This window comes from Anolis sagrei, chromosome 4, assembly GCF_037176765.1.
Source record: "Anolis sagrei isolate rAnoSag1 chromosome 4, rAnoSag1.mat, whole genome shotgun sequence".
NCBI lineage: Eukaryota > Metazoa > Chordata > Lepidosauria > Squamata > Dactyloidae > Anolis > Anolis sagrei.
The window spans coordinates 155,175,473-155,247,561 of NC_090024.1; the positions used below are offsets into that span (position 1 = coordinate 155,175,473).

General features: G+C 38.9%; 4 protein-coding genes across 4 annotated transcripts; 2 read left to right on the forward strand and 2 right to left on the reverse strand.

Annotated features, from left to right (window-relative positions):
* The first annotated feature begins 837 nt into the window (after nt 1–837).
* LOC132774085 (di-N-acetylchitobiase-like) lies at nt 838–12,856 on the forward strand. The gene is made up of 7 exons (XM_060773838.2): nt 838–1,151; nt 4,451–4,589; nt 6,422–6,630; nt 7,199–7,373; nt 8,174–8,271; nt 9,931–10,092; nt 12,406–12,856. Exons 1-7 carry the CDS (start codon nt 1,005–1,007, stop codon nt 12,607–12,609), a joined length of 1,134 nt encoding a protein of 377 aa, XP_060629821.2. The 5' UTR covers nt 838–1,004; the 3' UTR covers nt 12,610–12,856.
* A 2,626-nt stretch (nt 12,857–15,482) lies between these two features.
* SPATA1 (spermatogenesis associated 1) lies at nt 15,483–40,810 on the reverse strand. The gene is made up of 13 exons (XM_060773837.2): nt 40,457–40,810; nt 37,394–37,500; nt 33,614–33,731; nt 33,140–33,193; nt 32,704–33,049; nt 30,002–30,274; nt 28,437–28,569; nt 27,987–28,047; nt 25,749–25,872; nt 24,070–24,195; nt 22,711–22,889; nt 19,166–19,264; nt 15,483–15,677 (listed from the first exon to the last, which is right to left on the reverse strand). The coding sequence occupies exons 1-13, from the start codon at nt 40,490–40,492 to the stop codon at nt 15,561–15,563; spliced, it is 1,773 nt and encodes a 590-aa protein (XP_060629820.2). The 5' UTR covers nt 40,493–40,810; the 3' UTR covers nt 15,483–15,560.
* An 8,836-nt stretch (nt 40,811–49,646) lies between these two features.
* On the forward strand, nt 49,647–56,628 carry GNG5 (G protein subunit gamma 5). Its single transcript, XM_060773836.2, has 3 exons — nt 49,647–49,832; nt 55,109–55,263; nt 56,393–56,628. Exons 1-2 carry the CDS (start codon nt 49,758–49,760, stop codon nt 55,232–55,234), a joined length of 201 nt encoding a protein of 66 aa, XP_060629819.1. The 5' UTR covers nt 49,647–49,757; the 3' UTR covers nt 55,235–55,263; nt 56,393–56,628.
* Nucleotides 56,629–58,011: 1,383 nt separating this feature from the next.
* On the reverse strand, nt 58,012–65,764 carry RPF1 (ribosome production factor 1 homolog). Its single transcript, XM_060773835.2, has 9 exons — nt 65,537–65,764; nt 63,209–63,265; nt 62,450–62,530; nt 61,571–61,666; nt 60,285–60,438; nt 59,962–60,044; nt 59,700–59,881; nt 59,491–59,617; nt 58,012–58,617 (listed from the first exon to the last, which is right to left on the reverse strand). Exons 1-9 carry the CDS (start codon nt 65,720–65,722, stop codon nt 58,576–58,578), a joined length of 1,008 nt encoding a protein of 335 aa, XP_060629818.2. The 5' UTR covers nt 65,723–65,764; the 3' UTR covers nt 58,012–58,575.
* Between the last annotated feature and the right edge of the window lie 6,325 nt (nt 65,765–72,089).

The following is a 72,089-nucleotide window of genomic DNA, read 5'->3' on the forward strand; positions in this document are numbered from 1 at the left end:
ACAAGAACAGAGATTCCACCTAAATAATAGGAAGACTTTATTGATGTTAAGAACTGTTGCCCAATGGAATCTGCTGTCACAAGGTTACCTCAAAATCTAGTTCTCTGGAGCTTTTTAAACAGGTACTGGAGGGCTTTCTGTCAGGAGTGCTTTGGTTTGTGTGTTCATGTCTGTATTTGTGGTTTCTACCAACTCTGATTCTATACAAAGCATATTATCTGCAGAAATCAAGGTCCATTATTTTCCATGGAAATGGCAGCAAGAGACTGGACCAGTTAATCAGTACCATTCTGCTACTGAGGTCAAAGTGCATAGTTAATGTACTTATCTTATTCAGCAGATGGTGACTGCTGTGCTCACAAATATCCTTTACCTTCTCCTCTACAATGTCTTCTATATGGGAATTTATAATTAGTTTTTTCTTCTTGTGTGATATTTTCATTTTTTAAAATAATCAGAGCAAATGTTTGTTTAGAAACATACTGTTCTGATTTATTTGTGATGACTGCCAGCAGCTTTCCAAGGTTTCAGATAGAAGCGTTTCTCAGTCCTACCTGCACAGCATGTCACGGAGCTAGAGGCCTTCTCCATGCATTTTTTCAGTTTCTCACACATCCTCAAAGTGAATTTACATATTCTTCTCAAAGTACCAAATGATTTCCAGGCAGCATTTTCAGATTCTCCAAATAACAATAGTGGATAGTTGAAACTTATGACATACAGCATTGACAACCAAGCAATAGGAATTAATAATCACTTGAGGGAGGACCGTGAACCCTGCACACTTTGCTGGATTTCTCCCCCTTTTAAACCAGCTCCTCACCAACTTTGATCGTTTGGACTTCAGCTCCCAGAATCCCTACTCATTGGCCAAGGCAGCTGAGGGTTCTGGGAATCGAAGTCTACGCGGCTTCTTTCGCGACAAAGTGGTTTGGCCCGTCCCGCCTCCCGTAGACTGAATAAGGCGAGGAGGAAAGAACGCAAAACAGCCCTTATGAAGGAACATGCAGGTGTGGTTGGTGGGCGGGGGCGCGCGCCTCCTCGCGGTCGCGCGCCTCTCCTTCTGCCTGGGGTTGGGCTGGGGCTGTGGCGCGTGCCCCTGCGAGGACCACGCGCTCTGCAAGCCCATCTCGGTCAAGAGGGATTTTGAGGTGCGCACGCGCAAGAAGCCCTCCCTCCTTGAGTTGGGCGAGGAAAGGGCTGGTTAGGGAGCGCGAGGCTGGTGACGCCAGGACGAGGGCGGGGCGGAGTCCAACGGCTTTCAGAGCTGCGGGTTTGGGAAGCTGAAGTGCAGCCTGGCTAGTGGTTCAGGGTGATGGGAGTTCTAGTCCACATTCCTGCTTAAGAGCCACGCAGGTGGAAAGTTGGTCTCTGGAGGACTCTAAGTCACAATGCCTCATCCATGGTCAGGTCATTAGACTCTCGCTGCATGCCATGGCATCCTAGGAGTTATTTGGTGAGGCACCAGCACCATTAGGCAGAGAAAGCTAAAAACTTCGTCATGGCAGTTGTCAAGTGATGTCAAACTCTACTATCTCAACTCTAGATGCACCCTAAGCTACAGGCCTTCTCCAGTAGTTAAGTTGTCTGGGGATTCTGAGAGTTGCAGTCCAATAGTAGCTGCCCAAGGCTCTAACTTCCAAATGGAATTAGTTCAGTGGGTTTCAGGAAGGAGGCTTTCCTCCCTCCTTGGGATTGTCAAAGCCAAACTTGGGTAATAGTATGATAGCTGGGCCTGGAAGCTCCGAGCGTTAAGACTTCAAGAGAGCTGTTTGCGCAAGAGAGACTTAGCTAATGTAAACCAGGTTGGAGAGAGATAATATAGAAGAAATGTAAGAGTTCTTTAATGGTGAAATCGTAACACTGAGACATACCGTAAGCCTTAGCCTAACCCCTTACTCAAACCCTAAACCTTACTCTTACCCTTACCCTAACCCTAAACCATATCCTAACCATAACCCGTAATCCTTACCCTAACCGTAACCTAAATCCTAAACCTTACCCTAAACTTAAACCATACCCTAACCATAACCCGCAATCCTTACCCTAAACCCTAAACCTTACCCTACCCTTAACCATACCCTAACCATAACCTGTAATCCTTACCCTAACCGTAACCTAAACCCTAACCCTTACCCTAACTCTAAACCATACCCTAACCGTAACCTAAACCTTGCCCTAACCCTTACCCTAAGCTTCCCCTCCTTTCTACTCTTCCTTCGCTCTCCCCGCTCTCACTCCGCCACCTCTCTTCCCTTATTCACAACCGCCTTTGTAGCATCTCCGTAACACTCAGAGCTTCCGCGCCCAGCTATCATACTATCACCCGAACTTATTTCACTGAACTATGGTCTCCCTTGTACCATGACTACTTGGTGCAGTGCTATTAAAAAACAACTACCTGTACAATACAACCTCCCAGATCCGTTTTCTGAAAGTCTTTTATGCAGATTATTGAGCAAAGTTGTGTCCTTTATTCCTAATGCTGCAGAGGGCAGGACAAGAACTAATGGGTGGAAATGTCAGGAAAGCAGATTTCAAACCTTAGGAAACACTTCTTAATAGGTCAAGTTGTTTATTCTTATTATTTATATCCTGCTTTTTCTCTCCATATGGAGACTCAAAGCCGCTTACAACTAAAAGCACTGCAATACAACTTCAAATATACAAGCATTAAAATTTATTTATATTTATTTATTTATTTATTATTTGCATTTGTTAACCGCCACTCTCAGCCCGAAGGCGACTCGTGGCGGTGTACAAAACATAGAACATAAAGACAACAATTACAATAGATTGGGACTATAACATACATCTTACTAACACACACTAATTAAGCTAAAAATCCGCTTCGTCATGTTTGAATCATAATCAATCTCGTAGACATAGTCCAATTCCGATGGTCATTCCAAGAAAAACAAGCACTTAATTGAAGGCTTAATTAAAACAGTGTTAAACATCTTTAAAGGCATATAAAATAACAGTAGCCACTGAGGATCTTAAATACCTTTTAAAAAACTGCCAGAAATACATCAGGGAGGAGACCATTCTGGCTTCCCTGGGCAGGGAATTCCACAGTCATGGGACAGTCACTGAGAAGGGAAGCCCGCTCTCTCGTTCCCGTCAAATGAGCTTGAGATGGAGATGGGACTGAGAGAAGGGTCTCATGAAGATCTCAGGGCCTGGGCAGATTCGTACAAGAGAATCCATTTGGCCAAATAGCCTGGATGTTGGAGAAACAGGCAGTTTTGGCTGGATGGTCATTGTGAGGGATACTGTGTCAGCATCCTGCAGTGAAGAGACTGCAGTTTGGAAGCTATCTGAAATCTCTTCCAACTGTATGGTTCCAGATCCAAAGTTTGGAAAACAGTATTTGGTGAATTCAGGACATTCTTATTTCAAACAAACATTTGTATCCCGTCCTTCTCAACCCCTCCCCGGAGGGGAGAGGGTGCTCAGGGCTGCTTTCAACTGGCAACAATTAGATGCCAACACATACAAACAAAAGCAACATAACACACATTAAATATTAGTTAAAACATTAAATTATAAAATATCAATTTAAAACTTTATTAACAACAATATAGCTACATCCAAATCCAATTCAGCATGCAGAGTCCACTACAAAGCCTGTCCATTATGAATTATCATGAATCATTGTGGTTACTGCTAAGCCTGCTACCCAAATGCCTGATCCCAAAACCATTATTTGAGCTTTTTCAAAAGGAAATGAAAGTTGGAGCTGACCTAATTTGACTGGGGAGTGTGTTCCAAGATGGGGGGCCACCACCAAGAAGGCCCTGTCTCTTGTGCTTGCGAGGGAGGCGGGATCGAGAGCACGGCCTTCCCCAACGATCTTAAACTTCGAGCTGGATTATAGAGCGAGATCTGTTCGGACAAGTAAGCTGGGCCAGAACCATATAGGGCTTTATAGACCAAGACCAGCACTTTGAATTGTACTTGGATATGGATCAGCAGCCAGTGAAACTGACATAACAGGAGGGTGGTATGCTCCCTGTATGTTGCTCCGGTGAGTAATCTGGCTGCTTACGCTGGTGAGTAATCTTGAGCCATTTGCTCTCAAACTTTGGCTCAAACCAGGCATTAAGGACAGAATGGGTTCTTTGTTATTAAACTGTTTTTCCTTCCACAATGTAAGTTCCTCAGATATACCTTGTCTCAGAAACCAGATGTATACATTAAATCTGTGTTTATCTTCAAATTGCCAGTAATAAAAACTGCCTATTTTTCAAGTTATGGAGCTGAAGAAAATATAGTAGCTGCTGTCTTTCACCACTTGAGGGAGCACCTCTCCAAGTGTATTGTCTGATTTGGCTCTATTGCAGAATGATCAACTTCACAGATCTAATTTAAACCATGCTATTCAAGACAGTGGAGTCGTGAAAATGTTAGCGAAAGAGTGCTATGTTTCCCTGCTATGCATCTGCAGGTCTTTGTATTTGATGTTGGTGGGAAGACCTGGAAATTCTATGACTGGTCACAGATTACAACGGTGGCAACTTTTGGAAAATATGATCCTGAGCTCATGTGTTACGCTCATTCCAAAGGAGCCAGGGTAGTTTTAAAGGGTATGTCTTAACTAGAGTAATGAGGATATATGCTAACTGCCTGCTTATCCATATGGCTTCTCAGACATTCCACTGAGGTGCATGAAATGTATTCCTATGAAGCATACATGAAGTTGCTGCACCCTTAAATCATTTTGCAGTGCAGTCATGCTGGCCACATGACCTTGGAGGTGTCTACGGACAACGCTGGCTCTTCAGCTTAGAAATGGAAATGAGCACCAACCCTCAGAGTTGGACATGACTGGACTTAATGTCAGGGGAAATCCTTCCTTGTGGTATTTGGAAGAAAATTTGCACCCCCAATGTCAAGATAGGCTAGTGGGGATTCTTTGATTGTGTATTTCTGCATGGCAGGGGGGTTGGACTGGATGGTTCTTGAAGTCTATTACCAACTCTTATAATTTATTATTCTCTTATGACACCTCTATTATAATAGTATGATGCAGTGATCAGATGGAGAGGGGATCCTTTTTAAACCTGACAATTTTAGAAGCGTGTATTCTAAGGACTAAAACAGGATGTATTCTTCTTCCACTCTTTTATGTAAAAGAATTTACCTGTGATTTCAACAGAACTGCTAATTGTATGATCTCATGAGCTATCACACAGTGTTGTGATAAGTGCATTTTAATTGATTATGTGATGAATCAGTTTAATCTGCACAGATTTGCAATAAATCTAAAGATCTTGTTTTTTATGAGACACACTTGTTTTGTAACAGGTATTTTCTTAGGCACTCTTAAACATTTTCTTTTAAGGTGATAATTATTGCTTTTTAGAATTCTTCCTTTTAAAAAGGTTTGTATTATAAATTAGTTTAAAAATTAAATCTTTAACTGATTCATTAGGATTTGGATTACTTAATAAATGTAAGTACTATTAAATTGTTTAAGATACACATTGCAAGTACTCTGCAGTTTATTATAAGTAATTTCTAGTAATGTTTATTCATGTTTTATCCTCTCAAGAAATCATCAGAGGGATTTTAGCAAGTGAAGACTTTTTTTTAGAAGAGAAGCAATGCAGCTCAGTGGCAGCTGATGGTTTCCATTTCAGTGGGTTGATTAATCCACCTTGCATTTTAGTCTAAACTTTGAAGTAACTATCTAAAGCGCTGGCCCCTATCTCCAAAATTGTTTCTACATCTTTGATAATTTCTTTAAAATGCTCATGTTGGAGCCACCAGCCACTACTGGTGTAGATTTTTTCGTGTGTGTCAGGAGCGATTTGAAAAACTGCAAGTTGCTTCTGGTGTGAGAGAATTGGCCATCTGCAAGGACATTGCCCAGGGGATGCCCAGATGCTTGATGCTTTACCATCATTGTAGGAGGCTTCTCTTATGTCCCCACAGGGGAAGCTGGAGCTGACAGAGGGAGCTCAACCCGCTCTCCCCAAATTGAAACAACTGACCTATTGGTCAGCAGTCCTGCCAGCACAAGGGTTGAACCCATTGCACCACTGGGGACTTGCTGGTGTAGTCATCAGAAGGCATATCCACTAACTGTATCACAAATGGCCTTTCCTAAGCTGCTAAACAGATGGGCAGAGTATATCCTAACTTCATATTATTTGTGCTCCTTGATGTACCCTTGACTAGAGATTAAGAAGGCCACTAGGTATTTATTTTAATAATTTTAACCTTCCTATTTGTCCTAAAAGATATTCAAGAATAATGGGTTTAGATAGCCATGAAACAAATGGATACCGCTGTAATCTTAAGTATATTTACAATGCCATAGAATTCATGAGATATAATTTTGAGCAAACAATATTTAAGATTAAGGTATCTCAAAACCCTGCTAACTAATCATAATGTTTATTTGGAATTTTAGGTGACATACCTATGAAGGAAATTGTTTCTCCAGCAGTCCGAGCTGCCTGGATAAAGCAAAAGACAGACCTTGCCAAAAAGCAGCATATGGATGGGATCAACATAGACATTGAACAGAAGGTGAAAAGAAAGTCACCTGAATACTATGCATTGACAACTTTGGTTAAGGAAACAACAGAAGCTTTTCACAAAGAGATTCCAGGGTCACAGGTAAAAAAAACAAGTACGGATTTTCTTACATAATCACTATATCAGTCTGACCTTAACCAATTATATTCTAAGCACCATTTATAATTAAAAAATCAATCAATTATTCCCCATGTTTGAGCCCAAATGCTACTCTTCGTAATACTTAAACTGCAAGCATAAATTTTAGTACATGCAGTCCCTTGGTAGCTCACACCAGAAAAAAAAATGGCATCTGTGGAAATTTATTCATAGAACTTCTACCCTCCCTTCTGATGTGAATGCTCTCAAAGGGATTTCAAAATAATTATCACTGAATACAGTATCAAAAAGTCCACAGTAATAAAAAGAGGAAAACAAACAGATTGCTAAAATAAGTTAAATCAAACGCCTATTAGGAAATATTTTGTTTGTCACCTATACAAAAAAGACACAGAGGCAAATATTTAATGTAGTTAAGATGGAAACATTTTCAAAGATAGTAATTTGTTTGCAGTAACACTGTGTATATGTTGGTATTATAAAACCAAATGTAAAAAGATTTTCTGTTTAGAACAGATGAGTGTGGGATATCCTTTCTTTCTTGCTCTAGGTAACTTTTGATATAGCCTGGTCCCCAAAATGTAAAACCTACTATAGATGCTACAACTACTCTGGTATTGCTGATTTTTGTGACTTTATGTTTGTAATGTCTTATGATGAAGGGAGTCAAGGATGGTCGAAATGCATAGCAAGAGCCAATGCTCCTTATAAGCAGACTATATCTGGTAAGAACTATTCTTAGCTTTGGACTATGAAAAGGTATTGGCTGGCCCATTTATTACAGATACAGTAACCTTAATTGTTGTGCTGTATATTGAAAAACACACTTTTCAAAAATCTCCTTCAGTTGTTTGAAGGCAGTACACAACTAATATTATGTTTGATAGAGTTTTGAGACATAATTTTTATAAATCAGAGATAGGACCAGATTATAAGTTCAATTGGTGCAGCTACATACACTCTCTCTCTTGAAGCCCAGTGTTTTAAGCTTCCTCTTTTCTCCAGTCACTTTCTGAATTTTTCAAGATCTCTGTCCCCCAACAGTTTGAATAACAGAAAAAATATTTTTGTATTGCTATTGTACTATTTCATTGTAAAGTATTAATTAATGTTATTTCTGTGATAACTCTCATAAGATAAATCTGGCATGCTCAAGGAGGAGCCTCATTTTGCAAAGTGCTCTAACCACCTTTATCTGATTTTGATCACAACAGGAGAAATTGCAGCTGTGTACCTTGGTTCTTCCATGGCATATAGCCATCTATTTAAAATAGAAATAAAATCAGTATTTGTTCTTATGAAGGACATTTTCTTAGTGAGCAAATTAAAATATAAATCACACTGAAAACCGACAGTAAACACTGTTCTCCAAAGAGGGAATTATATGTGAAAAAGATGAATAGGTCTAGTTGTATCTTGAATATCTGCTTCTGTGACCTATAATTTGTTGATATTATAAATATACCTGCAAATATGGAAGAATAAAAGACATGTGGGCAATTTTTAAAATTTTATATTGAATTAGGATATGACAATTACATTCACATGGGCATCAGTCCAAAGAAGCTTGTGATGGGTGTTCCATGGTATGGCTATGATTATACGTGTCTAGGCTTATCTAAGGTAAGAGAAAGACAACCAATTTCTAACCATGTTTTTTTTCACTGCGACCTGTATGATTTTATTTTTATGGCATGATTCTACTCCAAGCAGTTATAATAGTTCGAGTATCTGTATTATTTTATCAACATATAAATCTGCCCACATTGGATGCCTTACTGAAACTTTAGCATGTAGGCCAGGACTATTCAGCAACATATTTAGTCAAGGTGGAAAAAACAGAATCATACACCTGGAAGGGAGGGATCCGAAGAAACCTCTAGTTCAACCTCTTACAGTGTATGGATTCAATACTATAATATCACTGAAATATTGCCATCAAACTTCTGTTCCAGTGAAAAAGGGTCTATCATTTTCTCAGGGAGTTTCTTTCACAACATCTTATTATAATAATAAAAAAAACTTTATTTATACCCCACCACCATCTCTCCAAGAGACTCGGAGCGGCTTACATGAGGCCAAGCCCAACAACACATCAAAAACAACAAGCAATAATAAAATAACAAGCAATAAACAAAATAAACAATACAATTAATATAACACACAAGAATTTAAGAACCTATGGCTGGGCCAAATGTAATGGTTAAAACTTTAAAAATAAATGCTGGACATGAACAGAGGATGTATCTATTTGGAGGGTTTTAAATCAAAAGTAAAGAGCAACCTAATGGGTAATTAAAGTGCTTCTCAGAGTATTAGCAAGGGATTGTTTCCTTTATTCAGAGAAGGCACACTGGAACAGCCACGTTTTCAGGCTCCTCCTAAAGACTGCCAATGTGGAGGCAGAGTCGAGGCGCAACCATGGAGAAGGCCCTCTCCCTTGTCCCCACCAATTGTGCCTGTGAGGGAGGTGGGAGCGAAAGCAGGACCTCCCCAGATGAATGAAGAGATTGTGTGGGTTCGTACACAGAAATGCGATCACGCAGGTAGGCAGGTCCCAGAACTTCAGGGCTTTGTAGGTCAGAACTTGCACCTTGAATTGGGACTGGAAAATGAACGGCAGCCAATGGAGCTCCTTAAACAAGGGGGTTGACCGCTCCCTGTAAGTCACCCCAGTAAGTAACCTGGCTGCCGCCCGCTGGACCAATTGAAATTTCCGAGCTGTCTTCGAGGGCAGCCCCTATCTCTTTTTTACAAATTGAAATAATGTGAAGGGATTCCCAGCCTTTCCAGAAATCTATTGGTAAAAAAGACATTTGATTCACACACACATTTCACCTTGCTTTTCTCTTATCGGGAGACTGTACAGTGTGAGGTGTGGCTGGGGTATATACATATGGAAGTTTAAGTCTTCCTGCATAAACATCCTTGCACTTCATTTGAAAACATTTTTAGGTAGCAGTTCTAAACACATCAATTAAATCATCTGATCCTATGTAGAGCAAGACTCAACTTGAATGAAAAAAGATATTGCTTGGTTTCACAAGTTATCTTTAAAAATGTTTACCTTTTTATGATTGTCAGGAAACTGGATTTTGGAAATCATGACTGTCTCTTAAATCTAGTGACCTTGTTAGTAAAATTGAGAATATGTTAGCAAAAGATACACATAATAGTGGGGAATTTTAATAGGGTTATGGACATTTATGCGGACACAAAAGCAAAACATATCCCTTCAAGAGATTGTAGTATATTGACATAACAAAACTTGCATTTCTTTAGGCTCATGTTTGCTCCTTGATAAAAATCCCGTTTCAGTGGCTTCCATGCAGTGAGGCAAATAGACATCAAGTCTCATATAGAATAATAATGAATTGGAAAAATAAGTCTCTTTCTGGGATCCTGTGGGATGAAAAACAGAACTCTCCCTATTTAGAATATAAGGTAAAAAATTTTTGAAGATGATTATATGCACTTTAATTTATTATTATTTTGTTAATAAAAATCAAGTTCCAGAGGTTTAATAATACAGAAAATATTTAAGGCCCAGTCTTGGCGCAGGTGTTTGCCAATCTACTTAGCTTTTTGATGAGGGAGGTAAAAGCTACTTGTTTTCCACTACTGCTTACTTTGGGGGCACAACGGGAGAAGCAACAGCCAGGGGCTTGCAAGCGCAGCTGCATCTCCATCTCCTTAGTCATCAGTTGGCCTAAGGTGTGCCTGTATGTGTTCTGGCTGCTCTAGAGCACTTAGGGATAAAAGAACAGTTTTTGCTTCCTCAGCAAGTACCAAGAGAATGTGTGGGAATATCACTTTCTGCAACATTCAAAAGACATGATCTATAATCATGTCATAATCGTGTCTGGCATAAAGTAGCCAAAGTGTATGTATTTGTTTGTCAGGTAGTGGGGAGATAAAGTGGGGTATAAATAAATATAAATATCATCATCATCCACATTGGTCAGCACTAATCTGGAGTATGTTATTCAGTTCTGGGCACCTCTTTCTAAGAATATAGACAAGTTGGAGTAAGTTCAGAGAAGGGCAGCAAAGATGATAAGAAGTATGGAAAACAAAACCTATGAGGAAGATTGAAAAAGCTGGACATGTTCAGTTTGGTGAAGAGAAGACTGAGGATGGCATGATTACAGTCTTTAAATACCTCAAAGACTGTCACTAAGAGAGAGTAAGATGGTCTGTTTGCTACTTCTCCAAATATTATATATTATATTTATATATTTGCTATACTTGTATACCGCCGTTTCTCAGCCTAGCCGGCGACTCAACGCGGTTTACAACAACTTATAACAAACAACAGTATACAGTTTAAAAGCATAAAAACACGATCCACAATACATATATCAATAAACAATCCAATTCATCTCTTGACTAAAATCGCGATCCAGTTTCGTCGTCCAAATTGCCAGTCCTTCAATCATTACACTTATTGCACTGAGTTAACTGAACGCCTGCTCGAACATCCAGGTTTTTAGTCTTTTCCGGAAAACCATCAATGAGGGGGCTGATCTTACCTCCATGGGGAGGGCGTTCCATAGCCGCGGGGCCACCACAGAAAAGGCCCTGTCTCTTGTCCCCGCCAGCCGCACCTGTGAAGCAGGCGGGATAGAGAGCAGGGCCCCCCCCCCCAGAAGATCTTAGGGTCCTGGTGGGCTGATAGGCTGAGATACGTTCGGATAGGTAAGTTGGGCCAGAACCGTTTAGGGCTTTAAAGGCCAGCACCAGCACTTTGAATTGAGCCCGGTAGCAGATCAGCAGCCAGTGGAGCTGGTGCAGCAGAGGAGTTGTATGCTCCCTGCGCTCCGCTCCAGTTAGTATCATGGCTGCCGAGCGTTGGACTAATTGGAGCTTCCGGGCCGTCTTCAAAGGCAACCCCACGTAGAGAGCGTTGCAGTAGTCTAAACGGGATGTAACCAGAGCGTGGACTACCGTGGCCAAGTCAGACTTCCCAAGGTACGGGCGCAGTTGGCGCACGAGTTTTAACTGTGCGAATGCTCCCCTGGTCACCGCTGAAACCTGGGTTTAATGATTTGTAGGTTTAATGATTTGAAGTGTTACAGGAGAGCATATTTTGGTTAAACGTAAGAAACTTGACAGCAAGCGTAGTTCACCACTGGAACCAATTGCCTAGAGAGATAGTAAGATCTTATTCATTAAATTACTTTGAAAAGAAACTGGACAACTGCCTGTTGGGAGATGCTTTAGCTGGAAATCCTGCATTGAGCAGAAGTTGGACCCACTAAGCCCTTTCAAATCTATGATTCTCTGATTTTAATATTGGGTATTCTAAAATGGACATGAGGCCAGTGGATCCAGTATTTGGGTAAAACTCACCCACCAATTTAAAATGACAACCTGTACAGGTTTCATTAATGGAATTTTTATTGCTTCCACCATAGAAAACTATTCTGTAGAGATGGAATAACTCCACAAAATCATTTAACTCCTTGGAAGAATCCCATGTACACAGCATTGAACTTGTCAGACGATGGGTGGCAGTATATGATCACTCTTCCATTGTTTCTAAATAAGTATATTATGAGACATAAGCACATGATTTCCTTTCCCATAAACTTATGAGTACACCCAAGCAGCACATAGATGTTTACAACTATTATATACTTTTCAAAGCATATCATAATCCAATGTTTCATGGATTTTTTCTTAGTTCAAGAACAAGTCAGTGAAGCTGCCTGAACACAACTATTTCAAAATGTCCTCTTTTTCAATGTTTTGTAGGACTCAAATGGCACTTTTCATCAAGTTTGGTTTGATGATCCCAGGAGCATTTCTCAGAAAGCAGCCTATGTGAAAGAACATGGTTTAAGGGGTATTGGTATGTGGCATGCAAACTGTCTTGATTACTCCAGAAGCTCTGTGGCACAAGAACAAACAAAATCAATGTGGGAGGCCTTGAAGCCAAATCAAGTTATGGGAAAGTAGATTTAGAGTTCAGACAGCCATGAATGACTTATTGTCTTATTGGGCAGAGAGTAGAAGTGTATATTGTCCTTTTTTCACTACTGTGATGTCACTTAAAATGATATACCATATACTACTATTATGCTATTATTCTAATTGAGTCTGTTATTTATTTTTCTATAATAAAGCAATCTGTTTGTTATCTTAAAACCTATGGAAGAAAACTAATATGGTAACAGAAATAACAAATAAACATGTCACAAGTACAGTTGTAACTTACCAGTGCACTTAAAGTATGCTTCTAAGAAGTGTGGTGTGGGGTGCTACTTTGTAAGTAAAATGCAATACTAAATTACACCTGTGAAAACCATTCACAATTTCTTACATATAGCTAAAAGCAGTGAAATATATTTCTACAGGAAGAGAATTAAGATTGAATTTATGAATTATTGGTGGTTTCCTTCACCTGATCCAAGCTGCACAATTCAGTACACTAAACTGCTACAAATGATGTTCTTTCACCCATTTTAACATCTGCATTGAAATTTTAGACAATTTTCCAAAAAGCCAAGACCACCTAATTCATTGATTGCACACAACTCGATAGAAATGTTGCAAAAATCTACAAAACTTTGTAGGAACCATTTCCTTGTGTCCATTCTGGGCATTGTTGTGTGCATTCAAGTCATTTCTAATGTGTGGTGATTCTAAAGTAAGCCTGTGTTAGAGTTTTCTTAGCATGGTTTGTTCAGCGATTTGCCTTTGCCTTCCTCTGACGCTGAGAAGGTATGATTTGTCCACGACCAGTCAGTGGGTCTCTGTAATTGAGTGTGGATTAGAACCCTTCTCTTCAGAGCCATAGTCCAGTGCTCAAACCACTACACACACTCTCCCAATTCTGTACATGGTTTCTTGTAAAATTGGCATTTTTTGCCATTTGTCAGAATACATTTGTGTTCCTTGAAGGGGGTTCTAAGAATTGGTTTCTCTGGAATTTGTCTGGCTTGCTGCATCACTTTCACATAGTGCTCTGCAAGTAGGAAATTTGGTGGGCTTGGCTACATGAAAACCTGGTGTTCCTGGCCATTTTTCACAATATGTTTTGTCAGGGATGAGTATGAGAAGGTGACTCCTGTGGACTTCTTTTGTGGTTTCTTGCAACATTTCGATCTGCTCTTCTACAACCAGAGAATTGAATGGGCATGACCTATGCAGATGGTGGTATCTATGCCATTTTATTCTGGTTCAGATGGTTTTTGGGCATTGAGGGTTAATAAAAACATAATATTCAAAATGATTCGAGTTCTAATAATGTGTAAAGCATGCTTAGCATATCCTAATCTATCTGACATCTCTGTCTCTCAAAAATTGTCAGTTCCCATCCATTCAGTTCAGGCTTTTACCCACAGGAAGTGAGAGAAACTTAACAGCATCTCATAAAATGAAAGTTGATTTTCCCCTGGACATGTAAGAAGCATGCATACAAGTAATAAAAACAATAGTTTTTATGGAACTTTAAAAAATAAATAAGCAATCAAAAACCATTTTAATGCAAACACGTAAGCAAAAAGAATTGTTATCATCCACTAGTGATGTGATAAAGAGACAAAGTCTTAGGATGTTGAAAAGCAAGATTATTTTATTATTGAAAACAGCCAATGTATTTGACCCAGGAAATAGGGATTCTATGCTGGCCTACAAGAGAAAGGTTATTGCTCCCATACAAATAATTAAAGATGCAGTAATTGATACACATTTAATTTTAAGGCACAAATCTTCTACTAAAAATGCAGGTGAACTCTGAATCTTTGATTGCTATCTTGGCAGGGGGTTGGACTGGATGGCCCATGAGGTCGCTCCCAACTCTGATTCTATAATTCTATATATGTAAAAACCCAAATCAGGCATTCAAAATCATGATGTAGGATTGGTACCATCCTTTCTTGGTAAGATGATTTAAGGACTTTTAAAAAAGAACGTAATATTTCTAACCCAGCAGTATTGTTTTCACAGTTGTATTTGGCTGTCTTTGAGAAGCTCACAAACAGGACCTAAGTACAACAACATACTCAGTTTTATATTCTGTAGCAACTATTCACAAGGACACATACAGGACATAATATACATCCACTATTGGTAATCATTTATAGATATAACATTTATTAATTTGTCTAATTTCTCTTAAAGCTGCAAAACGAAAAATTGAGTTTGTAAGGCAAATGTAAATTTCTTCTTGAGAGTATTGAATAATTTTAAATTTTTAAATGGGCAGTTCATAAAAACAGAAAAGAGAGTAGGAATTCAATGTTCTTAATTTATCTCATTCTAGCTCACATCACTTGAGCCAGTCCATTTACACCAGGAAACAAAACAGAATTATTAATATTATTTTCTATTTATGCACAATAATAAGAGGGATACTAGTACCTTTGGCATACTTGTGCATTAATGTCTTTTTTAAAAAAGCATAGTCTGAATTTCTAACTATATGCCAAAGCAAAACTGATTTAGATGAGGTTCACAACTATTCGTAAGATTAAAAAATATAAGTATGGCTTTTGATTTATATAGATTAGAAATAAGTACAAGGGGAACATTTACTTCTTTGTTGTCTGCTCTAGGTTTCATATAAATAATATTCTTCCAACTACAGGCAATTATATCAATAGAAAATAGCTCCCCATTTATACTGCCTCACTTTCAAGGGTGCTCTTACCAAAAGTAAAACCAGCTGGAGATTGGGGAAAGATCCAGTGACTCCACTGCCTCCTCCATCACCCAAAAAGAGGCAGAAAGATCTGTACATTCTTCAGAGTTCTTAAAGTGAAACTTTTCCACTCTCCAATGTTGCTTCTGCACAAACAAATGGAGTTCATTTTTACTGCTGCACATTCACATTTCAACACATATAACATCTCTGTGATATTTTAACAAATTACAACTAGAAAATAGCCTTTAAAGTAAACAGAATCTCAAATTGGGTTCAGTTGAGATACATGTTTGTCAGAGTGCAGTTTCAAAGCCTGAACCTTCTTATGTGCCAGTTCTGCCTTCAGAGCCCGTAAATCAGAAGTTGCCTGCTTTCTCATCTACAAAAAAAAAAAAAATACAAAGATTGAAAAAAAGAATAAAATTACAACCTTGTTTTATTTTATATACAAGGTGTAAGATTAAACTTTAATATGTATTAATAAAGCCTTCATCTGTCATCTTTTGAACATAACCAGTTATGCAATGAGGCACTTATGTTCTGTTTCTGGCATGTTAACATCACAGGTAAACCCTAATGTACATATCACACAATATTTCCACTGAAGCCCATGGGAAGTTGGCTGAACGAACATTACAGATCATAGCGTAGATATTAAAGCATTTTGTTTCTGGTAATGAAAAAAGTGTATTATTGTCCTCAAATGAAGGGCTTCAAACAAGAGGGGCTTGCAAAACTTTGAACAGTGAGGAAACTAGATATTCGGTGGTACCCTGATATATTATATTATATTATATTATATTATATTATATTATATTATATTATATTATATTATATTATATTATATTATATTATATTATATTTGTTTGTGCTGGCCTCCCAAGCTAAAAAGTACTGGACATAAGATTTGTCTGCACTGATATATACATACACATATATATGTCTGTTTCCCACCACATTTATCAGTGACCCCATTTGTTCCATGCATAACACACACACGTCTTGGTGGGAATGCCATAATCAGCCACACATTTCCTCCTGGTGAACCACCTTGCTGTTTGGGGGGTGGGCTATATTTTCAATCCTTTGCATTATTCTCAGCCATATTGACGTTTTTGTTTTATTTGTGTGCGTAATGCATGCACATATATCTATTTTTGTTATGTGGAGTGCACTAATACTGGTATTCTGATATGCAAGTATCTGCACACATACTCCTGCTTTTTAAAAAAAAAATGTTAATTCAAAATTTCAAATTCAACCCAGCAAAGAATTAATTCCTACTGGGAATGATCACATCCCAGTAGTACCTCCACCTCCCAACTCCAAAGCAATATGATGTCACCTGGAGGACTGGCCACACATTAAAAATCTGTAAGAAAAATGGCAGGATAAAAGGCAAGTTTTTCTTTTAAAAAACTGGATTAACCCAAAATAACTGCACTGTAAGAGAATCATGGATCAGGATTGCAGTGCCTACAAGGTGAGTACATTTTCACCCATAGTGGTAAACAAAGAAACTGTGCTGATGGGAACTATATTAAGTGAATACATAATGACCATTCAATAAAACAGTTCGAGGTAAAACAGTCTGTTCTCCATTGTGGTCTCTGTGGATTACACATAGATGTGAATTAGCAAACTTTCTACACAAGGCAGATGAGAAGGTGCAGACAAATAGGCACTGGGTAACTTAAAATGGTGCTGTGCAATTGGTATAAAAAATCCAGAGTCCTGAATGCTTTATGAGAATGTAAGAACTGTTTTCTGTCTCATGTTGGCATCATGGAATAGAACATTGGCAGAATGATAGCCTATGCCAGGTAGAAAGTAGACATAATAACTGGCAACAAAGTAATGACCACTCTAAAAGAAAACTCCTTGGGACGAATGAGAGTTTTCTTGCAATGTGAGCCCTTGCAATGTGAGTTCCTCTCCAAGGAAACGAGTGACATATTTCAAATTGTCAGTTGGGGAAGAACTACTGAAAGGCTCCTGACAGAAATTCGTGGATTTGTGAAAGAGGATGCCCGAAGAGTACACGATCCCTATCTGATTTTAGAAACTAAGGAGGATTAATACTGGTTAGTACTTGGATGGGAGATTAGCAAGGAATACTAGGACCCATATGCTGTATTTTAGAGGAAGGAGCTGACAAAACCACCTCTAAGTATTCCTTACCTAAGAAAACCATAGTGACTTGAAGACATACACAGAAGCACGTATTATGACCACACAAGAAGTGCTTCATTTCCAACACAGTAAACAAGGATAAAGACAATGATTCTTCAGGCAAAAAAGCAATGAGAGCTGAAAGGTAAACTGGTAATGATGGAAAACTATACCCTTTGTCATACAATATGGGGACGAGAGGCAATACAACACATTAAAAAGCAAGCAATTATATGGAGTAACATTATTTTGATCCACATAATTATTGGCAACAGTTTGTGATGCATCTTATCCTTTGGAGTTGAAAAATAAATAGATATTTAATACAGTTAACTAGAATGTCCTACCCTCTGGGAAGAAAATCAAACATCTCTCCCATTAAATCACATTTTGCCAGAAAGAAAATTGGTGGAAAATGTTTTTCCAAATCTTCATTGGATGCATTTGGTATGACCAAGAGATTAACAAATTAGGCTCTATTGCGTAGATTGTTGTATGATATTGAAAGTAACGAGTCTCAAGCATCCAGCTGCCTGATCTTAGCGGCGGTTTAAAGAACTGACCGTTAGCTTCATTGAGGGCTATTTATGTGGTCGGAGGTGGGCGTGGCTTAGCTAACGGTTCCTTGGAGTCTCGAGACTGTCTGATGCTGCCTGCGCGCGCACGCATAATTACCATAGGTGCAAATCCACAGGTGGTCACTCGGGAAACCATGTTTACAGGTAAGCAACCTACACTTCCAAATCTTTATTGGATGCATTGGGTATGACCAAGAGGCTCAGTTAGGTATGCGAAAAAACATGATGTCTATGAAAGGGCAAACATTCATGAACCACCCAAAATGGTGCTGGGTTAGTACATAAAATATGTAATCTTCATTTAATTGGTACCAACTACATAAGTCTCCTATAGAGCCAAGCAAAATATTGCGATATCAAACTGTGGCAACATACAAGTCAGCATCCAAATATGGCATTGTGGCAATTTACAGTACATGACTTTTGAGGAAGGCAATCTGCAAGACCTACTTTATTGGGAAAACCAGAATGGAATGCAAATGAGTTCTTATAAAATGATGTTCTAGGTAGAAGCGAAAGCCTGAATTTACAAGAAGAGATAAGGTTTCAACAGGCCACAAATAAGCTATAGGAGGACAAGACTGTAGGTGGTTTCTTTCCTGGGTGGGAAAACTGGTACTTTCTAGAAAGCTGATAGAAAATGAAGATTTTGGCGGTTATCACTCATAAGTATGGTTTTGAATGTGAATATGAAATAGTCACAAAAAAATTAACCTAAGTATCTTGCTATATCTGTAAGGTGCCCTGATTCCCCTTTGGGGTAGAAATATAGTAAATAAATAAAGTAACTGTTTTGTATTTGAGATTGCTACTTAGTAATGATTGTGACACAATTACCACAATTGTAACTTAAACCTCCTTTACCATGCATCATCTGCATGTCTAATTAGAAGTCTACCCCTGCAGACAAGTTTTCTCTGTTTGGCAAGGAGAAGATCAATTTTGCAGGTGACTCAAGTGCAAGTGCATGACACTTTCATTAGGCTTGTGGGGTTAGTATATATAAGTAATTCCTAACAGGACTTTAGCCATGATTTTTAATATATACTTTTAAAATAAGTTGTAAGTTGATTGTAGTCCCATTACTGGGGAAAAGGTGGAGAGACATTAATATTACCTTGATTTCTATGACAAGCTTCATTTTTGCATTATCTAGCTTTCTCCTCAGCTGGTCAATATCATGCTGCAAGGTTGTGATCTGGATTATTGTATTATTCTACAATAAAAAAATGATAGATTCAATTCAGAATCATACACATATCATTTAAATAACAGAATTATACACCAATCCACACACAAACAATGAACATTCTCTATTAACTTCACTGTCTGGGCAGGTTGTTCAGAATGGCCTTACCTTTAGTTCCATAGATACCCTATTCTACTATCTTTCAGTCTTATAGTTGACAAACCTAACCTGCCTTATATTCTTCCCTAAATGGACAGATCAAAGCCAAAAATAGATTTGTCCTTCATTTCTCCAATGATACTGTTTTTATGGGAGCGCGGCAATAAGGTTGGACTACTTAAGGTTGGACTACTGTAACATCCTCTACATAGGCCTACCTTTATCAGTGATCCATAAATAAACTAGTGCAAAATGCTGCTGCCCGGCTTCTCGCAGGGGTCCCAGCGAGGTGCCGTATCACTCCAATCTTGCAGTAACTGCACTGGTTGCCGATTGAGCACCGGATTACCTTCAAAGTGCTGATTCTTACCTTTAAGGTCTTATATGGCCTGGGGCCGGAGTATCTGAGGGACCGCCTCACGCCCTACCAACCCCCGAGATCACTCCGTTCAGACAATCAGAATCTCCTTGAAGTTCCCAATTTTAAGACCTTTCACCTGATGTCTACTAGGGATAGAGACATTCATGGATTCATGGTGGTGGTTCCTTACCGGTGGAATGCCTTGCCAGCGGAAACACGAGTTCTCCGAGACTTACTATCTTTTCATAGAGCTTGTAAAACTTATTTATTTAGTCTGGCATTTGAATCTTGCTGATTGAAATTTTTCTTTGATTTTAAATATAATGTATTGCATATGTATATTGTAAACCGCTCCGAGCCTTCGGGAAGTGGCAGTATATAAAATTGATAAATAAATAAATAAATAAATAAGTTTTCTCTTCAGTTAGGTATATTCCAAACGAGTTTGTTTTTTTCCAACATGGGTTAACTTCCTCTGATTATTTTAAACCAGGATATATGTCTCTAGAATACACATTTGAATCAGAATGCAGAAATGGAAATATTCCGGTGTTGAATTATTACATGTGGACAGGGTTAACCCCCCCCCCCCAGGAAATGTTTCAGATTTTTTAAAGAAGTCCTGGTTTACTCATGAATTTTTACAGGTTAACCAAATCCACATGCTAAGTCTATGAGAAGCAAAAATTAAACAAGACCCTCCAGAACTGCAAGCACTATCTTAAGCAAACTTTGACAATTTATTCACTTTGTCATTGCTTGCAGCAATAAGTGATATAGCAGAAGCAACCAAGTTGGCCCACCCATAGTTGGAGGTTTGGGTGTTGTTGCCTCAGGCTGGGACCATTCTGGAGGGGGCCATGTGATCTCTCCCTGTATCTGAGAAGCCCTCCTGGTTCTGCCCTTTCAGGCTCATGGCATAACAAACTAGAAGACATCAGATCTGGTCTGTCCTGGAAACTGCAGTTGTACTCTCTTGGACTCATAGCAAAATATGGACATACTATTGGAAGTATACATCTTCATTATGTGGCCAACTGATGTTTGGAGTGGGATTTTCACCTCATGCTATGTTTCCTATTTATATATTCATAATTATAAATATACAGTTATATAGGGTTTTATATTTATATATTCATAGTTAATATTTCACTGGATTTTCACCTCATGCTAAGCTGCATGTTGGCCGCTTTCCTGGAAGAGGCTGTTCGCTTTGCTGCCACAGGGGGTGTTTGAGGGGACTTGGCAGGCCCTACTTGTTCAGGCTCATAATCTATCCCCCTGAAAGGCACAGTCACATTCTCTCAGCCATAGAGTAAGATACATATACTCAAATTAAATATAAATCTTTATTTTATTACTTATATTCATTATGGTGAATATACTGGCAGTGTCTTTTAAGGCTGTGCTTTTGATTTATGCCAAGTCTTATCCATTTGGGGGATTGTAATCCCAAAAACCTCCACAAGGAAAACTTAAGTTTGAATACATTTTATGATGTTTCCAGGTATATAAAAACTGTGATAATTTCTGCTGGTTTTAAAAGTTTATACTTTAATTTCTCATAAACTATCAAGCATTTTTGAATAATTTGGTACCAGATTAAAGGTATTTTATGTAGTTTTTATTGATAATATGCATAGATTATTGATCCTGATTTTTAGATATGCCAATGTAAAGTACGCGCACAAGTGTGTGTGTATGTCATTTTCAAGTTTTAAACGTTTGAAAACATACATAAGCTCAATGGGGCAAGAAAGACTGACTGGCCTTGCACTCTTGAATCCACTGAAGTTTTATCAATGGAGCCTGATTTCTGTCAAAATGTACTGACACAGTTTTCAAGTGTTTCCAACAGAAGTTGTGGTATTATTTTGTAACTATAAATTAACAATTAACAGTAATTTTCAGTTATTTTAAGACTTGAAACTTTGTAACTAAAATAAAAATTGATTTAATTAAGTCTATATAAAAATATAGAATGGACCATACTATTTAAATTAATTTGTTTTATGGAACTACTCTTCATGATTCGCTAAAAAAAAAGGTTTCAATTCACCCCCTGAATTTTTTTTCTGACTATGGCCCTGCATGTGGCTAATACTACATAATAAAGCAGAGTATTAATTTCATGAGATGCCAAAATCATAAGAATCTTTAACTTGTGGTAGCATCAGAAAGGTTTCCCACATTGTGGCTGCTTGATGAATTTCAAGCAGCGATTGAAGCGGTTTACCTGATGGCCTTCAATCAGGCAGAGTCAAGAATCATGGCTATTTAATATGTGGTTTTCCCATCACAAATGTGCACTTTTTAAAAAGAAGCTCACAGAACCCCTGATGTGAAGAAAATTTATTATTATGTTATATTTATATTTATGTTTGGAAATGACGGAAGACAAGCCAACACAAAACTGCTAACTATGGTAGAAAGTTAAAAAAACCCTCAAGGTTAATTGTTCATAACTGTCATGTATAAAACTGCAGTTTAACAGAAAGATATGTTTACCATATGAGAAAAGCAGGATACACAAAACTGATTCTCACACTAATTAGCTGAATTGCCTCTGTGTCCTTAAGGCATACTTCATATCGGAAGGATTTAATTAGTTTAAAACTTTGTTCTCATGATTGTTCACTTGAGTGGGAAAGAGAATTTAGACATGCAAAATAATATAAACATGAATTGTGGTTGTGTGAAGCTAACAGTATGTTATGATAATTCAAATGGGAGCACTAGCTGAGAGTTAAATATATGAATTCTTTTTCCTATCCAAGGCTGTCATTCGTTGTTTGGATCACTATGCTCTGAGTCTTTAGGGACAAAGTATCATGTCACTGAATGCTAATTCAAACGTATAGCAAAGCTGTCTTCCATGACAAATACCATAAAATATACAGGCTTTACTGAGTTTACATTTTGAGAGAAATTGCAACTGGACAAAGAACATTACCTTTGAATTTATGAGGTAGTTTAAATTATTACGTTTCTTTCTAATATCCCTAGCTTCTAGTTGTGTCAATAATTTCTGGTAGTGAAGTTCAAAATCTTCCCGTAGTTTGTTTAAAACTTCTTCCAAGGAAACAGTGACTTTCTTCACTTCAAAATACTTTTTCTTCCAGTAATCACGGGCTGCAAAAGAACACAGGTCAAAATATTTAAGTATACATTATCATCCTATTCATACATACTCAAAAGTAAGAACCATTACATTCAAAGGATCTTACTCCCAGGTTAATGTTTAGAGAAATGCTGTCTAAAAATCAGTAATAATGTGTTGTCAAAGGCTTTCACAGCTGGAATCACTGGGATGTTGTGTGGTTTTCAGGCTGTATGTGTTGGAAATGGCAACCTTCTTCAAGCCTCCACTAGTAATTTGTTTGCATATGATTCAGTTTGTTTACTGTATTATATATGTGTGTGTGTGTGTGTGTGTGTGTTTTGGTATGCAGCTTTCCCTTCACTCTATGGTTCTTGAGATTGTGAGGGGCTGCAGATCACATGATCAAATCCGAGACTGCTCAGAGCTCAGACTCCATTTTTGAGGACAGGCTCCATTAGACTCTCAGACTGTTAAGATCGTAAGAAAGATGTCCTGTTTAACTTTGAAAACATTTTTGTAAACCTCAATTATCATACTGGCTGGATGCAAATTTTAAAAAAGACTAGCTAGACACTTGGTAAGATCCTAAAAAACTAAGAGCAGGCATGGGGAAAATACAATTCATGAGTATTCTGCATTTTGCTTTGTAGCTACTTCTCATACTATGACTCATTTGACCAGGCAGTGAAAAATCTCTTTCTCACTAATATGTATGGAAAAGAAGTATATGCATCTGCCCTTGTTTAGGCAATCATACTGGAAGTCAGTAAGGCCCTAGCTGGAGAAGGCAGGGGGGCTAACTAACAATCAAGCAAGGTGAGCATTTCAAGGGGCAAAATTCTCATAAAAATGAGGGTGATCTTTGAAGTACACACACACAGGGTAAAGGAGACAGAACCAAAAGCAATATCTCCAAGACATTGTCAGTTAGCTTCTCATGCTTGCACCTTCTACTCACAAGCCTTTTCTGCCACCATCCAAACTATTTTCTGCACCAGTTCTCTTATGAAGAACTATGGTCTGTCAAAAAAAACCCAACAACGGAGTTGAGTAGGTCTGGATAACCCATGGAACAAAGCTGTATACTCTAAGTAAGGCAACAAAAGAATGAAGAATTCAAATAATGTTATCCCATTTTGCTAGGAACTAGCCAGCCAAAGAGAGATGATTGATCCCTTTTCATCGGTAGTACATCACTCTAAAACATACCTTGACATCTCCTGAACTTGTTCAGCTCAAGTAAGCCTTTCACTTTTTTAATCAGTTCCATTCTAGTCTTTTCCAAGTCCTTTCTTTCTGCCTTGGTAAGATGTAAGTGTCTGTTCAGTTCACTTCCTTGGGAAAAGAAATATTTGATATACTTAATTAGAAGTTGGCAGAGAATACAGTCTGCTGTCCATATTCACTGGTGATAAGGACACAGGACCCCTGTAAAAGTGAAAAACCACAAATAAAGAATTTTTTTCACCTGCGGGAATACTTCTCTAGGAATTTCTAGGTCAACTTTCATGGAAACTGACTATAGAATCGCTCTGGAACATCTAGAGATTCTTAGGGAGAAGTTGTCTCTAGAAATCTCTAGGTCCTCCATCATGACTGGAGGAAGTTGACCATAGAGTTACATTGGAGGACCTAGAGATTCTGAGAGAAACGTTTAATCACATCTGTGAATAATTAAAATCTGTAAAAGTCAAAAATGTGAAGGGGCAACTGTATAATGAATAGATAAGGCTAATACTGCAAAGCCTTGAAGAAAAAAAGTAACCCAGAAGTGCAGACAGATCTGTAGCCATGCTGCTGGCCAGTTCCTGCAGGATTCAAGACAGTAAAATGAAGTTAAAATGTACTCAAAAAAAGATGTGATGGGAGGAATGACTTCTTGTTTGAAGGGTTTAATCTCTGCATGACATTTTTGGATCCGGTTAAGAATTCACATACCACATACAAGAAAGGAAAGTTACCTGTGCACTAACCTCCAAACTACATCAAAAAGATTTTCTTCCCATACATTGGGTTTGGTTCTAAAACCCTTTGCTTGGGAAGTAAAATCTTCTCATGCAGACAAGCATGCCATTTTCTACCTCTGTCTCTGTAGGTAATGTTTGGAAGAAATGAGTGGGAACTTGAAAAAATGCATTCACATGGTAACCAAACTCATGGGAGTAATGATGTTAGGCCCTGTTTTATAAGAAATGTTCCTGTGTAACCTCAACCAAAATAAATGGAAGTTGTGAAAGAAAAATCCTAAAAGGATTATGTCAGTCCGATATAATAACAACAATCTCAGGTACCACGAACAATACCATTCCCACACCAAAGGAAAGTATCAGTAACTTTGAAACAATCCTGAGGTTAAGTGTAATGTTTTAAGACAAAATACCAGAGGGACCCAAAATGAAGACTGAATATTCCCTGATGATTGGTTATTACAGGAAAATGACAAAACTGGGGTTAGAGGAATGAAGTAGAGCTTCTAGAAATCCTGAACAAAAGCACTCACACTGTAACACTTTACTTCAAGCCTCATTTATTAACTATACTGGATAAAACAGAAGGCAAAAACCTTACATAAATTGATAAATTAATTTTTATTTTAGTAAAAAATAGACTACTTCCCTTTCATAGAATCATAGAATTGAGCCAGCCATTCTGTGAGTCCAAAGGTAATAATAATTACTGCTGTAGAAATGAATGTCTCTGCACAATTGCAGGCACTGATAACAGATACATTAGAGGCCCATTTAGAATAGAAATTTCTCTGGAAGCTATTTGCCTTCACTTAAACCCTGCATCCTCCTTTATAGATGAGAAACAAAAGTCTTGTTGCTAAAATTACAGGCTAGACATTTCTAAGAGTGTTAACAAATCTATCACTTGAATATATTTACCTTCTTTTGGAAATGCTCTGTTTGGAACATGAGTTCTGCTTACAGTTAGAGCCAGAAGAGGTGGACTAGGAGGTGAAAGATATTGGTTTGGATGTGCAAAGTCTCTTGGGTTATTTTCATCAGTCTATGGCCAAAAAAACCAAAAAAAACAGTGTTAATGTCCAGCTATTGCTAATATGCAAATATGGGGCCAGGGGAGAGTTTCATATTGTCTCCTGCATATGTCATCAGTTGGGGGACCCCTCCACTCAGCACCAACCACTGCTCTGAGCCAGAGTGAAAAGAGAGGGGCCAGGGGACAGTTCCACCTTGTCTCCTGTGCTATGCTTATAATAAATATAATATAATATAATATAATATAATATAATATAATATAATATAATATTATAATATTTATAATATTATAATGTAATACAATATAATACTACTAATAATATGTTATTATAATTATATATTTTATGTTACATGTAATATTACACTCTAATGGTATAGTACAATATACTAATATATAATACTGACATTGTACAATGCTTATAATATAATGTATTGTTTGTATATATATCTTGTAAGCTGCTCTGAGTCCCCTAAATAAATAAATAAACTAGAGAGATGAAGCTGAATCTATCACAGGGTGTTCTTGTTCAGAAGAGATTTGCCATTGCCTTCCTCAGAGGCTGAGAAAGTGATTTGCCGAAGGTCACCCAGTGTGTTATATGGCTGAGTGAGAATTTGAACCTTGGTATCCAGAATCATAGTCCAGCACGTAATCCACTATAATGCACTGGCCCTCAGATTGTGGCATACTACAGTTGGACCATGGACTGTGCCCAGGCATGCTGAACTTCCTCTTTGCTCCAAGGTATCTCCTATTGAACACACATGGTAAAGCAAGGAGGAGGATCTCCAGACATATTTGGACTGAAATTCCCATGAGATCTAACCAACTGCGATGGATGATGGAAATTGCAGTCCAGCAATATTTGCAAGGCCACACATATCTGTCTCTGTAGTAAAATATATACAGTGGGATACCTAGAAGAATCCTCCACCTTGTGCAACTATGGAACAGAACAAACAGTTTGGGATCTGTATGCTTGCCTACAATGTCTTGCCTCATGCATAGAGGAAGAATTGTGTAAAGCTACAGACAATGTGATCGCTGTTGCCTATTTTTGGTCTACAATTATTTAGCTGTTTGTGCTCCATTTTTATCAGTTTTATACTTATGTATGCAATGATTTTTACACTAAATAAATAAATAAGTTGTATGCTTGAAAAATATTTGAGTGACTGAGCAAACACTGGGAAACATATGTCAACCTAGTGAATTATAACAAGAAAAATCTCTCAGTTTAGTTAGTATCATAAAGCACAGCAGAAGTCACAGAAGCAGATATTTAATTTGCCAATAATTTCTATGTGGTTGTGCAGCAGTAGCATTTATAATTAGACGCTAGAGTTCTCCTGTTGCCTTCAAAGTTTATATTTACAACTTATAAAAATCATTATCAGATTTTTTTTCCCTGAATTGATCCTAATGAAGTCAGTGGGAATATTTGGGAAAGTAATACTTTTTAAATCTCAGACTGATTATTTCAAGCTTGTGTGACAATATGCCCAGCTCCACAGATTGTAATCTTGTTCTTGGTTAACTAGAACTAAAACTCAAGAAACTCAGCAGGTTTTTACTTCCAAGTAAACATGCACAGGTATGAGCTGCATACCTTATAGTACTGCGTTTATAAAGAGTCAGTTTACATATGTACAGTATTATTTCAAATAAATCACAAAAAAACTTTTGATGATAAATTTAGCATTGTCCAGGAAGAGATAGAGATGAATGCGTTGTCAAAGGCTTTCATGGCAGGAATTACTAGGTTGCTGTGAGGTTTTTTTTTTTTTTGGCTGTATGGCCATGTTCCAGAAGCATTCTCACCTAATGTTTTGCCCACATCTATGGCAGGCATCGTCAGAGGTTGTGAGGTCAGACCTCTGAGGGTGCCTGCCATAGATGTGGGCAAAATTCAGGAGATACATGGCCATACAGCCTGGAAAAAACTCACATCAACTCAGATAGAGATTACTTTTTATTTAAACCAAAATCACTTATTATTATTATTATTATTATTATTATTATCATCATCATCATCATCATCATCTCAGCAATTTTATGTTGATGTCATATTTTTTAATAAGAAAGAATAACCCATTTTTCTTGTTGGATCATTGGAAACATACCTGATTATCCTGCACACTACAAGTGTCAGCAACAGACTTGTTAATTCCAGAGTGCTGGTGACTGAAGATAAAATCAAAGCACAGTGTAACAATTCATTTAGAAATAAATCACTTTAATTACATTTGCTTAAAAGTCTGGTAGCTCTACTAAATCGTGTGCTGGGGTGGCAAGGTACGTTGTCTCAGTTACCAATCTAAGGAATGACTACGCTGGAGGCAGGGCAGGGAGTCTGCTGCTGACAATGTAGAATGGGAGCAAGCATTCTGAGAAAACTCTAACTTCATATGCGGGAAATAGTGACAAGAGAATGAATTCCCATGTTTAATTATGCTTGCCTGAGAAATAATTAACGCACTGTGCCTTTTCATTTTTCAACATGTTAGCAGTCCTATGCATTTTTAATGAATGGCAAGTAATATTGCCAGCATAATCATTCCATGCTTCATTACCTCTTCTCACTTTGTAAATATTCCAGGTCTCTCTCTTCCAAGGATTCTGGTATTCCTGAGTCCCCTGTCGTATGTCTTTCTGTTCCGATTGAACTGCCTCCATTTTTGGCATCCAGCATGATTGAAGTTTCTTCTACATCAAACAAAGGTGTAAAATATTATGAGCCCTTTTTTACTTCTACCATCTGCTAGCCAAAGAGAATGGCTTAATGAAAAATGTGTGCTTCTTGGAAGAATAATTTATTTTTTTAAAAACCTGGAAGATGAAAGAAATCTTTAAAATATTTAGATACTTTCTGAATTGGCAAATTTTTGAGGACAAAAATAAGACAGTTTATAAAGACCATACTGACTGCATGCACATATCCATTTTGAATCTTAAAATTTTCAAGAATGCTGTAGGACTGAATGCTGATTGTCTCTTTATGTATACTGACTCATTGCAAGTTCTTTAACCATCGTTTGCTGTGACTCTGCATTATATGACTACTGCAGAACACCAAATCATGGTGTGTAAAACATGCTATCAAACTGTAACTGAAATTTAGAATGAATGACAAATATGTCTGATTTGGATGTCACCGCACATTATGGCTACAGTGAACTTGTATTTAAAGGGGACAGGGGAGAAAAAAAAGAGTGCATACTACTCCTGGCACAATTCCAATCTCTCTAGCATTATGAGACTTATGCAAATTGATTCTTTTGTTTTATGATTTAAGTGGAATGCAATACTGTTTTTTAATTTAATAGGTTTTGTTTACTTTTCCCTTTTATGGGTTGCTTAGTTACTTGTGTAAGGAGCCCTTGGTGGCATAGTAGGTTAAAGTGCTGAGCTGCTGAACTTGCTGACCGAAAGGTCACAGATTGGAATCTGGGGAGTGAAGTGAGTTCCCACTGTTAGCCCCAGCTTCTGCCAAGCTAGCAGTTCAAAAACATGCAAATATGAATAGATCAATAGGTATCAATCCGGCGGGAAAATAACAGCGCTCCGTGCAGTCATGCCAGCCACATGGCCTTGGAGGTAACTATGGGCAACGCCGGTTCTTCAGCTTAGAAATGGAGATGAGCACCAACCCCCAGAGTCAGAAGCAACTGGACTTAATGTCAAGGGAAAACGTTTACCTTTTTAGTTACTTGTGTTGATTCTAGTTAAACTGGTTATTGGTTTATTGTTTTATTATGATAGTTTTATTTTTATTATTGTTGTGTTATATACACTGTTATAAGATGCTCCAAGTCCCCTCGGGGTCATGGGGTGGGGTGTAAATAAAGTTGTTGTTGTTGTTGTTGTTGGTGTTGTTGTTGTTGTTGTTGTTATTATTATTATTACTCTGTAGGTGCTCCACTTCACAAAAATAAGAAAAGAAGAATATTGGATAAAACATTGTCTCCAAAACTTTTTAAAAAGATCAGAATTCCCTCAATGGTAACACTACTACAATTCAAAACAATGAGCATATACACATTCTGAGGATATATCTACTTGAAATAAATTATGGAAGAAAGAAAACAATGAAAACTATGAAGGCAGAGAAAGTTATGAAGGACTGCATATGGTATACCTTTTATCTTTTGTGAGATGTTTTTCTCTTCAGTTTGGTTGTTTTCTTCTTGATTGTGGTTTTGATTTATGTGTGAAGAAGAAACGTGTTCTGTGGATTTCTCTCTCTTGCTGGTAAGATTATGTGTCTCTTGAGCTTGGCTGAGAGATATTCTCTGTTGTATTTTCACTGATCTTGATTTTTTAATAGAACTTTGTCTATCAGGAATTAAATTATTCAGTACACAGGGAGATGTACTGGATTCCCTTTGGCTTTTCTTACAATTGATTTCTCCTGGTGAATACATTTACACAGATATAGATTAGATTAATACAGTTGCATAGTTTAGTACAGTTATATAGTTCAGTACTCTATATTACAATGGATTAAAATGTGATTAATCTTATCATTTCAGATTTAATGTATGACATTAATGTTGGCAATTTTCCTATCTTTTAGGTAAAATCCACTTTTTGAGTTTATTTTATAAATAAGAAAATAGTATCATTAATTTTAAAATAAAAAATAAATATATGTAGACAATGTTATCAAAGCCTTAATTAAATACAAAGCCAATCTTTTATGTACCACGTCGTAAGTAAAACTAATCAATGATAGATTTAAAAAATCTGGTGATTTGGAGAGGTACATGGAGATAAAGATTTTGGAGAGTTCCCTATATCTAGTTACTAGGCACATGGTATTAGGATAACTAACAGCAAATATGTAAATAGCCCCAAAAATGGGAATGTAGAAGGTTGGAAAAAGTCTGTCACCTAGAGAGAGTAAGGCAGCTAGTTATCAGTTGAAAACAACAACAATATTTTGAAGGAATTATCCCAGTTAAGAGTTTTAGAGAGAAGACAGAGAAAGTCATCTCTGGAAGTATTTGTGGGGCTGCTGTTCTGGTAATTTGATCTAAGACAGTGGATTTTACTGTTTCTTGGAATTGCATAAACCTATGCTCAACCCATATATATTTGTCAATAAACAAAAATATTACAAAAAAACCTCACTTGGGATCAATATACCTAGTAAACTATGTAATTACAGGGGAATGCAGTCTTGAATAAGCACTGCCGTACTTGAACATCTAATTGTTCAGGGAAGTTGGGTGAGAGTAATATCATTCCCCTGTTTTGTGAAATCTGAAAATGGCTGGTATGAAACCACTGAGGGAATCGCTGTGTGCAGTACAGTAATATTTCAAGTTGCTGAGTTTTGTGTTATCTGTGAGCCCTTTATCAAAGGTGGCAATCCTACATTTCTTCTATTGTCTTAATATCTCAAGTCATTTTTTCCCACTAATACAGGGGCTAAGAAGAAATTCAAGTAATATGACTTGAAATACAATAAATGTGGAGTAGTCATGTTGACCATAAACAAACAAAAAAGTAAGCACAATAAAAAATATGTTTTCTAATGCAGTGGCTCCCACTGTTAGCCCCAGCTTCTGCCAGCCTAGCAGTTTGATAGCATGCAAATGTGAGTAGATCAATAGGTACAGCTTCTGCGGGAAGGTAACGGTACTCCATGCAGTCAGGCTGGCCACATGACCTAGGAGGTGTCTATGGACAATGCCATCTCTTTGGCTTAGAAATGGAGATAAGCATTCCCCCCCCCCCCCCCCCCCAGAATCGGACATGATTACACTTAATGTCAAGGGGAAACCTTTAACTTTACCTCAATGCAGTGGCCTAGATGTTCACGGATCATGTGTGTGTTCATGGATAGATGTGTGCATACTTTAAAGACAGAATGCAGAGATATTGTAGAATCTCTTGAGACAAACTCAAAAAAATATTTTTAGCATAAGTTTTTGTAGACTGAGTTTACTTCATTGTATGCAAGTCAAACTTTTTGTTCATGCAGCCACTTCCTACATCCCATCCCAAAGCAAAAAATGTAGAAGGTATGACTCCAATGTCATCAATTCCTCTTACCCCCACCCCCCAACTTTTTACCAATGAAGACGCATGTGAGCTTTGAAACACTGTGTAGATATTGTACAATATTTATATTAGGGACTAGCTGTGCCCTGCCACGCGTTGCTGTGGCCTATAGTAAGAATCTTCGAAGTAGAGGTAGATATCTGGACTATTATGAAAGAGAGCTACCTATTCCTTCCCCCTTTTTCTTCCCATTTCCCTTTCTCTCCTTTCTTCCTTCTCTATCTCTTTCTTTCATTCCTTCTTTCGCTCTTTGGTTTCATCCTTCCTTCTCTCTTTCCTTCCTTCCCTCCCCCTTTCTCTACTTCTTCCTTTGTCTCCTTTCTTCCCTCCCTGTTTCCTTCCTTCTTTCACTTTTTTATTTCCTTTTCTCCTTCCTTCCTTCTTTCATTACTTCTTTCCTGCATTTCCCTCCATTTTCCTTTCCTTTCTACTTTCTCTTCTTCCTTCCTCGGGTACCTCTTGCTTTCCTTCCGTCTCTCCTTCCTTCCCTCTTTCCTTCTTTCCCTCCCTCCTTCTCTCTTTCCTTCCTTCCCCCTTTCCCTCCTTCATTCTGTCCCTTTTCCCTCCCTACTTTCTTCTCTCCTTCCTTCCTGTCTGTTCTCCCCCAATACCATGGTAGAGTCCCTTCTAACTCTATTCTATGAGTCTATTAAATAGAGAGAATTGCAGAGAAGTGTCCAGCTATTTTTTGTTTAGCAGGATACAGAGAAGCAGACATTCCCCAGGGACATCCCAGTAATCTTCTACCATAAAACTGCTTAGAAAACTCACCATTTCTTCTGTGTGAAATATATTTTTCTTTAACCCTTTCATCCTTCCTTTGCTCAGAGTTCTGTTGTATATGGATACCTGGAACATCTGTTTTTTCAGTCTCATTCCAGCCTAAAATATTATCATATGTCTGATCCTGGCTAAGATGATTTTTTAAAGAACTATTCCAAACTGGTGGAGGAGTCTGTCCACCTTCAGGAGTTGGAGCAGCTAAGGTATCTGGTCCATGATACGATGTATATGAGAGGACATAGTCCGCATTATTGTGATGTTTTTCTGGGGTTGATGATGAAGACAAATAAATACTTTCTACCCCTGGTAACAAATACAGTTCCGGATGAAAGGCCTGAAACATACAGCATATTAATTTGAAGAGTAGGAGGTTGAAAAAAACAATAATGTTTTAAGATAGAAATTATTGCAAATAAATGCTTACATATGGAGGGGCAAATGATTTGAGCTTCAATTCTGTCTCTTGCTTTGCTCTCACCTAGCAATATAATATCAAAAATGATACTGTTAAAATATCACCCAGCCTGTATATTTTGTTACTTTATTCACATAAATAATAAACATTATTTCAAAAATGTAACCCAGCCTTTGGTAAGAACTGGGGGGGGGGAGCACAAACTATAATCCTGTGGAAGGCTTCTAGATGGTTATGACATTTTTATTTAGAAATGCTATCTAATTATTTCCCCATCACATTAAAAAAAGGTTTTGCAGTTTTTTTTAGTTACATACACATACATGAACACAGTGATAGCTGTTCCTTTTGGAATTGTAGCAACCAGTAAACAATTACCTTTTATTTTTGCTGACTCCCTTTGAACTTGAAATTTCAAATGGGAATGTATGAAATTAATCATTCTACATTTGAATATTGTCAGGATAAAAAACAACAACTTACCACTGCTAGTTTCTTTCCTATACATTTTAGAAAGATAAATTTATCCGCAACTGCATCTTCACCTAGGTACTCTCCAATCTGTTCTCTCAATGTTCTCAATGTCATATGAGGTGACACCCTGCAACACCAGATTACATTATTGCATTTATATAATTGGGATATATTTGATTTTGGAGGTATGTCTGCTTACAGATGAGAGATTGTCAAATGGGAAGTTGATAAGCCCTTATAGTTTGGGCTGAATAAACTATTCATAGGTTTCAGTCACAATACGTTATCACTGAATACTATTCATTCTTCATTGATATGAAAATCTACAAATAGAAATATAAAATGGTGTTTCCTGCTAGGCTTCTCTTTCATGCCCATTGTCAAATGCTCTTAGAAATATATTTTATAATACAGATTTTAGGGGTTGGCATGGATTAACTTTGAAACTGAAGATACAGGACAGGCATTTTTCATTTTTTCATTTTTATATATTTCAAAACATATATTTGTAAACAAAAGTAACTGATCAAGTAATTGCAATTTTAAAAGCACAGTCGGCCCTCAACATTTGTTGGTTTCACAGTCACAGATTTGATTATTCACAAACTTGTACTGCCACACCACCTCCCAAAGTTGGAATGGCCATGTGAACATTCAAGAAGTGGGGAGAGGCAAGGTATTACCACTCGCGATGCTCCCAGCTCTTGAGGATAGACTTGTCATGTGAATGTTCACACAACAGCCCTGTCTTCAGGAGGTGAGGGGCGGGTGAGTCGTAATTCCCAGCACTGTGCCTAACTCCAAAGATGGGGCTGCCATGCAAACATCTACACAGCAGCAATATCCTCAGAAGGTAAGTAGAGGATTGTTTGGAAGGAGGATGTGGTATGAATGGCAATGACTCCCCCTCCCTCCCTCCCTATTCACCCCTTGAGGACTAGGCTGCCCTATGAATGTTCACAGAACAGCCCCATCTTTGGGACCTGTGTGCCACGTATGTCTGTTTTGCCCAGAGCTCCCTTCTTTTGCTTGGGGAAAGCAGACACATGTGGCGTGCTGGAAGAGAAGCAAGCTCTGCATAGCACTTCACCTGTCCCATGAAACTCTGTTCCTCCTCCTCTTTTTGTGTGCCATATGTGTTTTTTGCCTGGGCAAAAGAAGGGAGATATTAGACAAAACAGACACATGGCCCATAAGAAAGGATGAGGAGCTAGGACCCAAAGGGTTAGTGAAGTTACAGCATCATGCAGGATCCACAGAGTAAGTGAAGTTGCAGCATCATGCAGGAAACATGCCACATATGCCTGTTTTCTCTAGTTACTAATATCTCCCCTGCTGTGCCCATGTGAAATAGACACCCACAGTATGCAAGAAATGGGAAAGAAGCCAGGATCTGAAGGGTAAATGAAATGAAATGTATGGGGCCTGCTTCTCTCCTCTTTCCCTGGGACCATGATAGGTAACTCTGGATGGGGACTCAATAAGTAGTACTCAATTCCTCCCCTGATCTGCAGTTTTTGCACTTTTCGGTGGGAAAGGGCTATGCCCCTAGCCTCCACAAAAGCGGAGGACTGACTGTATATAAACTTACTAGCCTACATGCAGGCCCGTAGCCAGGATTTCGTTTCGTGGGGGGGGGGGGGGATTTTCAGGGGGGGGTTGGGGGGGGCTGAGTCTGAGTGAAAGAGGGTCTAGCCTAGCAAACCTTTTGTATCATTACCCAATACCCCCATACATATGGAATATATTGAGTATGGTGATCAGATCATGATATGAATAAACATAACAGTTTAAATAATGCAACAGTAAGGCCTTTTCGCGAACCACCATCAGAATTTCGGGGGGGGGGGGGCTGAAGCCCCTCAAGCCCCCCCCTCCCCGGCTACATGCCTGCCTACATGTGATGCCAGTGGTACCTATTCCCAGTTAAGTGCACTTACAACAGTAGCCCTAACATCCTTACATGTAACAATTTATATTTTCCTCAAAAACTACATACGTCATTTAATACTTGAACATTAATGTTCAGTAGATGGAAATTTTCGAGCATAAATCCCATTATACATTATAAAAATAGAAGATAAAATGTGCATAGACTGAAAACCTGTTTATTCATATGTCTTATTCAGTTAAGGCTGTATTACCATTTTAGATGAAACTGCAAATTTTATGTTTAAGCAGCACTATTGCTAGCAAGACTGGTGCTCTAAGCATATTCTCCAGTCATTAAGTCAAGGATGTTCTTCATTATAAAATTGCATTGTAGTACAATTAAGGACATGAAGCATGATTGGTAATAGGATCTTAATAGATTATGTGATCTACAAACAAGCAACCACTACAACTGTAATGATTCTTATAACATGTAGATACAAGCTTCTGAATTTAAAAAACTATAAATCTGATTGAAGTTAAAAAATATGGTTACCTAATGGATAGCTGTCAATAGAACAATGGAAGCCAAGAGCCAGATATCTGATATCTTGTAGTATCTTCTACTAAACATTCTATATTGAAGAACAACATAAAGCCAATCTGCGTCCACGCATGCAAAAGATGCTTAGACATTTGGTTCCAAGTTCCTTTATATTTAATCGTATTTCCAATGCTGAATTAAGACACAGCAAGCATAATATTCCCTCTTCATGTTGGGAACACCTGCATCTACTGCATGTACAGTAATTGGTCCAGAAGATGACTGAGAATTTTATTCAGTTCCGTTTCTATGAGAATCCACCAAAGTTTGCAAACTTCCTCATAAACAAGATTTCTTTTCTTTTATGAAACAATATAGGAGAAAACAAAACTGACAAATTCTTCCATTTTTCATCTTCACCACAGACTGCAATTTATTTAATAGTTTTTCCTCACTCCTCTCCTAAACCTGGCAATTGTAGGTCTTTGTGAGGACCAGTATTTTCTAATACAACGATTAAACAATAAATCACACAATTTATTCAACAAAGTCTATTTCCCAAAACTCTTTGCAGGGTGATCCTAACAACTAAACTAATATGAAATAATATAAGTTTCTTATGTCCAAGGAAACCGATCAACGTTGTGGTCACAAACTATACCTAAATAGGAGTAGGTCTCTTCCACCCCCTAGATTACTCTCTAAATTGAGTAAACTGTGAAGGAAAAGATACACAAATGGCACCTTGTTCCCTTGTAATTTTTCATTCCAATTCTAGTTATTTAAAACACCTAGTAATACTTATTTTTGTAAAGTGTGTAGATATGTATGTTTAATATGTATGACAACAAGATTCAGATGTGAACTAATTATCTTTTTGGTATCCGTTGTAGGCAATTAATTGATTTTCTTTTACTAAGAGGGCCCAAGGGTCCACTGAAAAAATGGGGTGGGCATAAATCTTGTGGGCTTCATTTTTCCCACCTCTGCCATAATAAAATAAGCTAAACTGTATACAAATAAATTCAGTAGATTTGGGTAACTACTATATCATTATACATGAAAATATAGGCAAAAAACACAAATGGCAAGCAGTGTTATAATTCTCAAGGAAGGAGGAAGCTAGAGCAAAACTGGGACATTTTAAAAGCAATTGAAAAATAAGATGACAGAAGATTAATAAGGGCTGTCCCTGGCAAACTAGAACAGCTGGAGACTATTGTATGAATTACTTAAACCCCTTGTCATTAGTATTTTAGCCTTTAGAAAGCTGTACAAATTCAAGTAAGTGCTTAAGTAAATCTTTGAAAGTGCTATGAATTACGAATTTTTAAGGCAAGGCTGCTGTTCCTTTTTCCACCAGTGAAACTCACCTTATAAAACCAGCTGAAAAGAATTTGTTGATAACATCTACAGGAACTGTATTCAACTTGAAATCCCACACTTCCTCCGGAACATAAAAAACATGAAGTTCTATGAACTAAATAGATTAAAATAAAATTAACTTAAAATCTAATATACAGTTAGCATTTTAACATATTACATGAATTGATATTGCTATCCATTTTACATTTTTATTTTTTATTTAATCATTAATATCCCACTTTTCAAAATGTGAATAAGACTGCCATCAAGGGTTGTCTCAAGGTGAGTTTTTGAGCCTAGATAAAAAAGCCTTGATAAAGAAGCATTTCTGGCAATGCATGTCAATTAATACCCAGTGGATATTAGTATGGGTGTGGGACTCCTACAGCCATCCAAATGCTGTTGAACTGCAATTTTCAGCATCCCTCACCACTGGATATGTGGCTAAGGTTTTCTGAATTGGTTCTTCAATAACCACTGAAGGACCAAATGCTTCCTACTACTGCTGCTTTAAAATACTTTGAATGCGATTGTCCTGCTTCTTGGCAGGGGGTTGGACTAGATGGCCCACAAGGTCTCTTCCAACTCCATGATTCTATGATTCTACTGCACAGGAAATTCTACCCTCCCCAAAGATAAGTATAAAACATAATATAGCATAGTTCTCTTTGGGAATAGAAAAAAATGGAAACGGAACTTCAGTTATTAGTCAGAGATTAGAAGGAAGAACCTTTTTGAGGGCCCCGAAAAGGAGGTGACCTTTGTAAGGGGCTGCCTTTCTGTGGATAGCTGATTTATGCCTGTCTAACTATCATTTAAATTAATGGAAATTTAGATAGGAAACACCCACCAAAATCTAAAAATGCAATGATATAGCTATGTGAAATAGAACCAGAATATTACGCTTCTTGCTGAAAGTTTCTGAAACATAATAATGTATTGCTCAATGACATACAGACATGGTTGTTTGCCAAAATTATTATTGTTGGATTTCAGCAGAGTTTTATATTAGGGAACACCACATAAATATTGCAGCACTGATTATAATGAATGACTTTAATTGGCATTAATGTTAAAACATTTCTCTGAATTACATAGGTGTATTGTTAGCTGATGAACAATTTTATCAGGAAATCTATAAATACACAGCATTCAAATATAAAATAAAGCAGGAACTGTATTCCATTTAAAGACTGCACGCTGTGTTGAAATGGGAAATACAATTAAAATGAGGAAATAGACAGTGCCATAGGATGCAGCATCTGTATGCCCCAGACTTCTAATGATCTTCCTGTTATGTGGAGTACAGTTAAGTTTCAAAATACACATTCGCTGTATGATTATTTTGTCTCAATGTGAGAAAAAAAGAGTGAAATTAGTACAAGACCACTGTGGTTTAGTGGTTTGAGTGTTGAATGAGGACTCTGAGCAACTGAGCTTTGAATCCCCATGGAAATTCACTATATGACTTTGGTGAAGTCATATTCTCTCAGCCATAGAGAAAGTCAATAGCAAACCTTCACTGAATAAATCCTGGCAAGAAAACTCAAGATAGGGTTGCCAGAACTCAGAGTCAACTTAAAGGCACACAATAACACCAATTAAAGATTTCAGGGCAGAATTGCTCTAAGGAGGAAAAACTAGAAGAGGTAACCAAGGTGGAACTACAGGAGAATAATGAAAGGAGAGAAAATGAAGTTGGGCAAAAAGAATGCAGAGAAACCATAAATTTGACTCAGATTTCCCTCACGTACAATATGATAAAAATGATAAAAATGCCAGTGTAATAAAACATTAAAATACATAATTTGTCCTATATTCATATACATGCACCAGAAATAAATTAATATCTCCAGTATGACAGATCTTTGATGACAGGAAGCTCCTCAGCAAATGGCAACAATGAAAATCTATTGATGGCTGAAGAAAAAATATAGGTGCCTGATAGCCAGCACCAATCCAAGATACTTTGGTGGATAAGGCAGAGTCCAAATGCGATCTCTTCGCTGTTACAATCAATATTTTTATCCAGATCTTGCACCATTTAGACATGATTTCCTGCTCTTGATATTTCCCCATTCCTTGGATCTTAAAGTCACTTGAAACAAGTTGATTTATTCTTCTGATAGAAAAGAATATACAGAACAAGATTTCAATAGTGGGCCTACACATCAGAAATGGATTTCAGCTTTCTTAGATCCAGGCACTACAATACTTTAAAAGGGAAAAAAAATCCTTATGTTTCAGTTCCTATAATCTGTGAAAATGTGGTAGTGTATACTCCAGGAAGCTGATAGCAAACGCACTGGCACACCCTTCCATATTTTGCAGACGAAAACAGATATGTATGGCCAGACATCAAAATGTTGTCAAGATGGCAAATGTTATTCATGTGCAAGCTAGGAAAGATTGCAGCATTGATTTTGCTTAATTCTATCAGGAAGGGCAAATTTCTATCCTCTCCAGTCCTCCCTCTTTCTCCTGCTAAGTTGAGTGCAAACTGCAACTGAAACAGAGAAGAAAAGGGGGAAATGGGGAAGATTACTGAAAAATTGGGACGTTTTAAAAACTGATGAAAAAGTGGAATATACAGAAGATTAATCAGGAATGTTCTTGCCAGATCAGGACAGATTGATGGCATACTTTGAGCATTTGTATTCTGAGCCAGCTAAAATGTTATTGTTACAATAAATTTAAAATTAAAGGTTTTAAATGTATGCGTGTCCCACCATGAAATAAAACCATTTGAGATTTCATTTCCCCCTGTGAGATTTCATTTCCCACTATTGTTATCCCAACCAGAGTTCAACTGTTAGCAATGGAGGAAAATGTTCACTAAAATATCCACATTATTGCTGCCTATATGTGACTAAACAGCACAGAAATCTTTGATTATTGTCTAAAACCAGACTACAGAACTCCCTCTATATATTCTTTATTTATGGTACTTTGTATATACATGATTTTTACATTATTAAGCTATACCTGGAAAAAAACAAGATAAATTAAATTGAGAATCTGCTCACCACCCCTACCTCTGTATATATTCTCTCAAAAACATTATTTCTCACCTCTGCTGTGTGGGGTCTGATCTGACCAGATGGCATATTTCTCAATTTCTTTCCATGCACATGCAGACTTCTGGACAGGATTCCTATCCTTTCAGTTACATCTTTTATAAGGATTATCTAGTATAATAAGAAAAACCCTGTAGATTTCTTAGACACAATATTCTATATTTCATGGATGGTTCCATTTCTTTGAAGTGTTGGCTTTAGAACAGAGAAAACTTCAGGGGAGCCAAGAACTTTGTTTCTAGTGAACCTGAAAACAAACAAAACAGATCCAAAAGTTGGCTAACAGAGTTGATCCAACCTTTGATGTGAACACTCCCTCAGTACAAATAAATATCACTATAGTAGCACTTAGTTGCACAATCAGAGCCAGGTAACTGAGATTTACCATACTTTTGTAAAGATTTGCTTTATTTGTGCTTACATGAAGATAAAAGCAATACAGAATAAAGACATTTCATGACTTGCAGTGCTGTTTAAGCAATAAAAACATAACTGGGTGTAAATTTGAATGGCCTTGAATATGAGGAATTAATCCCTGAATTTGCTTGTTTACTCTCTCCTCTACAACCACAATGCTTGTAATAATATAGAGACCAATACAGGTACACTATTTCTATGGCATTAGCTCAAGTGGAAGGTACATATATTATACAGTATATGGGAGTAGGCAGGAAGGCATAACATGTAATCTTAGACAAAGTGTGTGGGAAAAATTTCTGTGGATAACAGTTTAGGCAGTTCAATGAATTTAATTTTGTTTGTGCGTATGTGTGAGGGGGTACTGGGTTCCAGATGGTCTAACGACCGTTGTCAAGTGACTGATTTAATATGAACAATGCTTATGTTCTTATCTACATCATAGGTGATCCCTCGTGGCTGAGTATGATTGGCTTCCAAGTCTTGGCAGTGAGTCCGTATTATTTATTTATTTATTTATTTCGAGTACTTCTATCCCGCCCTTCTCAACCCCCGAGGGGGGACTCAGGGCGGCTTACAAAAAGGCACAATTCGTTGCCTACACAAATTACACATACGTACAAAACCATAGTTAAAACAATTATCACAGTTAAAACAGTCGGTATATAACACATCAATAAAACTAATCTCATGCTCAGTGTTCGTCTTTCAGGGTTCCATAATTCCATTCCACAGTCAATTCCTGTCCATCGTCAAAGTCCTTTCTTTATCTGCCAGATTGTCCGAATGCCTGGTCCCAAATCCATGTTTTCAATTTTTTCCTAAAGGAAAGGAGGGATGTTGCTGTGTTAGATGTAACCCCATCTAACACAGGCTGTAACCCTATGCCCTGTTCGGCCTTACGACTGACCAGTAGGACCTCTGTCTTGTCTGGATTCAATTTCAATTTGTTAGCTCTCATCCAGTAGATGAGTGTAGATACTTAGTCTTGATCCAGATGTTCTTCCAGTGAGGACATAAATTTCCAGATGGAAGGTGGTCCTGACAAGGGTTAGCTCCACACCCCTTCCTCATGACACATTTCTCCCTTTCACCCTCTATTTGTGCCTCTTCAAATACAACAGCGCTGTTGGTAACAGCTGAACTCCAATTACAACACTCAAGGGCCAGGGCTTCCAAGTTCTCGGTGTCTGTGCCATAGTTTTAAGGTTAGCTTTAAGTCCACCACTTTGGCTAGTCCAAAGAGCTGTAGCCAGGTTGTTCACTGGGGTTGGCTAGAAGTAGTGGACAACCTCTCCGTTGCAGCAGCTCCACTGGCTGCCAGTCTGTTACCACACACGATTCAAAGTGCTGGTTGCAACCTTTAAAGCCCTAGATGGTTCAGGTCCAGGCTATTTAGCTGACTGCATCCCCCTGTATGAACCTGCCCTTCTCTTAGTCCCACCTCCATCACAAGCTCTGTTGGTGGGAATGAGAGAGCAGGACTTCTCGGTGGCTTCCCAACTCTGGAACTCCTTGCGCAAGGAAGCCAGAATGGCCCCCTCTGTGCTGTCCTTCCGGTAGCAGGCTAAAACCTTTTTATTTAGACAGGTGTTTAGAGATCTAGTTAGGGGATGCTATGGTTTTTAACTTTGAATATGTTTTGATAGATTTTAACTGAACTTTTTAGTGCTGTTTGTGTTTAATTCTGTTTTAATGGTTGAATATTTGTATATATTACATTGGATACCAATGCTTTTATGTAAAACTACTTTAAGTCCCCTTTGGGGAGATAAAGCAGGGTAATAATAATAATAATAATAATAATAATAATAATCTTTAAATCTTTTTTTCCTGTCCACCAGCATTCTGTTTTCAATTCTTGAGTAGAGAGTATAGTAACTGTTTTAGAAGACTGTGATCGGGCATTTGGACAATATGGCCAATCCAGCAAAGTTTAGGGTGGAGGATCATCAATGCTCATGGGTCTTTGCTTCTTCCAGGATGCTGACATTTGCCCGCCTGTCTTAAGAGATTTGCAGGATTTTTCAGAGGCAACACTGATGGACGTCTTTAGACAGTTCACATTCCACAGACATATTACAGAGTTGGGAGGACAATAGCTTCATAAACAAGTATCCTACTACTTCATAACACTAGAGAATGAATCCACTTTAAATCTGGTTTCTGCTTCCTGCGTTGGGGTTTGTAGTTAGTGAGATTGTTAAAGGCTCCTCCCTAAACTACAAACCCTAGAATTCTGCAGGAGGCAGCAACCGAATTTAAAGTGGATTCATTCTCTAGTGTGATGAGGTTGTTAGTATCCCTGCGAATGTTCCAATGCTCAAACACTCTCTGCTTCGTTAAAAAAATGTTGCACTTGCTGAGCTCAGACGGTGTTGTATTTCAGTGCCAATATTGACTTTTGTGGAGAGGTGGCTGCCAAGGTAGCGAAAATGGTCAATATTTTCTAATATTACACCATTAAACAGAATTTCTGGCATTACAGAGAGATGAGTTGGTGCCTGCTAGCAGAGCACTTTGATTTTCTCGACATTCAGTGAGAGGCCAAGCTTTTTGTATGCTTCAACTAAGATGTTTGATATTGTGGAAGCAACGGAAACATTTTTCTTTTTGGAGATACAACACCTGATGAGGAGATGGAAATCAACCCTTTTTAATTTTTATTCTTTTTTTCTCTTTTTATTTTTTATTTTTGGTTTTTCTTTTTCTTTTTTTGGAACCTTGGGGTGGTGGTGGTGCTCTCTATTCTTTCCTACTGTTCTATCTTCTTTTAAATATTCACCCTCTTTCGCTGTAATTTTCAAATATTTTAATAAAAAATTACTTATAAAAAAACTAAGATGTTGGAAGTGCTTTGTAGGTCTTCCTCTAAATGGGTACAGAATACATTAAGGTATAGGTTTTCCCTTGACATTAAGGCCAATTGTATATGACTCTGGGGGTTGGAGCTCATCTCCATTTTTAAGCCGAAGAGCCAGCATTGTCCATAGATACCCCAAAGGTCATGTGGCCTGCGTGGCTGAATGGAGCGCCGTTACCTTCCTGCCAGACCTATTGATCTACTCACATTGGCATGTTTTCAAAGTGCTACGTTGGCAGAAGCTGGGGCTAACAGCAGAAGCTCACCCAACTCCCCGAATTCAAACCTGAACCTGCTGAGTTCAGCAGCTCAGCAGTTTAACCCACTACAGCACCGGGGGCTCCATAGAATACATTACTTTCAGTATATTTTATACATGGGAAAGGACTATGAATGCTATGTTGATCACAAGCTCACAAAATGAATCATTTACATGGTGCCCAGCGCATGAGAATGTGATATGTAATTCTTGCCCTGGGGGCTTCTGGGAACTGTAGTAGGCTGTTTGGTATTGTGGGAGTTGGAAGTCCAAAACACCTGGAGGGCCAAAATTTGCCTATGCCTGGTCTACTATATATTTAAAAAATATGAAGAAAAGGTGGCTATCTATATCAATAAAAATGTAATGTTCGTTTGTGGGATTAACATAACTCAAAAATCACTGGGTGAATTGACACCAAATTTGGACACAAGACACCTATCAGGCCAACAAGTGACCATCACTCATAAAAACACTGAAAAACACAGTGGAAGGGACTTAAAAAGTCAACATTTAAAAATGCATTACAACGCATGCACAAAACCACATATACACAAATATATACACACACAAAACACATATACACAGACTGGGCAACAGCAACGCGTGGCAGGGGGATGGCTAGTTTCATATATATTTGTTACTTCGTTCACCAAATGCAAGGCAGCCTCAAAATTGGCATGGAAAACCAACTCTTGAACTCCTCAAAAAACCTACCAAAAGAAAGGAAGGCAGAAAAGGACGAAAACAAAGTAGGAAAAGGAAGAGGCAGCCTAGCAGCGTGAGGTGGAGTGAAAGGGATGGGGGATCACTGCTGAAGGATTCTCCATGGAGTTGCCCATAGCAACCCCTTCCTAGAGGCCCAAAGGCTGAACCACAAACTTCTCAGCCAAGGAGAGCGCGCGAGACCTTTGAAGGGAAAGGTCTCAAACGGACGCCTCCGCTTCCTGCGCATGCGCGGAGGCTGCTTGGTGCCCGCCGCCTTCCCGCAAGCCCCGCCTCTCCCGGAGCTCGCTGAATTGGCGTGGAATTTCGAGAAACAGAAAAGAGAGAAGAGACCCAGCCACAGTTGCAGACCAACACTTCCGGGGTTTTTTAGGAACTGCCCTTTGGGAAACCAGGAACTATTATTGAATAGGTTTCCAGTTAAAACTTCCATGTTTTTTATGTAACAAAATTTGAAACATTCTCTTTTCCTGGTTTGAAAGTGTTATTTCCTGTTTAATTGTGCGGTATTTACTTTGAAAGTTGTTCTACTCCAGAAACCTCGTTTTTGTGGCTGCCACATATTATATTGAATTGGTTGAGACTAGAGTGGTAAACAGAACTTTCAATCTAAACTGTTTTGATCTGGCTACCAGTATTAAAAAACTCTAAAATTACAACAGCTAAACAGCAGAGAGGAAACAACCAGGCACATCTTAACACCTCTCAACAGAACATTTTCCCAGGCTCAGCCAGGCCCTCAAATGCTAATGAAGGTGGTCAGCTGAAACATTCACACCTAGCTTCAGCAGAGAGCTCTTTGCCCCACCCCAGTCATTCCACAGATATATAAACCCATTTTCCTATTTCCAACAGACCTCACTACCTCTGAGGATGCTTGCCATAGATGCAGGTGAAACGTCAGGAGAAATGCCTCTAGAACATGGCCCTATAGCCCGAAAAAACCTACAAGAACCTGTTTTGATCTTATTCTATTATTTCAGATTATTATTCCTGCCTGGGAGAAAACCCATCTCCCTATCCTTCCCCTTGTTGACTTTTTGTTATATATGCGATTTAACACTTGGAAATACAGTGTGTGTGTGTGTGCTTAACAATATGACCTTAACTGTGCTGATATGGGTGCCATATCAGCACAATATTTTTATTTAGATGTATGTTTTTCAGAGCCTCACACAATGACATCAACTTTCTACTGCATTATATTTTATATACCAAATAATAGTTGCAAGGAAACACTACTTACTCTAAAATAAGTGTGTTTAGGATTTCAGCTCAATTATATAATGGATCTACCTTATAAGAGGGGGGCATATTTTAAAATAATGCCATCTTTTCAACCCCTTCAAATAGAAACAGAAAATAATAGCGCTTGTTCTTACTTTTTTTTTTTTTTTGCCATTTGTACTGCCCATATTAGTGGATTTGTGTGGTTTTAATAGCTGGTTTTAATGTACGAGGAGCAGCCTCCAGTGGCTCAATGAGTAACCCCTTGTGCCAGCAAGACTGAAGACCAACAGGTCGGAGGTTCGAATCCGAGGAGAGCGCAGATGAGCTCCCTCTGTCAGAGAGAAGCCACCCACAAGGATGGTGAAAACATCAAAACATCCGGGTGTCCCCTGGGCAACGTCCTTGCAGACAACCAATTCTCTCACACCAGAAGTGACTTGCAGTTTCTCAAGTCGCTCCTGACACAAAAAAATAAATTCATTAAAATTTCCCTGACCTATTTATCACAGGATGCTGAAACTGCATATGTGTAATGATATAATGTAATGTTTTAATAGGTTATGTTTACATTTTTAATGATTTTAAAGTGTGTGTATATTGTATTTGTTTGTTGTATATATGGCATTGAATATTGCCAACTTGGAAGCCACTCTGAGTCCCCTTTGGGGTGAGAGAGAGCAGGGTTAAATTATAGTAAATAAAATAAAATAATAATAAATAGATGAGATACTCACAGAAAAACTATAGCAAAACATGCTGCAGGATGTTCTGCAAAAACAAACCATCTACACTGGCCTTTACAGGCTAATGGATATTCCACAGCAGACATCAGAAGAGCTGCAAGACCAAGAACATGCCATGAGAGTAAAGAAAAAGATCTGCCCAGTGAAAAAGTGTTCTGACCATACATCAAGGGAACCACTGACCGCATAGGTAAGCTGATGAAGAAACCCAACCCGTCATGGGAACTCCTCTGATGAAGAAATCCAACCTACCAACGATCTACAGACCCACGAAGAAAATCAACAAATGCAATGATCACCAAAGGACAAGAGGGATCCTCTAACCCGGTGGTTCTCGACCTTCCTAATCCCGCGCCCCCTTAATCCAGTTCCTCATGCTGTGGTGACCCCCAACTAAAAAAAAATTAATTTTTTTACTGGTATGAATCATAATGTAAATCTCTTATATTGTATTTTCATTCACTGGACCAAATTTGGCACAAATGCCCGATACGCCCAAATTTAAATATTGGTGTTGTGGGGATTGATTTTGTCATTTGGAGTTGTAGTTGCTGGGATTTATAGTTCACCTACTATCACAGAGCATTCTGAACACCAACAATGGAACTGAACCAAACTTGGCACACAGAACTCCCAACAGAAATCACTGGAAGGGTTTGGTGGGCATTGACCTTGAGTTTTGGAGTTGTAGGTCACCTACATCCAGAGAGCACTTTAGATTCAAACGGTGATGGATCTGGGCCAAACTTGGCATGAATACTCAATATGCCCAAATGTGAACACTGGTGGAGTTTGGGGAAAATAGACCTTGACATTTGGGGGTTGTAGTTGCTGGGATTTATAGTTCACCTACAATCACAGCAGGAGGAGGATTTGGTGGAGCATTCACTGTCTGTTTCCAAAATGGAAGAGAAGGACAGGTGTAGAGTTTTATATTTTATTTCCACTAATAATCATAATTTTATTTCTTACATGCTTTTCCTCATGGCTCGAGGCAGGTTACACAGCAATTAAAATACATAAACAAAGCAACACTACAACTCTAAAACGTATCTCCATAAATGTTTCATACCAAAACGTATCTCTATGAAATATTTATGCAGTTGGACTTTTTTTTGTCCTGTCAGGAGCAAGTCGCTTCTGGTGTGAGAGAATTGGCCGTCTGCAAGGACGTTGCCCAGGGGACGCCTGGATGATTTGATGTTTTTATCATCCTTGTGAGAGGCTTCTCTCATGTCCCCGCATGAAGAGCTGGAGCTGATAGAGGGCGCTCATCCGCCTCTCCCTGGATTTGAACCTGCGACCTGTCGGTCTTCAGTCCTGCCGGCACAGGGGTTTAACCCACTGCGCCACTGGGGGCTCCGTTATTGAGGACACAAAGCGGTTTACAGCATATCAACACACAATATCAACAATAAAACATAAAATGCATGAGTTAAAACATACTAAAAACACATATATGGTCAAAACCAGCTTCCACCCCAAATAGTCGTAAACCTCAAACCTCAACTCATTCCTATGGCACATGTCTTAATTAAAGGCCTTCTTGAAAAGACATATTATAACAGAGATTAAATAAAATTCATGTTTATGTTTAAAGACTGGGTAGGCCTAGTTTACTTGCATCTGAGGAAGACTGAAGAGCGCATCTATACTGCAGAATTAATGCAGTTTAACACCACAAGATGCCTTTGCATATTTTTATCTGTCATTATGGTTCTGGACAGTCAGAACTGACCACGGAACAACAGACTGGTTCAAGATTGGGAAAGGCGTCCGGCAAGGCTGCATCCTCTCACCCAACCTTTTTAACTTGTATGCAGAACACATCATGCGATGTGCGGGGCTGGATGAATGCAAAGCTGGGGTGAAAATTGCTGGAAGAAACATTAACAACCTCAGATATGCAGATGACACCACTCTGATGGCCGAAAGCGAGGAGGAGCTGAGGAGCCTTCTAATCAAGGTGAAAGAAGAAAGCGCAAAAGCCGGGTTGCAGCTAAACATCAAAAAAACCAAGATTATGGCAACAAGAACGATTGACAACTGGAAAATAGAGGGAGAAACCGTGGAGGCTGTGACAGACTTTGTATTTCTAGGTGCAAAGATTACTGCAGATGCAGACTGTGGCCAGGAAATCAGAAGACGCTTACTTCTTGGGAGGAGAGCAATGTCCAGTCTCGATAAAATAGTGAAGAGTAGAGACATCAGACTGGCAACAAAGATCCGCCTAGTCAAAGCCATGGTATTCCCTGTAGTAACCTACGGATGTGAGAGCTGGACCTTAGGGAAGGCTGAGCGAAGGAAGATCGATGCTTTTGAGCTATGGTGCTGGAGGAAAGTGCTGAGAGTGCCTTGGACTGCGAGAAGATCCAACCAGTCCATCCTCCAGGAAATAAAGCCCGACTGCTCACTGGAGGGAAAGATACTAGAGACAAAGTTGAAGTACTTTGGCCACATCATGAGGAGACAGGAAAGCCTAGAGAAGACAATTATGCTGGGGAAAGTGGAAGGCAAAAGGAAGAGGGGCCGACCAAGGGCAAGATGGATGGATGGCATCCTTGAAGTGACTGGACTGACCTTGAGGGAGCTGGGGGTGGTAACGGCCGACAGGGAGCTCTGGCGTGGGCTGGTCCATGAGGTCACGAAGAGTCGGAGACGACTGAACGAATGAACAACAACAACATGGTTCTGGAAATGATGTCTCCCAAGTTTCCTAATTGTATTTTGAGCACCACATTGCTGACAAACAACGGGGCTGTATCTCTTTATATCTGTCTATCTTCGACTTCCCTCATTTTTCGATTAATTGTTTGGGGTTTTCCCTTAACTTCCGCCAAGGGAGCCCGCGAGCCAGCGCTGCGGGCAACTCTAACCGTTTCCCGCTCTATGGGCGAAAGAGTTTACGAAGAGACCCGGAAACTGGGACAGAAAGTTTACGAGAAGTCGCTCCCACCCCGCCCCACCCCCACCCTCACCCTCCGAAAGCAACAGCCGGCGCGAGCCAAGTAGACACAGGCAGGCAGGCAGCCAGCGCGAGACCGGGAGAGGGGGACCATGTCCTCCAACGTGGCGGCCATGAAGAAAGTGGTGCAGCAGCTGCGCCTCGAGGCCAGCGTCAGCCGCGTGAAGGTGAGAAGAGAAAAGGGGGGGGGGGGGGGGACGGCGCCTGAGGCGAAGAGTTCGGCCGCCATTACCGCGCCCTCCGGGCGGAGAGAGAGCGCTGGCTTCTTGGCTCCCCTCCTTCTTCCTCTCTCAAAGAAAGGAGGTTGGACTTGAATTGGGGAGACCGTTAGGCCGGGGAATACAGGAACACGGCGGGAGCGCCTTCTCGCGCTTTTTCTTTGTTCAGAGTGGGAACTTCTTCGCCTTCCCCTGAGGCCGAGGTAGCAATTCAGAGGAGCTCCCGTGACAGGGGTGGGATTCAGATTGGTCTCTAGAGCCTTACTAGAGTTAAGGCAGTCAACTTGCAGTCTTGCGTTTTGATTTGCATTCTGTTAACACAACAGGTCAATTCTGTAGCTGTGTTTGGTATAAGCTTTCCCCCCCTCTCATTTCTCTCTATAGAAAACTTAGACCAATATTTATATATCTATATATATATCTATCTACAAATATATAGACACACACAATACTCTCTCTCTCTCTCTCTCTCTCTACATATATATATATGGTGTGTGTGTATATATATATATGGTATAAGTTTTCTAAAGAGAGAGAAAAAAAACGTATACCAAACACAGCTACAGAATTCATCTATTGTGTTAACAGAATGCAAATCAAAACGCAAGGTTGCACGTTGAGTGCCTTAATCTATATAAATAAAAATGAAACGTTCATTTGTGGGATTGACATAACTCAAAAACCACTTGGCGAATTGACACCAAATTTGGACTCAATACACTGAGTGTATTGAGTGACCATCACTCATAAAAACACAGCAGAAGAGACTTACAAAGCCAAAACACCAAAAATTACATTACAACACAAGCGCAAACCCACCCACACACACGTATATCTATTCGCAAATACACATATATACAAATATATACACACACACACAACTTATATACACAGACTGGGCTACAGCAACGCGTGGCAGGGGACGGCTAGTAACTTAATAAGTGATTTCGCATTTGTTTATTGTATTATTTATTTATTTACATTATTTGTATACTGCTTTTCTCACCCTGAGGGGGGCTCAAAATGATTTACACATAAGTAATGGCAAAATTCAATGTCAGTACAAACAATTACAATTATACACTGCTTTATATAAGTAATAAAGCAATCATTAAAACAATCTCATCCGGCGAATCGCCGTTCTAGTCATTGTTTTTCCGAAATGCTGTATACATTTACTTCTGCCCGAAGGCCTGGACCCAAAGCCATGATTTTAATTTTTTTTCTAAAAGCCAGGAGAGAGGGAGTGGATTTTACCTCATTTGGGCGTGTGTTCCATAGGCGGGGGGCCACAGCCAAGAAGGCCCTGTCTCTCGTCCCCGCCAGATGCATCTGTGCTGTTGACGAGAGCGAGAGCAGGGCCTCCCCGGATGATCTTAGATTACAAGGTGGGACGTAGGAGTGGATGCATTCGGACAAGTAAGCTGGGCCAGAACCGTATAGACCTTTAGAGGTCAAAACCAGCACTTTGAATTGGTCTCAGATATGGACTGGCAGCCAGTAGAGCTGGCATAGCAGGGGGGTGGTATGCTCCCTGTATGCCACCCCAGTTAGTAATCTGGCTGCCGCCCGTTGAAGTAGCTGAAGTTTCCGAACCGTTTTCAAAGGCAGCCCCATGTAGAGCGCATTGCAGTAATCTATTCGAGATGTAACCAGAGCATGGACCCTCATGGCCAGATCAGACTTCCCAAGGTACAGGCGCAGCTGGTGCACGAGTTTTAACTGTGCAAAAGCTCCCATGGCCACCACAGAAACCTGGGGTTCCAGGCTCAGCGATGAATCCAGGATCACTCCCAATCTGCGAATCTGTATACTTTATTACTTTATGTATTTTATTTGATGTTCTTGTTTGTTTGCATTTTATTTTATTTTGCTGTATTGTAATTTTGGGCTTGGTCTCATGTTAGCCACCCCAAGCCGCCTTCGGGGAGATGGTGGCGGGATATAAATAGAGTTTATTATAAATTATTTTCTATCTATCTATCTATCTATCTATCTATCTATCTATATATAGAGAGAGAAAAAACCTATACCAAACACAGCTACAGAGTTGACCTATTGTGTTAATATGGTTCTATGATCGAACCAATTTGAAAATGGCACTTATAACTCGGGAACCAAAATCGTGTTATACAGTGTTACCCGCCTCTCCTGAGGGCTCGGGGTGGGGTACAACAAATTCAAAAACAAATGAACATAAAAATACAAGAAATTATATATATAGGATTTGATTTGAGGTTTTCTGCTTTAAATTGGATTATATAAGTCTATACTGCCAGACAATCTAGAATTAACAAAAAACCTGGGATCAGATCCTGGGATATAGGGCCTGTCTGGAAGGGCCCATAAAGTCTGAACCAATTCAATATAGTTTGTGGCAGCCACAAAAACAAAGTTTCTGGAGTATAACTACTTTCAAATTAAGTACTGCATAATTAAAACGGGGGTGGGGGGGGGAGACACTTTGAAACCAGAAACAGATTTTTTTTCCAAATTTTGTTTCATAGCATAATAAATATGTATTAATATTAGCTATGGTGGTGCAGCAGGTTAAACTGCTAAGCTGCAGAACTTGCTGATCGGAAGCTTGGCAGTTTGAACCCAAGGACAGAGTGAGTCCCTGTTGTTATCCCCAGCTTCTGCCAGCCTAGCAGTTCAAAAACATGCAGTTGTGAATAGATCAATAGGTACCACTTCTGCAGGAAAATAATGGCACTCCATGCAGTCATGCCAGCCACATGACTTAGGTGTCTACGGACAACGCCAGCTCTTCAGCTTAGAAATGGAGATGAGCACCAACCCCTAGAGTCGGACACAACTGGACTTAATGTCAGGGGAAACATTTACTTTTACTTGTTTTTATGCAATGCTTTTGACATGAAATAAATAAAACAATGGGGCCTGTTTTGTTGCTCTTCTTCTTTGCATTACAGGTTCCTGAGCAGTTAAACTAATATAAACATAAAATTTCCCACCTTAACTGAACTATAGGAGTGCCCCATTCCCCTAGAGTTAGACTCGACAATGTCAAGGGTAAACCTTTACCTTTTATTGTTATTATCTGCCATGGCTCAATTCTTTCCTTTTCCCCTATTATTCTTATAACAAATATGTAAGGAGTGGGTAAGGCTGCAAGAGTGGATATAGAACAGGGGGATATTTTTTTTACATCTTATATCTTTATCATCTATTGCTGTCGGCCATGGCCCAATTCTGTGGCATACTGGGAAGTTTAAGACTTCTCTGCCAAAGAGTGCTGGTGCTTCACCAAACTATGAATCCCAAGATCCCACAGTTAAAGTGTCCATCTACATTCATTCTTCAGTGTAGATTCACCCCTAAGCCAACACTCAAACCATTACAGGCACTGTTTCACCTCCTTTTTTGCTCATTGACAAAAGAAGCCCATTCTCTGGTAAGCAAACCATTGTAGCCCCTCCCAAGATCATTGCTAGTAACACACATCTTGGCAGCAGTGGGATAGTTAAAAAATTTAGTGCCTGTTGTTGTGTCCCCTTCAAGTCAATTCCAGCTTATTGCAGTCATATCATAGGGTTTGCTTGGCAAGATTTGTTCAGAAATCATGACTAAGTAGGGGATTTGAACCCTGGGCTGTAGAATGTATAGTCTATCACTGGAGTTACTGCACTGGCTCTGAAGACCTTGCAGTGCTCTTCCCAAATCTGATCCCTGTTAGGATTGTTTTCCTTGGTTAATTCAGACTTCTTCCCCTCAAAAGTTGGAGATAACAGCCTTGGATCTTTCTTGAAATGAAAGTTATGGGTTGTTTGGAGGGAGAGACATTTTAAGACTTATCTGGCAAACCCACCCAGCAAAATGGGGAAGTGCCTTAAGGCCCAGGGAGGACCAGGGAAAAGAAATTGGTCAGCACTTCTTTCCCAGCATTAAAAGGCCTCACTCCACCTTAGTTAACTGCTTCATCATAAATGTGCTTTTTATAGTTTTCATGTGTGCAATCCGGTTATCTCCCCATAGCCACATGAACAGAGATGAAGAGACTTCGGTATTTTGAAATCTACTTCTTTTTCTTAATCAGACCCCCAAGATCCGCGTGCGTGCGTGCGTGTGTGTGAGAAAGAGTTCTAACCATGTGGAGCTCAATACTGAATGCAGCTCACAAGTCTCTACATCCCTCTAACTTTCAAAACCATAGCTGATGAACTAGGGGCCCTTCCAGACAGGCCCTATATCCCAGGTTTTCTGTTTATCCCATATTATCTGGCAGTGCGGACTCCTATAATCTACTTTAAAGCTGAAAAATTTGTCATTAAAACTATCTGGGTAGCTACCTCCTGCCCATCCCAATCTGTACACTCCATTAAGGACATATAGTAGCCTTGAAAACAGCTACTTATTGAGATACAATCATATAACTCATTTTAGTTTGTTAGTGGGTTAGTTGAAGCCGATGTAGTTTTAAACATCCTTTTGTACTTTTTCACCCCCTTCCGTCAAAGACTTTATGGAAATAGCACTGTTCTTTCCTTTAAAAGGAAATTTAAGACATTCTGCGGAATAAAATACATTTTATCTGAAGGGCATTTGTATTGCTTTTCTTAGCACTCTACAGTCACCAAAAAGGAGTATTCTATATCACATTTTAGGAGCGTCACCTGCAGTTTTGGGGATGTAACATTATTATTGGACTAGTTCAAGGATCTGAGAGAGGACAATATTTTATTGTACAGAACAATGCTGCCATGTCATGGGGAATTTTCCTGCTGATCTGATGGTTTTTTTAGCCAAGACTTCCTCAGACCAGATGGAGAAGCTCCACAGGTACTTGTGGTTCCTTTTCACAAGAAATCAATAAACTCTGGTAGTTTTGTATGTACATTTATACAAAAGATGGTGCCATCTCATACAAGACAGGAACATGGCTTGAAAAGTACTGCTAGACAGGAATGGAAGACAGTTCTTTTAGGTATCAAATTAACAGTAGTCACGGAATTGGTGTCATGTTTGTGCCCAATTGCCATAATTTTATTTTCTGGAAACACTTAATGGATTGAACCTACCACTTTGAGTAGAACTTGCCTACAGCCAATCTTACCACATGTGATGAACGTACATTGATTCTAACTAGCTTAATTATTTTTCCACTTAAAAGCCACTCCAAGTCCCCTCAGGGAGACAGGGTGGATACAATTAAAGTTTGTTATTATTAGAATAATCATTCAAAAATTGATTTTTTTTGTTTGCAGGTTTCACAAGCTGCAGCTGATTTGAAGCAGTTTTGTCTGCAGAATGCACATCATGATCCTTTATTAACAGGGGTATCTTCAAGTACAAATCCATTTAGACCACAGAAAGTCTGCTCATTTCTCTGACTTTGTGAAATGTATGGCTACTTTTCATGGTAAGTTTCATTAGTTTCTCTAGGTTTAGTAGGACGAAGTCTTATTCAGGTAGATGTTTATAAAAATATTTTATCCTGTCATATATCCAAGGATCTCATGGCAATATATAATGCAAGAAATCGGAAGAATTTAAAACAATGTAAACATAATGATTAAAAGTATATTAAAAGTTAAATAAAATTTCTGTTAAATAAGGTACAGTAGGCCCTTATTATTAGCTAGAATTTGTTTCAGGTAATTTCTGTAGGTGCTGAAGTCCCATTATTTACAGTGGCATATCCCTTAGATCAGGCATCCTCAAACTGCAGCCCTCCACCTATTTGAGCCTCCAACTCCCAGAATTCCTGACCATTGAACAAGCTGGCTAGGGAGACCCAAACAGCTGGAGGCCTGCCTTAGATAAAATGCTAAAGTCTTAAGTTTGCTTTTGTGCTTTTTCTTAATATTTTAAAGGCATGGATGGTTGAACTTGAGGATATAGGTCACTTGCATTTTATACAAGACCAAGTTTCTCCTAGAAATCCAGTGTGGAATGGTATGAGCACTGGGCTAAGATTTGAGACCAGGGTTCAAAATCCCCACTCAGCCATGGAAACCCACTTTCAGTTTCAGAAAGAGCAGTGGTAATGCCCTCTGAACAAATGTTTGCAAGAAAACATAGGTTTACTGTAAATTTGGGAAATAAAGGCACACAACAAGAAGGTTTTACCTGTTACTGATCTGAGATCAGTAACAGTGTAAAACCGTTGTGAGGCTGGGGGCACATTAACTATTCTGGGACCTTGGGTGACTGCATCTCATTAAAGTCCTCAAATACTCTCTAGGAGACATATGGAGATTTTCACCTTGCTTTTGGAGCTCTGTACGTGTTTTGTCTTCAAGTTGACTTTTCAACTTCTGGCAGTATTGTGCAGTTAAGACAGCTTTTGCAGGCAAGAAATACTCAAGAGATGGTTTTGTCAGTTCCTTCTTATGAAATATTGGATAAACCCATGATGTGTATTCTCTTACCTATACATATACAGACAAAGGCTAGTTAATCCTTTCTGTAAGAATTTGGAAGATTTCTTTAGTTATTCTTGTGATGTTAGTTCTGTCACTAACTTCTCTTTTTGTCTTGCTTTTCAGACTTTCTTAAAACTTTCCCTAACTATCTACTCATATGTCGAAGCAAAGCAAGGCGACTGGGGACATGTACTGAAAATTTGCATCATTGTGCCAATTTAGATCTAGGAATACTTTTACTGTTATCAAACTCTTACAATCTACCTCTCTAAACAAACTGTATGCTTGCTACAATAATTCTTTATCATGAGGGAATTGATTTTATATACAAGCAATAAAGATTGCCTTAATAACTTTCAGTGCTAATGTAAAGTTTTACAAGATAGGTAGAGTGCCTGTTTTCACAATGATTTCCTCATACCTTTCTTACTTGCTCAAGGAAGGAAAATGCTGTAGTATAACATACTCATTTGGCTGTACCCATACCTTTAAATTTCCTTAATACAAAATAGTGTTTGGAACCAGACACCACATACATTTGTATCCACTATAAAACTATTTGCAATTTCAGATAATTGTAATACTCTCTTGAAGTGGGTAGCATTTCTTTCCAAGGTATATTAAGAAATTAATTTCTTCTTTCATGAGACAGCTGGCGCCAAACTCCATCCTTAAGTATGTTCTACCACACACTACTTATAAAACTAACAAGTCTGTGAAGAAATTTACTCAGTGGCCGCTTGAGTTGTTTTGAGAAAGCTGTCTATGGTTGGCATCCTGATGATTAATCTCGACTAGAGGAGACACATTCATGTGTAAATGATGAGACACTTAGGTAGAGCCGACTGGATAAATGAGTCCACTCTAATCAAGACCAATAACAGACTTTACACATATATGCAATTTGCATGTAAAAATGGATACAAAACAAATCTGACCAATAGAAAATGTTAATTCATAATTCAATGTAGCAAACTTTATAAAAAATGATACTTCATATGTAATATTTAATAACTTGTGTAACTATTTAGGAAATTTCTTTGTAATCAAAATACCAAATGAAATGTTCATGCATCATAGATCAAAGCAAAATGTGATGATTACTGGTTAAAGAACTTGTGTTGAGCATGATATTCATATCTGAGCAAGGATCACATTGGTTTTAACTTAGAGACACATTCCCTTTTTAACATTACATATCTAATACAGGGCATTGATTCAGTTTGGAACATTTCTATTTTAGTTATGACATGAAAGACATGCTATAGATATAAGACTTGGACTCATAGCTTCCTTGTTTAGTACAGTAAATGGGCAATGGTGGGAAGCACTGCCATATCATTCATATACAGGTCAACCTTATGTATAATTTGAGTGCAGGTTTGGGTGCCATAATTATGGATTTTTATTTGGCCTGTGTGTGAGTTGAGGGTAATTCCGCAGAGGGGAAAGCACCAATTCTGACTCAGGGATAGCAGCCTCTGATCACCACTGCCACTATTTTTTTGCTCTGACATTCAAAAAGGTCAGAAGCAGTGCCATGGCAGAGAATAGGAGGTCAGTATTTATTTTAGGTTCTCCTGGTATGCCTTTTGCTACTCATCAGAGCAGGGGATATTTTTGCCCCAGGGATAAGTTGACCTAAGTTTTTTGAGTTGATTCTTTGACTAAAACTTTGAGATGTATACATGAGTATATATGGTACAATCTATTTTCTCTTTTTATATATTAACACAGACATGTTTAAACCAAACATATTTCTTTATTCTTTCTTTGCTTTATAACATGGCAATCCTTAATTATTGAATGCAAGTCATAATATTCTGAAGTAGAAAACCCCACCAGGGTAGAAACATTGGGTAAATGTTTGGTTTAGACAACTAATTCTGAGAAGCAACTCATAACATGTGATTTTTTGTTATAGCAAGTTTCTAGGTCTTAAAATACAATCTGCTTCTGATGAGAAATTACTTCCACAGAAAATTAAGTGATTATGAAACAGCATTTTTTTTTAAAAAAAAGTTTTTAATTTCATGAGTGGACAGCAGATAGAATTTCTCGTCATCACACGAAATGTTCTGCTCCTTGTAAATAAATAGAAACACAATTAGGAAGTTATTCAAGGCACTGAAGACAATAAAAGTCTTATTAGAAGGAAATAAGGACAATAAAAGTCTTATTAGAAGGGAAAATGTCTTAGTGGAATTTTCTCCTTCAGACCAGGAGTTGCCAAAGACAATATCCCAGTCCTTATGCTATTAATTCAGCAGAAAAAAGAAAAGCCGCAGTGTCTTCTTAATTTAGTCTTATAGATGGAATTTTCTTCGACTTGTGTCCATTTCACGGCGCTGAAAGATAAAGGATAAAATTTCCTAGAATTTGCTTATCAAATGTAGACATAACATTTTATTAGGGGGAAAAATAACTATTTGCCTCAGGACAACAGCTTACAAATACTTGTGAAGCATTTAGTTGCATTAGGCCTAATAAGAGGATTTCTCAGTATACATTTCTATGCCAGATTGAACTTTTTTTGATGATCAATGGTCAGATTGATTTGGATTGTTTGTAGCAACTTCCTAGCTCTGATCACTTAAGCTTAGTCATACTACAGTGATTTTAAATCACCCTTTAGGTTATTGTCCAATTTGACCATTCCTCTTGATATAGAAAGAACTTCAAAGCTACTGTCAGAAACAAGTTCATTCATCAGTGTCATCATTGCAACTGATCAACAGTCTTCAGTGACTGTTGCCCGGTGGTGCAATGGGTTAAACTCTTGTGCCAGCAGGACTGAAGATTGACAGGTCGGAGATCCGAATCTGGGGAGAGCACGGTTGAGCTCCCTGTCAGCTCCAGCTCCCCATGCAGGATAAGAGAGAAACCTCCCACAAGGTTGGTAAAACATCTGGGTATCCCTTGGGCAATGTCCTTGCAGATGGCAAATTATCTCACACCAGAAGTGACTTGCAGTTTCTCAAGTCACTCCTGACATGACGGAAAAAAGTGACAGTAAAGCAAAGCTTCAATCTCACCTATTTTGGGGGTATTCAGAAGCTCTAAATGTACTACTAGTACAAAAACCATCCCAACTCAGTGCTTCAGTCTGAGGGACTGCAAACTGGCCCTTGGCTTAAAATGTTTGAGGATCCCTGATCTACACTATTAATATTCCTTATTATATAGAATTAGGTAGTTCTGAGTAATTACTAAAACAATACCTTATGGATCCATTCATATTCTCCAAACTTGGAATCAAATGTTCCTTTCTGAAGAGACCTTAATTTCAGGGTAAAACGTGGTCCCACTTCTTGAATTGCCACTTTCTTTTCATTTTTGAAGATATACCTTTAGAAGATAGTACTCAATATTAGCAAACTGGTACTACGCAATTATTTCCCACCCTAGTAACTAGAGTGTCTGAACTCACCTATGGAATCTGAAAAAGATGTAGTCACGCTGATTGTGAAATGTAGCCACTTGTCTTCCAATGAAGTGAGGGTCATGTGGGAAAAGAGATGCAAACATACGACCAACTGAGTGGCCTAACCGTGTTGTAAAGTTGTTCAGAATAATTTCAGGTTGATGGTCTGTGGGAGCTTTCCCTTTTCGCTGAAAGAAGTGACACAAAACATTAATGTTATATCTAGCATAATTAAACAAGCAGGGTCAAGCCATGAAACTAAACTCACCTTAATTTCTTTACGGAGTCTAACACTACTCATCCTAAAATGAGCTGTTGGGCCTTCAGGCAAGTGACTTAACACAAGACCATCTATTCCAGGAGTTAAGATTCATAATAAATTGTGCACCATAGAATAAAATAGTGAAGAATAAAGCTTGTAGAACTTGACTAAAAGTGTTAACTTTTATTCCCGGTAAGCAGTACTAGAACTTGACTAAAAGTGTTAACTTTTATTCCCGGTAAGCAGTACTATAGCCCAGAATAACTTCAACTCTCAAATATATCTGATATTAAAATTGCTCCAGGAAGTATCTCATCAGCAAAGGATACTAGGTATTTTGCGATCTTCATTGATCACAATCATATCAGTGAAGTCTCTTGCGATACACTGTGGAATAACTTTTTTTAGAGCCAGCCCTCTTCGATAGTAAACATGCGAGTTTGGAATACATGTTGACAACTGTTCACAGAACCTCACAGTCCTCTAAAAAAAGAAAGGGGAGGTTATGCAAAAATTAAGTAAGATTGTTTAAACAGAAATCAACACAACCTTAAAAATGCAATGCTATTATTTATTTGCATTATTTCTACCCCACTCATATCAGCCCGAAGGCGACTCAGAGCAGCTATGTATTGCTATGTATCACTACTCAGGTTATATGGACATTTCTATGTATCACATATTTAAGCATGGTTGGCAAACCTTTCGCAGGCCAGATTGATTCAGGTCATGCACACCAGGAATGGTATGCTAGTAATGTCACAGTGCCACATAACAAAGTAAATGAAGACACCCCATTGCTGCCATATGGCGCCCATCATGATTTTCTAGACATTATTCATCAATACAGAGCAATCAACTTTTTTACAAGTTTGAGTGCCTTAAAAAGTCTAAACACTATAAATAGAGTTTTTCAGGAAAGAGTCACAGGATTAGGATTAACCCTTTCCTGCAATGCCAGCACTGATAGTTGTCCATGCTGCAAGGGTACTTCGAAAGGCTTCTGTGGGCACCAATGAAAGGGTTAAAAAAATTCTGATACCATATGAGCAAGAATCTTTCCAACACAAAATGTGGAGGGCCAGATGTTGATTGTTCTACTTTAAACAGCAGATGGAAAATCTGATAGCAGAGACAAACATGTTCAACTCTGATAATTAAAGCCAGACAAACCAAAATCTCTGTCTTGCACAAGTAATTTGATTTGGTCAGATCCAAGAAAATGACAGAAATAAAAGCATGCATCACTTTATTGATATATTACATTGCTTTGCTGTGTTTATTTTTTTAAAAATTACTATGTTCTTAAAGTCTATGCTATTTTAGTTTAATAGTCTTTTTCTGCATAAGTCTGAACACATTTGGCCCCAACATGTGTTCAGTGAATATTTAAGCATAAATTTGGGGCAGCAATAATAGTTTTCTGTTGGTCTATTAAAAAATTATGTTTAAAACCATAGCTTTCCCCTTTAAAGGGATTTCAGCCAAATTTATTTACAAAATACTGTGAAATCAAAATCCAATAGATGCTCAAGGGTTATGCTCCTCACATTATATACAATCATAATGAAATGAACATTTTACAGTTTTGTTTTGTTTTAAATTGTGCGCTTACTCCACGGGGTCTGTCGGATGTTGTAATAAGAATCTTTGGGACAGTTTGCCGGTTGAAGTAGGGTGCAAATTCATCTGTAGCTTCATCCAAAGCAACCTGGAAGTACACAATAAAGTGTAATGTAAGAAACTACACTTAAGTATAATTTGTTTTCAAAAATCAAGATCTTCAATTAGGGAAAGCAAAGTCCCACCAGAGCTATGCCAGCTCTTTATCATTTACGTCCTCTCAAAAAGGGTAATGAAATCTTAAGAGGTGGGAATGTTTTAGGTCACTTAAGGTTTTACACACTACAGTTCTCTTGAATAAACACAAAACTTTTAACTGGTTTTGCTTCATCAGACTAAGAGGCTGCTTCCTAGAAATTCTTACATACAAGCTCACCATCCAACAAGAGATTGCCTGAACACAAGATGTAATTATTAGACAGCGTGCACCAGACCCTTAAAAATAAGATTGGGAAAATGAAAAATAAGACATTTTAATTTGTCTTCAGGGTGTTGCTAGAGATATATTTTCAAGATGAGAGCAAGAACTACCTTAAACCAAGTGAAACTAATTTTCCATTTATGTCAACAAATTATTGTCTCTGGCAGCAGCTCTTCACTTTTTTCCAACTCATCTACCTGATACTTTTAATCAGAACCACAGATATAACAAACAAAACCTTATACTGAGAATTTGGGGGTTTTAAAGAGTCCCACCAGCTCCCTGCCATTGTTCCTGTGATGAAAAACAAGAATGGTGCTTTATCCATATTACTGGATTGGAGTTATTTATCAAATAATTGTGCGTGTGACAAGTTGAATGAAAAACTATTAAGATATAATTTTGGGTGGCATTAATTTTCCTTTTGAAGCGTTGTCCAAAAAGAGGTACCTCTTCATCATTTGGATCAACTGTGGTTTCATCATATACACGCTGGTTTTCAATAGTCTTTGGGACTGGCTTTGGTGGTGCCTGAAGAAAATAAAAGATTAATGCATTAAAACAGATTTTCAATCAACATTTGCTGCAGTTAAAATGCTTGATGGATTATTTCATCAGCAGAAAAAGCAAATAAACTTAAATAATTTATTTCAAATGCTTCAGATAAGTAGAGTTCTAATGCAGTGCAATATGTCCATGTTTCCCTGGAAATGCAAAATAATGGATTTCATTTAGACTTAGTCATGTTTAAAGTCAATGGGATGTTAATGGTAAGGCTACATTAGGTCCCACTGATTCCAATGAATATACTCTAAGAGCAAGTAAGTTGTGGTTCCAACTTATGCACTCACATTTAAAGTAGTAATTTTATAGTTATTTAATACATTTCACAGTAGTGGTCAAATCTTAATTTAAAACTTTCCAAGTCAGATTTACTACATTGCAATAGTACATTATTCTCAGTACACTATTAATATTGCGAACTACATTTCAGACTGTGACATGATGTGACGTGAAAGAAGTACTGAAAGAGATCCACATATTTCCTTACGTATCTTGCTTCCTATATAATCTCAGATGACCATTACTGGCACGAAACACACATGAAAGACTGAATGAAATGTAACATAATCCAGTTGTGAAGCTATAACTTTATTAATAGTATTTTTTATAAATGAAAACTTGTCAGCCCTTAATGTATCATTTTACCTTGTCTCCAAGTGCTTCTCGCTCCTTTTTCCTCTTTTTCTTGATGGCTAATTTTTCCTGAAGTAGGGAGGGAGGGAGAGAAAAAACACACATTGCTGAGTTAGAACACCAAATAAAGGCAAGAACAGACATTAAAACATAAGCACTGTCACAGATCACATAAATGGGAACAATCCATCCATACAATGATCTAGACTTTAGAACAGTGGTTCCCAACCTTTTTTTGAACAGGGACCACTCCAACATTAGTACCAAAAGGGTTACGAATCAGTTTTTGGTCAACTTTAGATTCAGTTTGGTTATTTGGGGTGCTGATTCAAAAAATTGCACTGGACAGATACAGAACAAATGCCATCCAGTAGTCGCTATCTGCTCGACCACAGAAAGCATATTTAATAATCTAGAGCTGATGTGGTAGAAGTAATCTTTCATGGGTAGTCAGCCTCTCCCCTTCCGACATACCCGTTGCCTCAGCGCTATAAGCGGGTTTTGCGAGACCAGCTGCTTGTTGCCATGTGGTTTCTAGGCAATAGTGTAATGGTGAGACCATTGACCATATTTTCGTTCTTACAGACCACAGGTTGGGAACCATTGCTTTAGACGAAACACTGAAAGGCACATTTTCCCTTTTCCAAATTGCACAGAGTATTTTGGATTATCTAACTTCCATCTCACAGGCATCCTCAGTACAGGCAGCCCCCATGAACAAGATAGGTTGGTTATCATGAACAAGATAGGTTGGTTCTTAAGTTGGTTTTGTATGAAAGTTGGAACAGGAACATTTGTAAGTGTCACTCCAGCCTTGGATAGTATAGGAAAGGTTAACACCCCTGCTGTGTTTGTTTTGCTGTCTGTGCCCGTTCAGAAGATTTCACCCTACTTTTATCTCTTTGATAATTGGAATTTGAAAATTTTGGGTTGTTGTGCAAACAAAGATTGGTGATAAAGCTTCAGTGGAGACATTTTCCCCCGCTGCCAGGAATGAATTTCCCATCCAATGGGTAGATTCCTCTCACTTCCTGTTGTCTCAGCCTTGTTCTTAACTATGAGTCATTTGTAAATCAGATGTTTGTAACTTGGACTGACTGTTAGAAATGAGGGCAGCAACTCACTCAATCAGTGGGCTCCATCACTCAATAGAAATATGACTTGAATCCCTTGTTGGAAGTCAACCTCACACTGCTCAAATCTGCAGTCCTCAACAGGAATAATTAGTTAGCATTAGACTATGCTGAGGGAATCCCCCCTTTCTTCAATGTCATTAATGTATCTATTTATTAGCTGCCTGTCTTTCTCTTTCTACTTTCTAACAAACCTCATGGTCTCCCTTCTGCTTTTTCCACCTCTACTCTTGAGTGTCTGAAGACAAGTAGTATTTGGAGGTTTTACCTCTTTTTGAACCTTAGAAATAATGGAGTTCGAGAGAAGCTTAGACCCAATTGTTTTCTATCAAAAATGCAGTTCCTATATATATTTTAAATTAAATCTTTTTGAAATTTTAAAGATTGAACTCCATATCTTTGCCTAATAAGTTCAATATTTTTTTACAGCCACAACACTTCCCCTTCTGCTTGCTGTGAGCTGACTGCTCAATTAAGTATCCTGTTTGTACTTTTGGATGCTCTGCTATTTTGGGAGAATTCCCTAACATCCCTAACCAACATAACATACTCGCCTCCACCCTCCAATAATTCCTCAACATCTCCAGACCTCTATACTTGATTGACATTCTACATTTGAACAATTGATTATTCCCTTTTGCTATAGTCAGGTGTGTCTGTTTCCAAATCACCAACCAATTTATGAAAACCGCATTAATTTCATAGTTTTATTAGGCAGGGAATACCCAGAGCTTTTTTTTTTTTTCCTACTTGCGTGTGCATTTAATTCATGGCACCCATAAGGTGAAGTTATCTTTGGGTTTTCTTGCCAATATTTGTTCGGGGGGGGGGGGGTTGCCTTTGCCTTCCTCTGAGGCTGAGAGTGTGTGACTTGCCCAAGGCCACCCACTGCATTTCGATGGATAGAGCGGGATTTGAACTACGGTTTTCCAGAGGAGGAGGATGCATCTGCAAAGCAGAATTAACGCAGTTTGACACCACTTGAATGGTCATGGCTCGCTTAATGTTATGGGATCGTGGGGGTTGTAGTTGTGCAAGGCTTTGAGCCTTCTCTGCCAAGGTGTACCGGTGCCTCACCAAGTTATAAATTCCAAGGTTCGATAGTATTGAGCCACGGCGGTGAAAGCGGTGTCAAACGGCCTTAGTTGGAGCGCCAGGCCAGAAGCACACCGCCTCCTCCGGGGCCTTTCTTCCCCTCTTGGCCCACCTTTCTCTGCTGCTGCTTCCAGCGGAGGAACATGAAATGGCGCCGCTGCTTGTTCTTAATCTCGGAGACGCTGAACGTCGGCGGGAACGCGGCTTGCTTCTGCTCCGAGGCGCCTCCTTCCTTCTCCGCCTCGCCATCGCTCGCCGCCGGCTTCTGCAGCTTCCCTTTCCCCGTCCTGCCCGCCATGCTGGCTGCTTCCCCTCTGACCTTTCACCCCTCCCTCCGCCTTTCCGTTCCGGGGTCACGCGCCTCTGACGCCACCGCACATGTGCAAACCGAACGCCTTCCTCTCTGCGGCGATGAGTTCGAACGCCTGTCGCAGTGGACCAATCAGAAGGCAGTCTGTGCGCCTGCGTAGAGGGGAACCGTGCAGTCGTAGGGAGAAGGTCCACTGTTTGGGAGGCTCACTTTGAAATGTTTATACTTGGTGTATATATATCAGGCCTGTGCAAACTTGGGCCCTTCCTCCAGGTGTTTTGGACCTCAACTCCCACCATTCCTAACAACCTCAGGCCCCTTCCTTTTCCCCCTCAGCCGCTTAATGATAGAGGCAGGAGAGAATATTTTCCTTCCTTGATTCCCTTTTCTATTTATTTCCTTCCTTCCCTGCATACATACGTCACTTTAACAGCTGCCAGTCCATTTCGCTCCCTTTATTTCCTTTTCACATGATAGAGGCCACTTCCCCTTAGCCTAGTTCCTTTTTCCCCCTCTGCTCTGGACCCAAAAAAGTTTGTTTTTTTAAATAGTTCAAACTCAATTATTTTAAGTTGAATAATGAAGGTTGTGTGCCAAGTTTGGTCCAAATCCGTCAAGCCACGTAGGAGCCTTTGTGCTACAAACCAACCAACCTTCATACATACTTTGACTTTTATATCATCATTATTTAATAACTTATTAATCGCCCTCCATCCGAGAATGCTCTAGGCGATTTACAGCTAAATTATAAAAGATAAAATACATACATACAAAAATTAAAAACTAACAGAGATCAAATGCTCTAGTAAAAAGCCAGGTCTTAAGTGCGAGAGTAAAAGGCCCTATGTCACACATGGCTCTCATGTAGGACGGCAAGGAATTCCATAGGGCAGGGACAGAAATAGAAAAGGCCCTGCGTCTGGTCCTTTCCAAGTGCACTTCTCTATGGAGTAAGCCACGTTGGGCTGGTCGTTGCGACCTCCGATGATGGGAGAAGGAGAGGCGGTCCCTAAGGTACGATGGACCCTGGCCGTAAAGAGTTTTAAAGGTCAGAACTAGCATCTTATACGGGCCACGGTACTCAGTTGGAAGCCAATGTAAATGTTGCAGCACTGATGTTATATGGCATTTCATGGGAGTTCTTGTGAGTAGCCCGGCTGCCGCATTCTGAGCAATACAAAGCTTTCGGGTCGTAGTCATCAGAAGGCCCACATACAGGGCGTTGCAATAGTCCAGCCTAGACGTGACTGTGGCATGGATGACAGTTGCCAGAGCCTCATCAGATAGGTAGGGTGCCAGTTGCCTCGCTTGTCGTAGATGGAAAAAGGCCTGTTTGCTAGCAGCAGCGACCTGAGCTTCTGTTGTCAGCTGTGAATCCAGGATGACACCTAAGCTCTTAACAGTGGTCAATGGAGATAGGGTGGCACCATCGAAGGTGGGTAATGGAGGTATATAGAGGTAGTCCCCGAGTTACTCCTCGTTAAGAATAGGGGTATGCTTGTTTGTATCACAAAAGCTGTTGCTTGGTGAAGTGATGTCACTAGGGAAGAAAGGGGGCAGGCAGATTGGCTGCTGCTAGGTGATAAGTGTATGAGGGGAAAGGAGGAAGGAAGAAAAGGATGGAGGAAGAAAGCAAAAAGGGAAGGGAGGGAGGAAAGAGCCACAAAGTGCTCTGTTGTCATGGAAACATTGTGAAATAATAATAATAATAATAATAATAATAATAATAATAAGTTTATTTATTTATTTCTACTCAGGGTGGTTTACATACAAAAAAGGCAATCGTTCAACATCAACATCAAAAATGCAAAATAATGCACAATATCATAAAAGAATTAAACATCGAAATGAAAACATTCCTTTTCTCCATCAGTGGTCACCTCGATCCACCCAGGAAAATCTCCTATACATACCCCCTAGGGAGGTACACCTGGAAGCTACAAGGCATAGAGCTTTTTCGACCTATGCTCCAATTCTGTGGGACTCATTGCCTCCATATATTAGAGCAATGTCGGAGTTGCAACCTTTTGTAAAGGCACTCAAGACTTGGCTGTTTGGTTGTGCATTTAAGTAATCAGATCTAATTTGCCAAATAGTCACTGTTAAATGTTTTTATGTTGAATGTTTTTATATTGTGAAATGCTGTTTTAGATTGTAAGTCGTTCGGAGCACCTTGGTGGAGAGCAACTAATTAAGAAATGAAGTGAAGTGAAGTGAAAACAGAATAGAAATTATCCAATAGGACATAATACGAGGTAACACTAAAACATGAACATAAAAAGTAGGCCCTCTCAGAGCTGGAGAATGGATAAAGGGAGGGGAAGTGAGGAAGGAAAGAAAGAGAAAAGAAGGGAAAGAAACAAAGGGGGAGAAAGAAAAAGGAAGAGAGAAGAAAGGGGAAAAGGTATGTGGGGAGGGAAAGGGAAAGATGGGATGAAAGCAGGGGGCGTTAGCCCCTCTGACAACTGGGCAGCACTGGAAGCATACGCTAGTTAATACAGTAATAGTAATAGCTGTAGTAGTAATAAATGGAGAGGTTCTTCATGCATGCTGATATCCCACCTTTGTTATGTCCATAGCAGAGGAAATGGTTTGCGCATCTGCAAAATGGCAAAGCAACTTATCCGCTGAGATCAAAAAGTTAGTTTTCTGCGGCAGACATTCTTTCTGATTGTGTTTGGGATATTATTGAATTTTTGCCAAAGCAGTGACTTTAGGATGATAATATAAGCAATTTTGAGTCAAACAATGTACCACTTGTAGGCAGGGCTCCCCTTATATTGGCCGAACCCTCTTCCAATGGCTGATTCACCAGCAGAGGGAACTGGCAGCCCAACTGCTCAACCAGTTATTCAAAGGGATGGAGCAAGGGAGGAGCCAGGTCCAAGCTTCCTCTCACTCAGCCACTATGGGTCCATCTACACTGCAAAATCAGTGCAGTTTGACATCCTTTTTAACTGCCATGGCTCAATGCTATGAAGTCATGGGAGTTGTAATTTTGTAAGATATTTAATTGTTTCTGCCAGAGAGTGCTGGTGCCTCACCGAACTACCAGTCCCAGGCTCCGAATGCATGGAGCCATGACAGTTAAAGTAGTGACAAACTGCATTATTTGACAGTGATCCTCTGTTGTGGCACTTTTTCAGCTACTTTTAAAATGTCGCAGTTTATCTCCTTTCCCCTCTTTCCTCAGTTCACTTCAATTACTGCAAGCTGAGTTCAAAGTGCAAAAGCGGTTAATTCACCTGAGTAGAGGGGAAGGGAGGGCACGGAGAGGGCAAAATTTTGTCTTCCTGGTAGATTCACTCAAAAGCAAACTTCTGCAGCACCCCTAACTTTGTGTGTTTTCCTCCTTATCAACATCAACTGTTGCTTGACCACAAGTGCCCAGTTTTCATCTGTGAAATATTGGAGCATAAGTTAGACAATTTAGTAAAAATTAGTGCTTAGAACAAAGGGTACCTCTCAATGTCATTTGAGTGACTTTGTGGATAGTTTTTTCACAGGCGTCTGCCACTTAAAAAGTGGCCTACCAGTTCAGCACCAGGCCATATAAAGTCCCATGGAGGAAGATCACTGGGCTTTAAGACTCCTGCTCCCCAGCTACAGGCTGACATTAGCCCCAATGACTCACAACTAGAAATGTGTAAGTTCTGTGCTTGCAGAATTTATATTGCATTTGTTAGCTATTAGAGAGATGTTTTGATAAACTGATATGAACAAGTGTAGACAAAACACTCCTCCTCTCCTTGTCTTAAATGTAGGGACGAATGGGGTCTTCTCAAAATTACAGGGAGATTAGATGACAACACTAGTGTGTTTGTAGGTGACTTTCAGTCACTTATCAACTTATGGTCACCCCATGTATTTCATAAGGTTTTCTTAGGCAAGGGATATCAGAGGTAATTAAAACTATTGGGCTGTCTGAAAACATCTACTCACAGAGAACAAATTGGAAAGTCAACTATTTCACACTAGGTATGAACCATGTCTCTTCCTGTGAGCTGCACATGTTTAATGTTTGTTGCTGAATTCATTAAACAAAAAGAATATATAGGTATTATCAGCTATTTCCTTTTATCCTTGAATAGTTGTAAGAACCTGTATGCCCTCTTGAGTACTGCTGCTGAAGTTAGAGGGATGTTGTTCACATCCTGCTTGTGGGCTTTCTATGGACACCTTGGCTGGCAAAAGCCATTGTGTAAACAGAATGCTGGTCTTGTTAGTCCTTTGCTTTGATCCAGCAATTTCTTGTCTTCTATCTGCCTTCTGGCAGAATAACAAAAGTTGGGGAACTTGGAAAACACAAGCAAGGATTTGGGGCAAATAGGGACATTGAAGCCCTCTTGCTTTATTTAGTAAATAATATCTTGCTGTTTTCATGTTGAAATGGGGATTATTTTTTTAGCCAGTAGTGGCTGAACACACATTATGTTGTCTTTTTGAAGTTCATCACCTCAGAAATGATAAGTACTTAATACGATGCTAAGTATTTAATTAAAAATATGAAATAATGAGCTTCTCGAGGAAAGCACATTGCCTTGATTATATATAAAGTGGTTTGTTTGACACAAATTTCTAAGAAATAGACATGGTGAAACCATCATGATTCAACAGTAATAGCTTTCAAAACACCTATGATAGCATCATGTCACAGGTATGACTGGTGGCAGTCACCAGTCAGTATCTGCATCCAAATCTGAACTTTTCTTACTTTCCGTAATTCCCTGTTTTGTGTTTGGTTGTTGTTGTTCATTCGTTCAGTCGTCTCCGACTCTTCGTGACCTCATGGACCAGTCCACGCCAGAGCTCCCTGTCGGCCGTCACCACCCCCAGCTCCTTCAAGGTCAGTCCAGTCACTTCAAGGATGCCATCCATCCATCTTGCCCTTTGGTCGGCCCCTCTTCCTTTTGCCTTCCACTTTCCCCAGCATAATTGTCTTCTCTAGGCTTTGCTGTCTCCTCATGATGTGGCCAAAGTACTTCAACTTTGTCTCTAGTATTCTTCCCTCCAATGAGCAGTCGGGCTTTATTTCCTGGAGGATGGACTGGTTGGATCTTCTCGCAGTCCAAGGCACTCTCAGCACTTTCCTCCAACATCACAGCTTAAAAGCATTGATCTTCCTTTGCTCAGCCTTCCCTAAGGTCCAGATCTCACATCCGTAGGTGACTACAGGGAATACCATGGCTTTGACTAGGCGGATCTTTGTTGCCAGTGTGATGTCTCTACTCTTTACTATTTTATCGAGACTGGACATTGCTCTCCTCCCAATAAGTAAGCGTCTTCTGATTTCCTGGCCACAGTCTGCATCAGCAGTAATCTTTGCACCTAGAAATACAAAGTCTGTCACGGCCTCCACATTTTCTCCCTCTATTTTCCAGTTGTCAATCATTCTTGTTGCCATAATCTTGGTTTTTTTGATGTTTAGCTGCAACCCGGCTTTTGCGCTTTCTTCTTTCACCTTGATTAGAAGGCTCCTCAGCTCCTCCTCGCTTTCGGCCATCAGAGTGGTGTCATCTGCATATCTGAGGTTGTTAATGTTTCTTCCAGCAATTTTCACCCCAGCTTTGCATTCATCAAGCCCCGCACATCGCATGATGTGTTCTGCATACAAGTTAAAAAGGTTGGGGGAGAGTATGCAGCCTTGCCGTACGCCTTTCCCAATCTTGAACCAGTCTGTTGTTCCGTGGTCAGTTCTTACTGTTGCTACTTGGTCCTTGTACAGATTCCTCAGGAGAGAGACAAGGTGGCTTGGTATGCTCATCCCACCAAGAACTTGCCACAATTTATTATGATCCACACAGTCAAAGGCTTTAGAATAGTCAATGAAGCAGAAATAGATGTTTTTGGTTAGGAACAGTAAATTGATGTAATAATATATTTAGGATTGGGTTTTAAATCAAGAATTTCCACATTTCCAACTTAGAAGTAGAAATCCAAACAGTAAGCCTTCCTCTGTTTTCTGCTTTCATTAACATTATTTTTAAAATCCTAATCCTGTTTAACAGCATCCTACTATAAAGCTTTTATATTCAATCTATTGCTTTGAAATAACTATGGCAAATTATGATTTAATGTATTTTCTTTTTTCATTTCCCCCCTCTTTATTTTTTAATCCATTAGACATTTTTATAATGTCAGCATTGTTACACAGACAATCAAAAGTACGTTCCAGTTGGCTCTCCATGTTCATATGTTTTACATTGACTGATTCTACCATTCACAACTTGAAAATATCCCCCCAATCTAAAAAGCAAACCTTGAATTTGTCATTTTATATAAGGAACATCATTTTATCACTCCATTATATTTAATAGAATTTGAGCATCTACATATTTTGACATCCACAGGGCAT

Coding starts and splice junctions, on each gene's coding strand:
- SPATA1 (XM_060773837.2), bottom strand. CDS start 40,492: ATGCCATCTGGTCAGATCAGACCCCACACAGCAGAG. Junction 30,275..32,703: donor TATTTCACACAGAAGAAATG/GTGAGTTTTCTA, acceptor TGTATTCACCAG/GAGAAATCAATTGTAAGAAA. Junction 22,890..24,069: donor CAAGTTCAGGAGATGTCAAG/GTATGTTTTAGA, acceptor GTTCTTTTGCAG/CCCGTGATTACTGGAAGAAA.
- RPF1 (XM_060773835.2), bottom strand. CDS start 65,722: ATGGCGGGCAGGACGGGGAAAGGGAAGCTGCAGAAGCCGGCGGCGAGC. Junction 63,266..65,536: donor GGAAGCAGCAGCAGAGAAAG/GTGGGCCAAGAG, acceptor TCCCTACTTCAG/GAAAAATTAGCCATCAAGAA. Junction 59,618..59,699: donor ATCTTTTTCAGATTCCATAG/GTGAGTTCAGAC, acceptor TATCTTCTAAAG/GTATATCTTCAAAAATGAAA.
- LOC132774085 (XM_060773838.2), top strand. CDS start 1,005: ATGCAGGTGTGGTTGGTGGGCGGGGGCGCGCGCCTCCTCGCGGTCGCG. Junction 4,590..6,421: donor AGCCAGGGTAGTTTTAAAGG/GTATGTCTTAAC, acceptor TTGGAATTTTAG/GTGACATACCTATGAAGGAA. Junction 6,631..7,198: donor AAGAGATTCCAGGGTCACAG/GTAAAAAAAACA, acceptor TTCTTGCTCTAG/GTAACTTTTGATATAGCCTG.
- GNG5 (XM_060773836.2), top strand. CDS start 49,758: ATGTCCTCCAACGTGGCGGCCATGAAGAAAGTGGTGCAGCAGCTGCGC. Junction 49,833..55,108: donor CCAGCGTCAGCCGCGTGAAG/GTGAGAAGAGAA, acceptor TTTTGTTTGCAG/GTTTCACAAGCTGCAGCTGA.